The following is a 72089-nucleotide window of genomic DNA, read 5'->3' on the forward strand; positions in this document are numbered from 1 at the left end:
CCTGGGCTGGAGTGGCTACATGGGGCCTGTGGTTCTGAGGCCAGTTGGGCATACTGCCATATTCTCTAAAATTGAATGATGAATATTCAATTCTCTGGCAACTGCTTTGAGGGACATTCCTGCAGTCAGCGTGCCAATTGCACATTCCCTCAAAACTTGAGACATCTGTGGCATTGTGTTGTGTGACAAAACTGCACATTTTAGAGTGGCCTTTTATAGGTGTACCTGTGTAATGATCATGCTTTTTTAATCAGCTTCTTGATATGTCGAACCTGTCAGAGAGATGGATTATCTTGACAAAGGAGAAATACTCACTAAAGGGGACCAAAACAAATTTGTGCACATTTGAGTGAAATAAATTTTTTGTGCCTATGGAAAATTTCTGGTAAGTTTTATTTCAGGTCATGAAACAAGGGACCAACACTTTACATGTTGTGTTTATATTTTTGTTCAGTATAAGTCATCATACATTTGTAATGCTTATAATTGTTTATAAAGGTTTACAAATAATGAAATACTTAATTGTTTATACATGATTTATTGTTAATTCATGACAGTTATTATAGTGTTACCCAAGTTTCCTGTCTATTACAAATGATCTTCTAGCTAAAAAATGATCTACAATATTTCAAAATCGCAATAATTATAATTTTGCTGAGAAGGGTACATTGTGTTACAGGCTGGCTATAACATGCATCCAACCAGATATTACTCTGTGTTTTACTCAGGGAGTTATGCTCCAAAAATTGGAGCTGGATAGCAATGCTTCATGTGTGAGCCATATGCCAGTTAGTTCTCACATTGCAGCACTCATGTCCAGCATCTTGGCTTTCAAACTTGGACCATTGTTTGGAAAGCCTGTTAGATTGAAGAATCCAGCATTTACCTTAGTACTGAAGTGACTATTTTCCTTAAGGATGAGTATTTCACACTCAGTTCTTAAATATTCTTAATTATTCTTATGATTCATTATTATTCATGTCAAAATCATTATTAATTTTACAGCCAATGATAGAATAATGATAGAAAGTATTTCTCAAGCAGCTGGTTAGTAAATCAAGATGATAGATTTTGTGAAGATATACAAAAGATGAGAAAGAAGCAGGGCAGACTGTACATAACATATAAAAACACACAGACAATGCAATAATTGCAGCATATCTTCCCTTTTAATATAACAATTAATTTAACAATGACAATAAGTATGGTTTGTAGGATAGCATTGTAAACTAGTGTCCAATTAGTGCACTTGTCAGCTGGGGGTTTCCTCCAATCGAAAATGAACACATTAGATTAGGACCTGTTGATGTGACACATTTACGTTTCCTCTTTGGTATCCAGTTCCTGATTTAAACAATCTGAAGTCCATTTGAATGTCGGTTGCTTGTGCATTGGATTTATTGGTCAGTATTGTCCTTTGTTTTGTTTGAAAATATACTGCCTTATGTAATTTGAAGGGAAAATAAATCTTTAGAGAAAGGAGCTCTTATGGGCCTTAAGCATTTGCCAAAAGGCATCTCTGGTTTAAAAGAAAACAAAGTGATACACGTACTGTATATAATATGATAGATATGCAACTTGTACACACAGTCAGTGTATGTACAGTTTTCTTGTACATATTGTTCACTGGAATACCATTCAAATGACAGTTGTTGACACTTGTTGAATGTTCGTCAGTTTCCTTTTACACAATGTCAAGGGCATCAACACTGCTGTTGTCATTGTCGTACGATTGACTTGTTCAGGTTGCTGAACATAGAGTACCATCCTTTACAAATCATTCTCTCCTGAAAAGCCATCTTTTATTTGGTCTGCCGTTATCTTGATATTGAGGAGGAGAACATGGTTCTTCCTCATACACTGTGAACAGATCCTCCATCGTACCAAAGCAACAGTAAAGAGACCAGCAGTAGGACAAAGCTTGGTTGCCATGGTAGGTTCTTGGCTCCACTAGCTGCTAGCTTAAGCTGGTTGATGTGGTGATACGACGTGGGGGTGTCCTCCTCGCCACAATGCACCATGGGGGCCTGGTAAGACGTGGGCCTCTTCTGGGGACGGTCGGGGCTGGAGCCATCAGTCGGCCTCTCCCCTATGAACAGCAGAGGGCGCCGTCTATAGTCCATCTCAGTCTTGATCAGCTCGTACTCCTTGTGTGGCAGCTTGATTCCCAAGACGGTACACCCATCCGTGGGGGTCACGTCTTGCTCCACCCCCACCTCCCAGCCCCCCACCTTCCCGCAGCTTCCTGGCCGGGTCTCGTTGAGCACCCTGGCTGTGGCCCCCTCAAGTATGGTGACACTGACCCGGGTCACCTTGAAGACAAACTCTGTGCCTCCCGCCACTTTGGCCGAGGGGTCTCCCTGAGCATAGTGGCCCGAGGCCTGCAGGGTGAAGGTCGGCTTGCTGCAGGAGGGGTCCGAATAGTGGTGGTAGACGCCTTCCCAGGAGTGCTCATCTGGGCGGAAGGTGAAGTCTCGGGTGAGGAAGAGGACGGCAGGCCGGGCTTCACAGCGTTGGCTCACCCAGCGGCCATGCAGAGATGGAGGGGCCAACGCAGGGACATGGGGCAACACCGGGGGGCGTTGTTCTGAGGCCCGGAAGACCAGGGCGCACGCCAGGCAGGGGTGGATGTGGTGCTGGTGGAAATAGATATGGAATAGTAATGGTTAGGATTATACAATATAACTGTCATCCAAAACGGCACGCTAATGAATATGAAGCCATGTATTGACCAGACCTACTCAATACTGTAGTATGAAGCCATGTATTGACCAGACCTACTCAATACTGTAGTATGAAGCCATGTATTGACCAGACATACTCAATACTGTAGTATGAAGCCATGTATTGACCAGACCTACTCAATACTGTAGTATGAAGCCATGTATTGACCAGACCTACTCAATACTGTAGTATGAAGCCATGTATTGACCAGACCTACTCAATACTGTAGTATGAAGCCATGTATTGACCAGACCTACAATACTGTACATACTCAATACTGTAGTATGAAGCCATGTATTGACCAGACATACTCAATACTGTAGTATGAAGCCATGTATTGACCAGACATACTCAATACTGTAGTATGAAGCCATGTATTGACCAGACCTACTCAATACTGTAGTATGAAGCCATGTATTGACCAGACATACTCAATACTGTAGTATGAAGCCATGTATTGACCAGACCTACTCAATACTGTAGTATGAAGCTATGTATTGACCAGACCTACTCAATACTGTAGTATGAAGCCATGTATTGACCAGACCTACTCAATACTGTAGTATGAAGCCATGTATTGACCAGACATACTAAATAGTATGCTCGTTTGGATATTGAGACACAGTTTTATGCTTGAGTTAGTTAGTTTAGATGAAGAATGGATGGACAGTCATGGCCAAAAGTTTTGAGAATGACACAAATATTACTTTTCACAAAGTTTGCTGCTTCAGTGTCTTTAGACATTTTTGTCAGATGTTATTATGGAATACTGAAGTATAATTACAAGCGTCAAATGCTTTTATTGACAATTACATGAAGTTGATGCAAAGAGTCAATATTTGCAGTGTTGACCCTTCTTTTTCAAGACCTCTGCAATCCACCCTGGCATGCTGTCAAAAAACTTCTGGGCCACATCCTGACTGATGGCAGCCCATTCTTGCATAATCAATGCTTGGAGTTTGTCAGAATTTGTGGGGTTTTGTTTGTCCACCCGCCTCTTGAGGATTGACCATAAATTCTCAATGGGATTAAGGTCTGGGGAGTTTCCTGGCCTTGGACCCAAAATATCGATGTTTTGTTTCCCGAGCCACTTAGTTATCACTTTGGCCTCATGGCAAGATACTCCATCATGCTGGTGGAAAGGCATTGTTCGTCACCAAACTGTTCCTGGATGGTTCGAAGAAGTTGCTCTCGGAGGATGTGTTGGTACCATTCTTTATTCATGGCTGTGTTCTTAGGCAAAATTGTGAGTGAGCCCTGAGAAGCAACCCCACACATGAATGGTCTCAGGATGCTTTACTGTTGGCATGACACAGGACTGATGGTAGCGCTCACCTTGTCTTCTCCGGACAAGCTTTTTTCCGGATGCCCCAAACAATCAGAAAGGGGATTCATCAGAGAAAATGACTTTACCCCAGTCCTCAGCAGTCCAATTCCTGTACCTTTTGCAGAATATCAGTGTGCCCCTAATTTTTTTCCTGGAGAAAAGTAGCTTTGTTGCTCCCCTTCTTGACACCAGGCCTTCCTCCAAAAGTCTTCTCCTCACTGTGTGTGCAGATGGACTCACACCTGCCTGCTGCCATTCCTGAGCAAGCTCTGTACTGGTGGTGCCCCGATCCCGCAGCTGAATCAACTTTAGCAGACGGTCCTGGCGCTTGCTGGACTTTCTTGAAGCCTTCTTCACAACAATTGAACCGCGCTCCTTGAAGTTCTTGATGATCCGATAAATGGTTTATTTGGGTGCAATCTTACTGGCACCAATATCCTTGCCAGTGAAGCCCGTTTTGTGAAAAGCAATAATGACGGCACGTGTTTCCTTGCAGGTAACCATGATTGACAGAGGAAGAACAATGATTCCAAGCACCACCCTCCTTTTGAAGCTTCCAGTCTGTTATACGAACTCAATCAGCATGACAGTGTGATCTCCAGCCTTGTCCTCGTCAACACTCACACCTGTGTTAACGAGAGAATCACTGACATGATGTCAGCTGGTCCTTTTGTGGCAGGGCTGAAATTCAGTGGAATTGTATTTTGGGGACTCAGTTCATTTGCATGGCAAAGAGGGACTTTGCAATTAATTGCAATTCATCTGATCACTCTTCATAACATTCTGGAGTATATGCAAATTTCCACCATACAAACTGAGGCAGCAGACTTTGTGAAAATTAATATTTGTGTCATTCTCAAAATGTTTGTCCACGACTGCACATGTACAGGATAGTTACTTTAAAAAATGTATTTTTTGGGGTGGGGGGTCAGCTTTAATATTACAGATAGATTGTAGATTCCATCAATCTAATTGTCTGCATCATTTCCAATTCCCCATATATTTTTTTGTAAACAGTATATATAAATATATTTTCCTTTATTATTATTCCCTAACCCTACCACCCCCTAACCCTAACTGTACAGTATCTTAATGGAGTGTTCATATTTTCACCATAGCGTTCTGCAATGGTTGCTGGTAACCCGTTGGTCGATAGTACGTCCTCTTTGTCCAGTCCGTGTGCACGTCCCCAAAGAAGAGCTCCTGAACCAGACCTCCATGGGGCTTATGCTGGGTCTCCACTCTCACCAAGCCTAGTTCCATCATCGAGAACCCCAGGGCACCCAGACAGGCCCTCCCTGCCTGGGCGTTATACAGCTCATACAGGTGCCCGGGCACCATGCCGCCCAGGGTGAGGCCCACACACACAGAGGGTAGACGGGCGGCCGGCCTGTGCATGGCGCCTTGGCTGTGGATGACGATGCCCACTTTGTGAAGGTGGTGCTCTGTCTCGGTGGCACCCCGGGTGATCCAGGACGCCTGGCGTAGACGGAGTTTGCCCCGTACCACCAGAGAGTAGGTGGGCTCCTCGCACCCGCTGTCAGTGTAATAGTGCTGCAGTGCCTTGAACAGGTGGCTCGGGTAGAAGGTGTAGGACCGGGTCAGAAACTCAGGACCAGGCCGAACTTCACATCTACACAGGATGAAGAGATTGAAATAAAATTATTGAATGAAACGATGGATGTACTGTATGGGTGAATAAAATGATGGCTGGGTGGATGGATGAATGAATGAATTACCAAAATGATGGATGAATGAATGACTAAAAATATAGATGGATGAATGAATTACTAAAATGATAGATGGATGGATACATGATTGATATATCAATTCACTATATGGAATTGTTACGGAAACAATGATGTCTGAATCACCTGGGAGGACACCAAGACCGAGCAGCACCTTCACAAATCCAAAGAAAGCCTATAGAAGAGCTTCCCTATTTATCATTACATTTGGTTAACCAGGACATGTTACATGACTTGAAGCCAGTGTTGGGGAGTAGTGAACTACATGTAGTTCAACTAGTAATTAAACATTTTGTAGTAGCTTGGTGGTACTTGAACTAAATTCAACTCTAGGTAATGTTTTCAGTAGTTAATTACTGTTTTACCATGTAGTGGTTTAGATAACTACTGGAACTACACACTACTGTTTTATCATGTAGCAGTGTAGATAACTACTGTAACTACACACTCCTGTTTTATCATGTAGCAGTGTAGATAACTACTGTAACTACACACTACTGTTTTACCATGTAACGGTGTCGCTAACTACTGGAACTATACACTACTGTTTTACCATGTAGTGGTGTAGCTAACTACTGGAACTACACACTACTGTTTTATCATGTAGCAGTGTAGATAACTACTGTAACTACACACTCCTGTTTTATCATGTAGCAGTGTAGATAACTACTGTAACTACACACTACTGTTTTACCATGTAACGGTGTCGCTAACTACTGGAACTATACACTACTGTTTTACCATGTAGCGATGTAGCTAACTACTGTAACTATACACTACTGTTTTACCATGTAGCAATGTAGCTAACTAGTGGAACTACACATGACTTTTTTTGCAAAAAGAAGAGAAAATATGGGTGACGTAGGAAAGAATTTCCTTTCTTTTTCAGCATCAGACATGCCTAATTCTCACTTGAAACAAATGTTTTGTATTTAATATGCCTAATTACACCTTCTGTTAATAACATCTGTCTCCAGAGTGATGTGTTCTTGCAATTAGTAGTCTATTCGGAAGTCCAGAGAGGACATATGAATACAATAAATAGTTCCCTCATTATGTCGAGATCCCGACTTGTCTATCTTATGAGATGTTTTGTCGAGATCACAAAATAATTTTCTCGTTATCAAACGATAATAAAAAGTAGCATGCATGATCCATTAATTTGTTAGGGCGCCCTGTGTTCCAGGCTCTGTGCTGCCCCCAAAACTACAGCCAATCGCATGCAAGGAACAACGCAGCTAACTTGGCTAGTCTTGTGAGCTAGCAGGTTAGCTAGGTAGTGTTGTTAGCTAGCTGACTACTGTAGCTAGCTAACTTGTTATCTATGCTTGTTGTTAGCTTGCATAACTGGTATGTGTATAATTTAAATGTATATATTTAAATGTATATATTTAAATGTACAGAGTGGATGAGCTCCATTCCTGACAGGCTGATCAGATTCAATAGCAGCCTCAGAGGCTGATAAATCAGGATGCTGCCTCTTCAAGGTGCCTTACATACGGCCTACAAGGCAGCATACTGCTTATCGGCCTCTGAGGCTGCTATTGAATCTGATCAGCCTGTCAGGAATGGAGCTCATCCACTCTGTACATTTAAATATTATCCTTAAAATATTTTAAGTGTCCCTTACAATTATACATATACCAGTTATGCAAGCTAACAACAAGCATAGATAACAAGCTGACAAGACCTAGCTAACTATCTAGCTCGCTCACTCGCAAGACTAGTCAAGTGGTCTTGTGGGTGGCACACAGGTGGGAGACAGGGTTGCCTGTCAGCCATCGTTCAGGGCTTAAATGCCCACCAACTCTTAGCTCAAGGTAAAAGACATTTAGCATGCTAACATTCTCTACTTATAAACTGATAATGAACTCCAACTAGCATGATGTTAGAATGAAATGTATCATCCCATAGTCGTGATCATGAGATAAATTTACATTACATTTACATTTAAGTCATTTAGCAGACGCTCTTATCCAGAGCGACTTACAAATAAGTTGTGATCTCGACATAATGCAGGATTTTTATATTAATTTCCTGTCTGGACTTCCGTAAGTCTATGACATTTCTGATTTAGATATGATAATGTATCACCAAGTAGTTTGGATGTAGTGAACTACTTTTTTAAAGTAACTTTAGTTAAGTAGATTATATTTTTCTTAAGGGTAGCTTAAAGTGTAGCTTAACTTCTTCCAGTGTGAAGGAATTGGTAGCTTGATAAACTATATTTTCAGAGTAGCTTCCTCAACACTGTCTGAACCTGATATTTTAGAAAACAGTGAATATTCAGAGCATTTCTTTGAACAATGCAGAGAACTTGCCTGGTTGACACCCAGTTGCCCTCCAGTTTTGGGGGAATGTCGGCTGTGATTCTGACGCCATCCTGCAAGTGGCGATACTGACACTGTGGCTCCCATTCCAGGCTGGTTGTATGGTTGGAGGAAAGTCCTAAGGGGGCTGTGGGTACCTCCCATAGCTTGCTCCCCGACACAAGCACAGCTAGAACCAAGAAAACAAGAACACTCCCGGTTATCACTACTTCAATAATTCAGATCTCAAACATAACATCAACGATCCACCGAGTACTGTTCATTACACGAAACAGACACACAAAATGATATGCTTGGAAGATGATCATCAACCTCATCCATCACAAATCGGGGTTACACACAGAACAATTAATAGCCAATGGAAATGATTCACTCTCTGAGTTTTTCAGGTCAGGGCCGGACTGGCCATCTGGCATTTAGTGAAAATGCCAGATTGGCTGGTACATGTTCAGCCCATTGGGCCCATCTAACTTGGCTTATAAAGTAGGCCAATAGGAAAACACAGTCGGTGTGTTGGAAATGCCAATTTCTGGTTCTTGTCCGCCCCTGTTTCAGCTGCGAACACGATTCGGGTTGACTGGAAGCAGTTTAAGGATTCACATTTCTGTAATTTTCCATGTAATGAATGATATGTGATGTGCTCCATTATAGGCCATATATTGATTTGAATCAGACCCTGGCCACATGCACCAAGAGGATAGCTTCTAGGGTTAGCTTGTCACCTCAATCAGACAACAGCTGGCCTCTAACTCCAACTTACACACACACACACACACACACACACACACACACACACACACACACACACACACACACACACACACACACACACACACACACACACACACACACACACACACACACACACACACACACACACATCCCCCAAACTACAAGATGTTTTTGTGTGTGTGTGTGTGTGTGTGTGTGTGTGTGTGTGTGTGTGTGTGTGTGTGTGTGTGTGTGTGTGTGTGTGTGTGTGTGTGTGTGTGTGTGTGTGTGTGTGTGTGTGTGTGTGTGTGATAAAGAACTACATCCAATGGCTGCAACTAAGGAGATTAAATTAGATGAATTAGGCCCTTCTTTTGCAATGTTTGAATTACTTTCCCAATGTTGATATAATCGTAGCTCGACCGAGAACAGCAAACACAAACATTAGCATGGTGCATTGATTCATACCAAAAGCTATACATTTTTCTCTAATTTATCAGCATAAGGGATCTGACGCATGCACATCTGCAATCTCTATCTTTCTGTTGACTGCTACTGTATACCCACATATTGTTATGTACTTGTTTATGTGTATAGACTGGCTTTTGATGGGGCAAGGCCCACATCCATTTAATTTCAGCAGAGACCAAGACAACTGTGCCCTAGTAGATTTTGGATTGAACCCAAATGCCTCGAGTGTGAGGAGATGGACCGGGATCCAGCAGGAGGATGGCTATTTGATAGAGAGACACTATGGCTCCGGTTTCAATCTCCCCAGTTAAATGTTGAAACAGCAAGGGGACGAGTCTCCACAGACACCCATTTGTTCTCCCTCCCTCACCCACCCTGCTCTCCCTCACCCACCCTGCTCTCCCTTACCCACCCTGTTCTCCCTCACCCACACTGCTCTCCCTCACCCCCCTGCTCTCCCTCACCCACCCTGTTCTCCCTCACCCACCCTGCTCTCCCTCACCCCCTGCTCTCCCTCACCCACCCTGCTCTCCCTCACCCACCCTCCTCTCCCTCACCCACCTGCTCTACATCACCCACCCTGCTCTCCATCACCCACCCTGCAGTCCCTCCCCCACCCTGCTCTCCCTCACCCCCTGCTCTCCCTCAACCACCCTGCTCTCCCTCACCCACCCTGCTCTCCCTCCCCCACCCTGTTCTCCCTCACCCACCCTGCTCTCCCTCACCCCCTGCTCTCCCTCCCCCACCCTGCTCTCCCTCACCCACCCTGCTCTCCCTCAACCACCCTGCTCTCCATCACCCCCTGCTCTCCCTCACCCACCCTGCTCTCCCTCAACCACCCTGCTCTCCCTCACCCACCCTGCTCTCCCTCCCCCACCCTGCTCTTCCTCACCCGCCCTGCTCTCCCTCCCCCACCCTGCTCTCCCTCACCCCCTGCTCTCCCTCAACCACCCTGCTCTCCCTCACCCACCCTGCTCCCCCCCACCCTGCTCTCCCTCCCCACCCTGCTCTTCCTCACCCACCCTGCTCTTCCTCACCCACCCTGCTCTCCCTCCCCCACGCTGCTCTCCCTCCCCCACCCTGCTCTTCCTCACCCACCCTGCTCTCCCTCTCTTTCTTCTACTATGTCTCCTTTTTGTCTGTGTTTTTATTTCCGTTGCTTAGACCTTCTCTCTCTTTCGCTCTGTCTCTCTCTCTCTCTCTCTCTCTCTCTCTCTCTCTCTCTCTCTCTCTCTCTCTCTCTCTCTCTCTCTCTCTCTCGCTCTCGCTCTCGGTCTCTCTGTCTTTCTCTCTCTCTCTCTCTCTCTCTCTCTCTCTCTCTCTCTCTCTCTCTCTCTCTCTCTCTCTCTCTCTCTCTCTGTCTTTATCTCTTTCTCTGTCTCCCTCTCTCTGTCTTTACCTCTTTCTCTGTCCCTGTGTTGTGTCTGTTCTCCCTCCATTACAAAGCACATATCGATTTTAATCAGACCCTGGCCACATGCACCTAGGCGATAGCTTCTAGGGACTTCAATCAGTCAGTCTCTGTGTCTTCAATCAGTCAGTCTCTGTGTCTTCAATCAGCCCATCTCTGTCTTCAATCAGCCTGTGTCTTAGTCTGTCCCCTCAGGACCGGGGGTTGGTGGGCTTCGTCATGGCCCTGTGGACAGCTTTACGGATGTTATCTGGGTCGGCTCCGGGAAGCTCGTCCCCCGTCCCATGTTTGTCTCTGATACAGCTCACTTTGCTCCCCGACCTGCTGTTTGCGAGGGGACGTCACCAGTTGAGGCCGAGGTTGAAGTGGGAGTTGGTTGTGGAAGTGTCAATGTGAAGGCTCTGGCTCGAAAGCATCGGTTAAATTACATTGCCCTCATGTATAGCTCATCAAGGGTTTAGGGGGACGAGTAGTGAGGGCCGCCCGAGTCGCCCCAAGGCATCCTACTAGATTTAAAGTCAGCCTGGGGATGTTTGTTCTTTAGATGTTGGAATGGTTTCTGCGTGCCGTTGCAGCTGCCTTATAAGCACTGTCTGACACTCACTCAGATACTCTCTCTACTCAGCACCATGTTCTGTTTGGGTGGTTTGTGAAGGCACTACCCAGATTTGTCTAGAGGCACTTTTTAAAATTGAGATTAAAGTAAATTTGTTAATATACAAAATAATTGTCCAAACCAGAAAAACATGTTTGCAATTTTCCCAAAGATGTATTTATTTCTTCTCTGTGTCTCTGTTATTGGTTAAGCGTCACCGTCAAACGCATTTTGGTTCCCGAGAGAGGGATTTGCTGAAATACGAATCATGATTAATTCATTTGTTCCTCTTTGGTCATTTGACAGGTCTGTTTCTCATTAGTAGAGAAAATGTGAAATGCCAAACAGTTACTCACCAAACTCCAATGAATGCACAAGCCTTATGTGATATGACTATGAAGAGTCTTTTAGGGTGCGATATTTGGGCCGTTTTGCCAGAGTTTTCTATGGAGTTGTCATTCCGTTTCTCTCCTTCCATGGATCTCAGGCCAATTGGACATATGGTTGCAGTTAACAAAATAGTATCATAGCTTGACGTTAGACTTAGTGTTACAAGGCAACCTAGTAGTTTTACGTAATCTATTGTTAGAGTAATTCTATAATTACCACTGATTATTCACCTGTGGCCATTTTGTTATTCAATCAGCAACCCTACCACCTGGTTTGCTATGAAGGAATGGGGACAAATGTAACCACTTTTAATTTGTAGCTCTGGATGCAAGGACTGATAGTCCATGAGCTGAACATTAAAGTAATAAACATGTTTTGAAACTATACATCGTTTGTTCACGACATACTTTGGGTTATGATCTGAGACTATTGGACTTCTAATGTCATGAGGTATGTAGAACTTATATTCCTTAGGAATTTATGGCTATATAGAATTAATTTATAAGTCCCAAAAAATAGATGTACCAATCCCAGATTTTCCCTTTAGTTGAAACAGCTGTACATAATGCAGATTGTACCTTAAAGGGCCAATCTGCAATTGCTACATTCATTATTATACTTTTAAATGTATGATATACCCATTGATTCTTGAAGAATCTAACTTATAGATGCCTCATTAGTGTAGTTCAACTGTCGTACCCCATCATCACCCAAAATACAAGCTCGTTTTACTCCTTTGTTAGTAAACATTGTAATTGTAAACAAACCATGCATAGCCTCAAACATGGTTAAAACTATCATTTAGATTCAGGATGTTCACTCTTTGTATCCAAAGCTCTGAGGTCCATGAATTTGAGAATGGTTACATGTCTGCAGCCTCATCCAATTGCTGTAATTTCTGGCTGACCACCAGAGTAAGGTCGCTCAGACGTTGCATGCATCAACCAATGGTTGCATGCCACGTCATTGACTGTGTCATCGACTGACAGATTGCTATAACATATGCTGTGGTTAGATGATACTTAAAGCTGCAATATGTCACTTTTTGGGGGTGAACCAACCAAATTCACATAGAAATGTGAGTTATAGATCAGTCATTCTCATTGAAAGCAAGTCTAAGAGTTCTATGCTTCCCGGTTCTTAAGTTTCATTTTTGCATCTTTTACTTTTGGTTTTGTACACCAGCTTCAAACAGCGGAAAATACAATATTTGTAGTTATGGAAAATATATTTCACAGCGGTTCAGATGGTACAGTGATTCTCTACACTATGACTGCCTGTTTTGTCACGTAAACTGAAATTAGACAAACTATTAGAATTTTAGCAACCAGGAAATATGGTTAGAGAGATTTTGTAGAGAGATTTCTACACATTCCACCTTTAAAATACCTATCTGGGCATTGTAAGATCTGGCATGCGTCAGCAACACCTGGGAAGAGGGACCAAAGACTTGTCTACAAAAGACTTGTACACAGTCCTGTCTGTAACCTATGGAGGGTGCCACTGTACTGCCGCTAAGCCTCTGCTCATCAATGGCCTCACCTGCAGTGTGACCCGTATGTGGTCACAGTTAGACCCACCAGGGGGCAGTGCAGTGAATCGTGTGTGGTCTAACCCCCAGGATGCATCCCAAATGACATCCTATTCCCTTTATTTGAACAGGGCTCATTAGTCAAAAGTAGTGCAGTTTAAAAGGAAGAGGGCTCAATTTGGGACACCGGCCCGGCCCTACCACTGCCATCCGGACAGACATGTATGTCTGAACCCTGGCCAAAGTCATCTACCTGCCTGGATATTCCATCGCAGGATCATTCACACACACACCGCAGACATTGATTTATAGAAGGGATGCCATTTATGATGGACCTCCGGGCTCCTATTTTTTTGTTTGTGTTTGTGATTAGGGTTTGGCAGCTCGCGCTCCTCCACCTCATGTCTCCTTCACTGCTGGAGGAAAAGAGCCTCTCCATATCATGTCTCCTTTAAATCAAATCAAATTGTATTCGGCGCATACTTAGTAAACAACAGGTGTGGCCTAATAGTGAAATGCTTACACCATATTCCTTCCCAACAATGCAGAGAGAAAGACTATAGATAAATAATGGAAAAGTAAAACACGTAATATTAAAAGTATAATTTCCACTGAGCAAAAATCTTTTTTTGTGTACCTCTCTATTTGGAACTGTCCAATGCAATGCACACACGAGGATCCAGGCTGTCAGTAAGCCAACCAGTCAGTCAGCTAATCAGCCAGTCAGTCTGCCAATCAGCCAGCCAGCCAGTCAGCTAATCAGCCAGTCAGCCAGTCGGTCAGTCATTCAATCAGCCAGCCAGCCAGTCAACTAATCAGCCAGTCAGTCAGTCAGCTAATCAGCCAGTCAGCCAGTCGGTCAGTCAGCTAATCAGCCAGCCAGCCAGCCAGTCAGCTAATCAGCCAGTCAGCCAATCGGTCAGTCAGCTAATCAGCCAGCCAGTCAGCCAGTCAGCTAATCAACCAGCCAGTCAGCCAGTCAGCTAATCAGCCAGCCAGTCAGTCAGCTAATCAGCCAGCCAGTCAGTCAGTCAGCTAATCAGCCAGCCAGTCAGCTAATCAGCCAGCCAACCAGTCAGTCAATCAATCATTAAGCCTGCCAGACCGTCAGACTCGACTGCGTCCCAGAGCCTGTGGCTACTGTTCTGTAGTTTGCCTCTCTCTCTTCTTCTCTCTCTTCTTCTCTCACTGCTCCAATGCTTGATGACAAAACCCTGAATGACTCCATACACTGCTACATGGCTATTGTGTGGAGCGAACACATGCCATGCCCATCTCCTCCTGGTTAGCTCTCCCTTGATGAAAAAGCCATGTTTATGCCTCATGTCTTTTGGATGGATTTCAGATTCTTTCTTTTTTCTCTCTTGCTTTCGTGGTTTCTTTTCATTTTTTAGTGTGTGTCCAGGCCTGATGAGGTGCAGTTGGTCAGAAGGAGAAGAAGGAAAGCTTCTTCATCTGGTGTAATGAGCCTCCCAGTTTCCTGATTACTGGGAGGAGTGTGTGTGTGTGTGTGTGTGCGCGTGCGTGCGTGTGTGCGTGTTTGTGTGTGTGTGTGTGTGTGTGTGTGTACCATCATTTTAAAAAAATAATTAAATATACAAATATACTTTTAGATAAAGGACAATGGATACGAGATATATAATTGGATGTGAGATATATAAAAAAGAATGTATTTCAAATACATTTAATACATTTTAAATACATTCCAACATATCTTACGGAATGCATTTTGAACGTATATATACCACATTATACAGTACCAGTCGGAAGTTTGGACACATACTCATTTAAGGGTTTTTCTTTATTTGTACTATTATATACACATTGTAGAATAATAGTGAAGACATGAAAACTATGGAATAACACATATGGAATCATGATGTAACCAAAAAAGTGTTAAACAATTCAAAGTATATTTTATATGTGAGATTCTTCAAAGAAGCCACCCTTTGCCTTGACAATAGCTTTGCATACTCTTGGCATTCTCTCAACCAGCTTCATGAGGTAGTCACTTGGAATGCATTTCAATTAGGTGTGCCTTGTTAAAAGTTAATTTGTGGAATCTCTTTCCTTCTTAATGCATTTGAGACAATTAGTTGTGTTGTGACAAGGTAGGGGTGGTATACAGAAGATAGCCCTATTTGGTAAATTACCAAGTCCTTATTATGACAAGAACATCTCAAATAAGCACAGAGAAATGATAGTCCATCATTACTTTGAGACATGAAGGTCAGTCATTCTGTAAAATTTCAAGAACTTTGAACGTTTCTTCAAGTGCCGTCGCAAAAACCATCAAGCACTATGATGAAACTGTCTCTCATGAGGACCGCCACAGGACAAAAGACCCAGTGTTACCTCTGCTGCAGGAGGTGTCCAAACTTTTGACTGGCACTGTACAGTATGCTAAATGCATCTGAAAATGTATATACACCCTGTTCACTTCTACAGACAGTGAGTCAGGTGGCTGTGGCTTGCTGTATAAAGCAGGCAGAGTTGGACTTTATTTGTATTTGTACAGGGACAGTGCACATTAATCAACGTTTCAGTAAAAGTACTGGTTTTAGCCAGCCTGTTAATTGTCAACCACAGTCCCTAGGCAGGTTATTAAAATCAATTACAACAACAATAGAGACAATCAATGAGCAGTGAGCACATGCAGAGCAACATAGGACAAGCAACACATAGCATGCAGACAGAGAAACATAGGACAAGCAACACATAGCATGCAGACAGAGGACCGAAGACAAGCAACACATAGCATTCAGACAGAGCAACATAGGACAAGCAACACATAGCATGCAGACAGAGAAACATAGAACACGCAACACATAGCATGCAGACAGAGCAACATAGGACAAGCAAACATAGCATGCAGACAGAGAAACATAGGACAACAACACATAGCATGCAGACAGAGAAACAGAACAAAAGTAACAAAACAAAATACATAAAAGTAACAAAGTGTTTCCACACAAGCTACAGACAACATATAACATGGAAAGAGAGAACACACAGCTAGGGATTATGTTCACAAGTCTGATTGGCCTTTTTCCATGTCTTCATGTTTTTTTGTGAAGGTGTGATAAGTGGTGCAGTTGTGTGTGTCTAATGTCAGTGCGTTCCAGACATGGCACGCTCTCACAGAGAAAGCAGATTGACAAAAGGTGCTTTTCCTTAAGGGAACTATACAGTCACATCTCATGGAAGACCTTGTGGATCTGCTGCCATACAGTATGTTTGGATTTTCTGTTTAACAAAAGTACTGAGTGGAGGGGGAGCCAGGCCATTTAGAATTTTGAATCTTGCACAAGATTTTCCATCTCCGGAGCTCATGTTCTCTGACGATGTAACAGTAATGATGGCTATTGGGCTTCCTATCAAGCACTTTGTGAGCCTGCTTGTAGACAGACTGAATGTTTTTTTTTCATGTTGTACAGCAAGCTTAGGCCCAACTAGTCAAGCAGTATGTTAAGTGGTGGAGTACCATAGATTTGAAGTACAGTTTTGCTACCTCTATAGTCAAAGAATTTCGTATGAATCGGAAATTAGCTAGGTTGAAGCATTAGCTAGTTTGAAGCATTAGCTAGGTTGAAGCATTAGCTAGGTTGAAGCATTGAAGCATTCAGTTGCTGTTCAATTAAACATTAGAATGGACAAAACAAGTGACCTAAGCGACTTTGAGCATGGTATACTGATGGCAGTCAGGATTTGCCCTGAGCCTGGTGTTAACGGTACAGGCTTCTGGCAGTGGTGTAATGGTGTGGGGAATGTTTACCCGGCACACATCAGGTCACTTGATACCAAGTGAGCAAAGTTTCCATGCACCCCAAAAATTCTGTTTGTTCTGGAGGCAAAGGGGTGTCCAGCCCGGTAGTAGATGGATGTACCTTATAAACTAACCACTGAGTAGAAAACAATTATGGGATGCATGCTTCGGTGTGTGTGGGCGTCCGTCACCGTGTGAGTGGTACAGTGCAGATACAATCTGTCCTGCAGGTTGAGTTGGCTCCGGTCCCATCAAGCACAGCTGCTTTTTCAGAGACTGTGCTGTGTTGGCTTCCACAGCAAGGATCGGGGATATGGAGTGTTTTCAGAAAGTATTCATACCCCTTGGCTTATTCCACATTGTGTTGTGTTACAGCCTGAATTCAAGATGTAGATTTATAGATTTATTTTCTCACCCATCTACACACAATACCCGATAATGGCAAAGTGAAAACATGTTTGTAGATTTTTCATTTACATAAGTATCCACACCCCTTTGCTATGACACTCCAAATGGAGCTCAGTTAAAATGTTACAGTGGGTTTAAAAAGTATTTAGTCAGCCACCAATTGTGCAAGTTCTCCCACTTAAAAAGATGAGAAGACCAGAAAATCACATTGTAGGATTTTTAATGAATTTATTTGCTAATTATGGTGGAAAATAAGTATTTGGTCAACAACAAAAGTTTATCTCACTTTGTGATATACCCTTTGTTGGCAATGACAGAGGTCAAATGTTTTCTGTAAGTCTTCACAAGGTTTTCACACACTGTTGCTGGTAATTTGGCCCATTCCTCCATGCAGATCTCCTCTAGAGCAGTGATGTTTTGGGGCTGTTGCTGGGCAACACAGACTTTCAACTCCCTCCAAAGATTTTCTATGGGGTTGAAATCTGGAGACTGGCTAGGCCACTCCAGGACCTTGAAATGCTTCTTACCAAGCCACTCCTTCGTTACCCGGGCGGTGTGTTTGGGATCATTGTCATGCTGAAAGACCCAGCCACGTTTCATCTTCAATGCCCTTGCTGATGAAAGGTGGTTTTCCCTCAAAATCTCACGATACATGGCCCCATTCATTCTTTCCTTTACACGGATCAGTCGTCCTGGTCCCTTTGCACAAAAACAGCCCCAAAGCATGATGTTTCCACACCCATGCTTCACAGTAGGTATGGTGTTCTTTGGATGCAACTCAGCATTCTTTGTCCTCTAAACATGACGAGTTTTGCCAAAAAGTTATATTTTGGTTTCATCTGACCATATGACATTCTCCCAATCTTCTTCTGGATCATCCAAATGCTCTCTAGCAAACTTCAGACGGGTCTGGACATGTACTGGCTTAAGCAGGGGGACACGTCTGGCACTGCAGGATTTGAGTCCCTGGTGGCGTAGTGTATTACTGATGGTAGGCTTTGTTGCTTTGGTCCCAGCTCTCTGCAGGTCATTCACTAGGTCCCCCTATGTGGTTCTGGGATGTTTGCTCACCGTTCTTGTGATCATTTTGACCCCACGGGGTGAGATCTTGCGTGTTCCCCCAGATCAAGGGAGATTATCAGTGGTCTTGTATGTCTTCCATTTCCTAATAATTGCTCCCACAGTTGATTTCTTCAAACCAAGCTGCTTACCTATTGCAGATTCAGTCTTCCCAGTCTGGTGCAGGTCTGCAATTTTGTTTCTGGTGTCCTTTGACAGCTCTTTGGTCTTGGCCATAGTGGAGTTTGGAGTGTGACTGTTTGAGGTTGTGGACAGGTGTATTTTATACTGATAATAAGTTCAAACAGGTGCCATTAATACAGGTAACGAGTGGAGGACAGAGGAGCCTCTTAAAGAAGAAGTTACAGGTCTGTGAGAGCCAGAAACCTTTCTTGTTTGTAGGTGACCAAATACTTATTTTCCACCATAATTTGCAAATAAATTCATAAAAAATCCTACAATGAGATTTTCTGGATTTTTTTTCTCTCATTTTGTCTGTCATAGATGACGTGTACCTATGATGTAAATTACAGGCCTCTCTCATCTCAATTGGTTGCTGACTAAATACATTTTCCCCCCACTGTAACTTAAAGCGGGTACAGCATCAGTGTTCACATTAAACGCGGGCTGGAAGTTGCACAGAATTTTCACAACGTTCAAGTTTAGCAGACCTGAAATTTGCTCCGTGCCCTTTCTCAGGGAGGTGACCAAGAACCCAATGACAACTCTGACATAACTACAGAGTTCATTGGCTGAGATGGAAGAACCTGCCAGAAGGACAACAGTCTCTACAGCACTTCACCAATCTGGGCTTTATGGGAGAGTGGCCAGACGGAGGCCATTCCTAAGATAAAGGCAGATGACAGCAGAGTTTGCAAAAAGGCACATGAAAGACTCTGAGAGCATAAGACAAAAGGTTCTGTGGTCTTATGAGACAACAATTTAACTATTTTTCCTGAATCCAAAGAGCTACGTCTGGAGAAAACCAGGCACAGCTCATCACCCATCTAACGCCATCCCTACCGTGAAGCATGGTGGTGGCAGCATCATGCTATGGGGATGCTTTTCAGCAGCAGGAACTGGGAGACTGGTAAGGATAGAGGGACCATTGAATGGAGCCAAATATAGGCAAATCCTTAATGAGAACCTGCTTCAGAGTGCAATCGACCTTAGACTGGGGCAAAGATTCACGTACCAACAGGACAATGATCCAAAGCAACGCTGGAATGGCTTCAGAACAAGAATGTGAAAGTCTTTGAGTGGCCCAGCCAAAGCCCAGACTTGAATCCCATTGAAAATCTGTGGAAATACTTCTAGATTGCTGTTCATCGCCACTCCCCATCTAACTTAAACTGGTACCAGGCTACCTTCAAACTAGTCTTGTGAGCATCCTAGTGACATGTACGTGTTCGTGAGAAACTCACCTTTCCACAGAGGTGTCATCTTAGTGTGTAACCCAAACTGTTCAGACTCTACAGACAGAACTTGGTAGATCGGCTTTGCCAACTTCAGATGAGTTCCATGACAGTTGTGGGGTTTTTAGAGCAACATGGGGAACACCCTCGTTTTCGGGAGAGTCTCATCTTTCCACAGAGGGGTCATAGGGTGCGGCAGGGTAGCCTAGTGGTTAGAGTGTTGGACTAGTAACCGGAAGGTTGCGAGTTCAAACCCCCGAGCTGACAAGGTACAAATCTGTCGTTCTGCCCCTGAACAGGCAGTTAACCCACTGTTCCTAGGCCGTCATTGAAAATAAGAATTTGTTCTTAACTGACTTGCCTGGTTAAATAAATGTTAAATAAATAAAAATAAATCAATAATAGTACACCAAACCATTCTGATGCTACAGATGTTTTCGTGAGAAGACCGATTTACAGGATGTCTCATGGTCTTACAAACACCGTGAGAAGACCGATTTACAGGATGTCTCATGGTCTTACAAACACCGTGAGAAGACCGATTTACAGGATGTCTCATGGTCTTACAAACACCGTGAGAAGACCGATTTACAGGATGTCTCATGGTCTTACAAACACCGCGAGAAGACTGATTTACAGGATGTCTCATGGTCTTACAAACACTGCGAGAAGACCGATTTACAGGATGTCTCATGGTCTTACAAACACCGCGAGAAGACCGATTTACAGGATGTCTCATGGTCTTACAAACACCGCGAGAAGACCGATTTACAGGATGTCTCATGGTCTTACAAACACCGCGAGAAGACCGATTTACAGGATGTCTCATGGTCTTACAAACACCGTGAGAAGACCGATTTACAGGATGTCTCATGGTCTTACAAACACCGTGAGAAGACCGATTTACAGGATGTCTCATGGTCTTACAAACACTGCTCTAGCTCTGGTACCTTTCACCGCAGATGCGGAAGGGCGACATTGTCAGATGCCGTGGATTGAGAAGCAGACCTTTGCAAAAAACACATTTCGAGCTTAAACTGACGGATTTTGATGGGGATTTTTTTAGTTTACTAATGAGATTTCCACGTGGGCGTGGACATTGACTCTAGGGGGTTTTAGCAGAGCTTGAGAAAATCTTCAAGGAGGAATGGGAGAAAATCCCCAAATCCAGATGTGCAAAGCTGATACAGACATACCCAAGACGACTCAAAGCTGTAATCACCACCAAAGGAATACTTATGTAAATTAGATTTACCCCAACAACAATTCTAACGACATGTTTTTACTTTGTCATTATGTGGTATTGTGTGTAGTTGGTTGAGAAAAAAAATATCTGTTTAATCCATGTTGAATTCAGGCTGTAACACAACACAGTGTGGATTAAGTCAAGGGGTATGAATACTTATCCGAAGGCACTGTAATAGCAGCAACACTTTTAGAGAGAGAAGTATCTCTTGGGCCTCCTGAGTTGCACAGCGGTCTAAGGCACTGCATCACAGGCTGTGTCACAACCGGCCGTGACCGGATGTCCCATAAGGCGGCCCAGCATTATCCAGGTTAGCAGAAGGTTTGGCCGGGTGGGGGGTGCTTTACTTGGCTCATCACGCTCTAGCGACTCTAGCGCCTGCAAGCTGACAGCGGTCATCAGTTGAACAGTGTTTCCTCCGACACATTGGTGCGGCTGGCTTCAGGGTTAAGCGGGCAGGTGTTAAGGATCGCGGCTTGGTGGGTCATGTTTCGGGGGTGGCATGACTTGACCTTCGCCTCTCCTAAGCCCGTTGTGGAGTTGCAGCAATGAGACAAGATCGTCATCACGAAATTGGGGAGGAAAGAAAAGTATCTCACCACCATGTACTGAAGGTGAAAACATATCCTCAGGTCTCCTCATAGGCTTCCGAGTGGTGCAACGGTCTAAGGCACTGTATCTCAGTAGAAGAGGAGTCACTACAGTCCCTATAGTCCCTGTATCACATCAGGCCGTGATTGAGGGTCCCAAATGGCGGCGCACAATTGGCCCAGAGTCGTCCGGGTTTGGCCGGGGTAGGCCGTCATTGTAAAGAAGTATTGGTTCTTAACTGACTTGCCTAGTTAAATAAAGGTTGAATTTAAAAAATATATATTAAATAGGGACAGGGCTTCGAATATTTTCACCATGTATTGGTTTATGCATGAATGTATTCAGCAGGACAGCACACTGATAGAAATATATCATGTGGAACAAACACGCCTCTGACATGTAGAATCAGGAAACAATGTCAGCTCTATTCATTACATTTCTATCTCCCTTTCCCAGGCGCTGATTTCATAATATAACAGCCTAATCAAATGTCTGGTATAACATTTTATTGTATCACATATTGTATCACATATTGTATCACATATTGTATCACATGTATAAAGGGGTTTTTACTTCCTTACTTATTTATGTATTTCCTTCATTTAACAAGTTAAGTTATTGAAAATAAACTGTCCTTTACAATGATGTCCCAATTATAAATGGACACCTTCTGGTCAAAATACGTGCCCTATAAAGTAAATAGGTTCTCATTTGGGACGTAGAACAGTGTCAATGTACCAACGATCTTGTCTCTCCTCATGCTGTTAAATTCTCCTCTCTCTACAGCAGCATCAGCTATTCACATTCCCAAAGACATCCTCAGTATCAGCTATTCACATTCCCAAAGACATCCTCAGTATCAGCCATTCACATTCCCAAAGAAATCATCAGTATCAGCTATTCACATTCCCAAAGACATCCTCAGTATCAGCTATTCACATTCCCAAAGACATCCTCAGTATCAGCCATTCACATTCCCAAAGACATCCTCAGTATCAGCCATTCACATTCCCAAAGACATCCTCAGTATCAGCCATTCACATTCCCAAAGACATCCTCAGTATCAGCCATTCACATTCCCAAAGACATCCTCAGTATCAGCCATTCACATTCCCAAAGACATCCTCAGTATCAGCCATTCACATTCCCAAAGACATCCTCAGTATCAGCCATTCACATTCCCAAAGACATCCTCAGTATCAGCCATTCACATTCCCAAAGACATCCTCAGTATCAGCTATTCACATTCCCAAAGACATCCTCAGTATCAGCTATTCACATTCCCAAAGACATCCTCCGTATCAGCCATTCACATTCCCAAAGACATCCTCAGTATCAGCTATTCACATTCCCAAAGACATCCTCCGTATCAGCCATTCACATTCCCAAAGACATCCTCAGTCATTCACATTCCCAAAGACATCCTCAATATCAGCCATTCACATTCCCAAAGACATCCTCAGTATCAGATATTCACATTCCCAAAGACATCCTCCGTATCAGCCATTCACATTCCCAAAGACATCCTCAGTATCAGCCATTCACATTCCCAAAGACATCCTCAACATCAGCTGTTCACATTCCCAAAGACATCCTCAGTATCAGCTATTCACATTCCCAAAGATATCCTCAAAAGACATCCTCAGTATCAGCTATTCACATTCCCAAAGACATCCTCAACATCAACTATTCACATTCCCAAAGACATCCTCAACATCAGCTATTCACATTCCCAAAGACATCCTCAGCATCAGCTATTCACATTCCCAAAGACATCCTCAGTATCAGCTATTCACATTCCCAAAGACATCCTCAGTATCAGCTATTCACATTCCCAAAGACATCCTCAGTATCAGCTATTCACATTCCCAAAGACATCCTCAGTATCAGCTATTCACATTCCCAAAGACATCCTCAGTATCAGCCATTCACATTCCCAAAGACATCCTCAATATCAGCTATTCACATTTCCCAAAGACATCCTCAGTATCAGCTATTCACATTCCCAAAGACATCCTCAATATCAGCTATTCACATTCCCAAAGACATCCTCAGCCATTCACATTCCCAAAGACATCCTCAATATCAGCTATTCACATTCCCAAAGACATCCTCAGCACCAGCTATTCACATTCCCAAAGACATCCTCAGCATCAGCTATTCACATTCCCAAAGACATCCTCAAAATCAGCCATTCATAAGGGTATTTCTTCAAAGGGGGCACCATTCCCAAAGATGGTTTTTCCCATTTGTTCCCCCAAAGACATCTCAGCATCAGTCTCCTCTCGAGTCTCCCCCTCAGAGTCTGCCCTCTCAATGAGTCTCCCCATCTCAAGTCTCCCCATCCTGAGTCTCCCCAAAGACATCTCAGTCTCCCCCAAGAGTCTCCCCCATTCCCAAAGACATCAAGTCTCCCCGTTCACATTCCCAAAGTCTCCCCCTTGTGTCTCCCCCTTGAGTCTCCCCCCTCAAGTCTCCCCCTTGAGTCTCCCCTCTCGAGTCTCCCCCCTAGAGTCTCCCCCCTCAAGTCTCCCCTCGTGTCTCCCCCTTGAGTCTCCCCCTGTGTCTCCCCCCTTGAGTCTCCCCTCTCAAGTCTCCCCCTAGAGTCTCCCCCTCAAGTCTCCCCTCGTGTCTCCCCCTTGAGTCTCACCCCCCTCAAGTCTCCCCTCGTGTTTCCCCCTAGAGTCTCCCCCTCAAGTCTCCCCCTGAAGTCTCCCCCTCTCCCCCTAGAGTCTCCCCCTTGTGTCTCCCCCTTGAGTCTCCGCTCTCAAATCTCCCCTCTCGAGTCATATCGCCCCCCATTGTTGTCTTTTCATAAAAGTTCAACTTGACCTAATCCAGTGGCCCTGTTGATTTCGTCATGGGATGAAGAGGTCCTTCCACTAGGACATGCCAGTTCCTTTGTGGTTCACTCTGGCTCCCATTAACCTAACACCACACTGCACATTCCTCTCACCAAACTCTACCAATATCCACCCACAGACATTCCTCTTACCAAACACTACCAACATTCACCCACAGACATTCCTCTGAGCTGATTAGTGGGTTGGTTTCATCTTAAAGGAATAGTTCACTTGTAAAAATGTTTGACTTTCTTTTCAACCCTCGCTGTTTTGGTTTGGTGAAATTCTTACAGTCGCTGGGTAGTGTCATATCTCAAACATTTGTCTCATATGATCTGATTTTTAAAAATCACATACAATATTCTATTTGACTCTATTTAGCCTCATTCAAACACAGTGTTTCTCAGCCATATCTCACCAATACGATACAGGAGGAGGGGAGAGGGGTACAACTAATAAAGAGGTAAGGTCATTCGGTGTTACGTAAATAGGCCAAGTATTGACATTGTTGCTGTGTTGTTGCAAGAATTAAGATAGGTAGAGTTGCCCAAAAGTCTGGATCAATATGGAAGATTCTTGGAAGAGTCTTGAGTCATTCCTTAGGCTATTGTCTGTCTGGAAACCCTTTTCAGGAAGTAGTCTTGTATTGTTTGCCTGACAATGTTCATCAACAGAATTAAGTTCTTGCAATAGGCACAATTTGTGCCTAGCCACTCCCCCCAATTTTATTTTTTTACCATCATTCCAAAAGGTTTAGGAATTTACACAGAAATCACACGATCAATATAGGATAGGAATCTGTATAAAGCACACAATTAAAAATTCAATGTTGGTATTTAGATAACCATATATGTCCAACCACTAATGAAAGTTAATAGAAGTTTCTTGAATAACATCTTTGATCCACAAACAATGATGAATGGGTTGCTCATGACAAAAATCCTCTGGGGTTGTGTCTAAGTGCCCGTGGCGTGTGTCTGGGGCAAGGGACTCAAATGCTCCTGTCTCCCCTACTTGAAAAACAGCTCATCAAATACCATTCTATTTGCCCCAAGCAGCAGGGTGTAGGCTATTATGGTGATTATGAGTGGGCAGATGCCTTCCTCTGTCTCCTGGCTTGTCATCTTAACCCGCCCTAACGGGCAAAATGCTTAGCTTCCCCAAGGATGAAAATCAACTCTAAACGCTATCCTGAGGTAGGGTCAGTTAATGGTAGTGTCCTGTTATTCCAGCTATTACCATAATGGTAACATTAGTTCCAGGGCCACGCTTCCATGCTCCTGGGGAACCATTGTTTGGGCGCACCAAGGCTTTTTCAAGGGGTCCTAGGCTAACTATGCCAGTTTGTCTCTCCGGAGAGAGAATGAGAGCCTTTTGAAATCATACTAGTCTAATTTAAATTTCACCTATGACATACCCAAATCTGTAGCTCAGGACCTGAAGCAAATATACGCATATTCTTGATAACATTTGTAAGGAAACACTTTTAAGTTTGTGGAAATGTGAAATTAATCTTGGAGAATATAACTCATTAGATCTGGTAAAAGATAATACAAAGACAAAAAATTGTACCATCATCTTTGAAATGCAAGAAAAAGGCCATAATGTACTATTCCATGTTAGGCGCAATTTAGATTTTGGCCACTAGATGGCAGCAGTGTACAGATTTTTCTGTTTATTAACTCTTGCATTTGTGTTCACCGATCCTGTGGGAGTGGACAAGAGGCCAGCATCCAGGAGTCGCCTCTTCACTGTTGACATTGAGACTGGTGTTTTGTGGGTACTATTTAATGAACCTGCCAGTTGAGTACTTGTGAGGCGTCTGTTTCTCAAACTAGACACTGTAATGTACTTGTCCTCTTGCTCTCCCACTCCTCTTTCTATTCTGGTTAGAGCCAGTTTGCACTGTTCTGTGAAGGGAGTAGTACACAGCATTGTACCAGGTCTTCAGTTTCTTGGCAATCTCTCGCGTGAAATAGCCTTCATTTCTCAGAACTGACAAATAGACTGACGAATAGACTGACGAGTTTCAGAAGAACGTTTTTTGTTTCTGGCCATTTTGAACCTGTAATCGAACCCACAAATTCTGATGCTCCATGTACTCAACTAGTCTAAAAAGGGCTGGTTTTACAGTTTTCAGCTGTGCTAACATAATTGCAAAAGGATTTTCCAATGATCAATTAGCCTTTTAAAATTATAAACTTGGATTAGCTAACACAACGTGACATTGGAGTGATGGTTGCTGAGAATTGGCCTCTGTACGCCTATGTAGATATTCTATAAAAAATCTGCCATTTCCAGCTACAATAGACATTTACAACATGAACAATGTCTCTACTGTATTTCTGATCAATTTGATGTTATTTTAATGGACAAAAATATTGCTTTTCTTTCCAAAATAATGACATTTAATACATGCAGCCTGTAAAATCCACTTCTGAACATATTACATTTGAGTGACAATTCACCATAATTTACATCATGAATATAAATCAACTATTAGAAATGAATCATAATGAAAACAGAAAGAGGCTTCAGCTTCATCAGGCTCGGCTGTTAAAGATGTTACTGTCCAGATGCAAAGTGAGTGGACAAAGACTGTTGTGTCCCTGGGTGTCGAGGTCAACCAGAGGACACAGACAGACAGACAGACAGACAGACAGACAGACAGACAGACAGACAGACAGACAGACAGACAGACAGACAGACAGACAGACAGACAGACAGACAGACAGACAGACAGACAGACAGACAGACAGACAGACAGACAGAGACAGGCAGACAGACAGACAGACAGACAGACAGACAGACAGACAGACAGACAGACAGACAGACAGACAGACAGACAGACAGACAGACAGACAGACAGACAGACAGACAGACAGACAGACAGACAGACAGACAGACAGACAGACAGGTCAAAAGAGAGATGGATAGACAGACGGACAGAGACAGCAGGCGTGAACTCACCTTGCCACAGTACCCTCAACAGGTGACTGAAACGTCCTCCTGACATGATCCCGCTCACACATACACACTCTCACACACACTTAGAAAAAAAATCTCAAAGTTCACTGTGGTCCAGAACAAGCAGCCACTTCAATATGTGCTGGTCATTTAGGACATCACCATACCAATGATTGAGAGGGGAAAGTCCAATAATCCAATTTGAACAGGGGTCCTTTACATATCAGATGGTGAGGGTTGGTTTCCTCTTCTAGTTCAGATTGTGTCTCCCATGGTATGAAATTCAGTCCACTCAGTCAGAATCATCTGCTTGATACAACCTTCTCACACTACTAAACTCAGTGTACAAGGGTAGAGAAGAGGGTTCTTCTCTTTCGCGCTCTCTCTCTCTCTCTCTCTCTCTCTCTCTCTCTCTCTCTCTCTCTCCCTCGGATGTCTAACTTGCTCCTGGGCTGCACTCTGTTTGCGTGCTGTGTGTGGCTGTGTGTGTGGCTGTGTGTGTGGCTGTGTGTGCTCCCGTCTGACTGTTGATTTGAGCAGAGAAGAGGGAGGGAGGCAGAGAGAGAGAGTGAGAGAGAGAGAGAGAGAGAGAGAGAGAGAGAGAGAGAGAGAGAGAGAGAGAGAGAGAGAGAGAGAGAGAGAGAGAGAGAGAGGAGGAGGGGACTTCTCCAACTGAAGCCTCAGGGGAGTTTTCAGAGTAAGGTGCAAAAGGGCAGAGCAAAGCAAGAGCTACACGGCTACAGTACAACAAGTGAGAAACACTCAAAGGCCCAACACATCTATGAGGTGGAAGTGTCTTCATGCCTGAGAGAATTCCTCTGTTTGAAGAGGTTTTTTTTATTGCCATTTCCCTTAAATAATTTTGCCTCTAATTTGTGGTAGCGACATAGCAACACTATACACACCCCCCAAATCACACCTTACTGCTGAGACATTCGCACACGGACACACAGACACACACAGACACACACAGGGACACACAGACACACACAGGGACACACAGACACAGACCCTCCACGCTGTTTAATACTCTTACGTGTGGTCAAGCAGCGAAGTTGACATTGCTGACCACTGCGGAGGCAAAGTGGGGGTTTCAAAGGGGGCTGCCAGGGTGTTGTTGGCAAGGGTTCTGGGATCAGGAGGCAGACTGGGGTAGATATGTAATAGATGTGGACAGATCCCAGATCAGCCAGTTGGTTCCCTGAGAACGTGCGCACACACTAATGAACAAACATATGCATACACAAGCACACACAAATAAATAAACACTATTGAACATATCATACATACTGTGTCCATTTCCTCCCTCCCTCCCTCCCTCCCTCCCTCCCTCCCTCCCTCCCTCCCTCCCTCCCTCCCTCCCTCCCTCCCTCCCTCCCTCCCTCCCTCCCTCCCTCCCTCCCTCCCTCCCTCCCTCCCTCCCTCCCTCCCTCCCTCCCTCATTCATGTACTAGCTGTGTCCACTTTATTAAGATACTGTATCAAATCAGATCCTTCAAAAAGCCTAGACGTGTCTCCAAGCCCCAACATGTGCTTACAGCGCCCCCATAGGGCTCAGTCTGTCTCTCCACCCATCAGCACGCTAGGAGGATCCTCTATCTCCCCTCTCATCTATCATCTCTCCTCCTGGCTGCATCTTTAAGCCTACTCTGCTTCCAGTCCGATAGCCCCAATCGTTCAGCTGTCTCTTCTTTGTGCTATCTCTCTTCATCTGAGCTTTCCGCGTGTCTGTCTCTCGCCATCTGACCTGTCTGCGTGTCTGTCTCTCGCCATCTGAGCTGTCCGTGTGTCTGTCTCTATACAGTATACATCTCAACTACATCTCACCACATTGTATTATTCAAACAGGCAATATAACCAGGTCCGGCATTATGGGTGGACCTCCATGCGCTCCGTCACTGGCCCAGCCAAAAATCTCCTGAAATGTTTGTGGCTGAAAATGGAGGCCTACCTGTTCATGTTGTTTGAGATATTGTTTAAATAATCAGACTTTGCTTGTATATGTAGCCAATTCCCTTATGCAGAGTCATATGTTCAAATGTTAAATTATAGGAAATGTGTACCTTGAGCTATATTGTTCATTTGTTTGTTGTTGTACTTGTTGCACCGATCAACTGAACATGTCAGCTAGTTAGCAAGTAGGCTACCTATCCAGGCTGGCACAGTACAGGTATTAGACAGTAGTACCTAAAGTTAGCTGTGAAATGGAATGTAATTACCTCACTTGTAATTATTATCACATATCATTTGAAAGGAGGATCTTCCCAGGCAAGATTTAATCAACGATTTTAGAGGAGGTATTGAGGTGTATTTTTTCTAGCTAGCTAACCTAGCTGCCAATTAAACCAAGCTAACTACCAAGCTTGATAGTTATTACTTGTCCCAACATCATTTTGCAGATATTTATAATGGTGTTGTTTCAAAATGTTGCTAGCTAATGAGAATATCCATATGCAAGCTTGACCACCTGCCTGCTCAATTTATGAGTGCGTTGGCATGACAACTGCAAGGATTTGGCATGATAGCACAAACAGACTGGTACACAGGCTAGCATCGGACTGAATGGACTGTGCATTGCTTGGTAGCCTATATTACTTGCTAAATCCCTATCAGGATTATAATAGTATATTTGAAATAATGTGGTGGTCAAGGTCGGCATCTGCTTGTTTTATGTGGTTATGGTGTGGTTATTGTGTTGAACAGAACATTCATAATTCAAGATTCTGATAATCGATTACACAGTCATAACCAACTCAGTTTCCTGGCACTGAGTGCATGGCTACTGATGCGTGGAGAGTTATTGGTAAAGACATTAGAGGATACTCTCCGTTGCATATTAAAGTCTGTATTTTGTTAGGCGATACCACGACATCATATACCTACACACATACATTTCTCTATACTAAACAGTGATATGTTGATCATAAAAAACGGGCAACACAATTAAATGCCCAGCTGAAGTGTTGGTTCTGCCACTGTGTCTGTATAACTCATAGAAATACAATGATTGTATTTCTATTGTTGTAACCTTCTATGATGTACTAAGCTGAAAGAGATGGGTCTCATGGGACAGGACAGAGGTGGCTGAGCTGGATGAGATGGGTCTCTCATGGGACAGGACAGTGGTGGCTGAGCTGGAAGAGATGAGTCTCTCATAGGATAGGACAGAGGTGGCTGAGCTGGATGAGATGGGTCTCTCATGGGACAGGACAGAGGTGGCTGAGCTGGAAGAGATGAGTCTCTCATGGGACAGGACAGAGGTGGCTGAGCTGGATGAGATGGGTCTCTCATGGGACAGGACAGAGGTGGCTGAGCTGGATGAGATGAGTCTCTCATGGGACAGGACAGAGGTGGCTGAGCTGGAAGAGATGAGTCTCTCATGGGACAGGACAGTGGTGGCTGAGCTGGATGAGATGAGTCTCTCATGGGACAGGACAGTGGTGGCTGAGCTGGATGAGATGAGTCTCTCATGGGACAGGACAGAGGTGGCTGAACTGGAAGAGATGGGTCTCTCATGGGACAGGACAGTGGTGGCTGAGCTGGAAGAGATGAGTCTCTCATGGGAAAGTGCACAAGCTGAGGCCAGAGATGGATTCTAGTGGTAGAAGATTGTTGCGGTCTTATGTTCCACACACACTGAGGAGGACAAGGGGGACTAAGTATGATGTTTGTTATGAAGCTGAATTCTATCTAGTCATAATGATTTAGTCCTAAAACACATGTTTCCTAATGGGGCAGATTGAGTCCCTATGCCCTGTTTTCCCACCACTCCATTCCAGGCTCTAGACAAACATTGCGTTGTTTGTGGCCCCATTCCATACTTATACCCCAATGCCAAACTAGACCCCTGCACACCAATTGGCATTCCAGAGGTTGGCATGTGCGCCAGCTGCAGATTCACACCGTACTTGAGGAGGGGGGGGATGAGTGGGTCCATTTCACACATTCCCTTGGTCATTGTCACACTTTGAAACACACACAGACACATGAGCGAACACCGTCTCTGGAGGTGATACTTAGATACATTGCTACAGATGTAGGATCTTAATTTGAGTCAGTTTGCTACAGCAGGAAAATAATCCTACTGCAACAGGAAATGTGAATTATTTCGTGGATTATAATTAAAATATATTTTGGTGTTTTTGATGCATTTTTCGTCAGGGAAAATCAAGTCTGAAATTTCTAACTTGAAAACTTTCAATACACTACAGGTATTACAATACCTGCAGGAAAGTTATCCTGCAACGGGGTGATCAAATTAAAATCCTCCATCTGGAACTAGATTCCACAGGACCTCCATCTGTCCCCAATCTTACCCCCCCCCCCCCCCCCCCACACACACACGCATGCATGGACACACACATTCTGACTGCCAACACTTAAATTGGCTTAGGGAAATTTGGCTGTGATATCGCTGTGATGAAGAATAAGCCAGAGAAAAGTGTGAAATAGGTTCTTCAAGTGTGTTCCAGAGAGAGTGTCAGCCTGAAAATAGTGATAGATAGTCAAGAGTTGAGATGAGCAACAGCTGATAGACATACACTACACTAAATACTACGGTATTTACAAGATATTTATGTGATGTCACTCAAATAACACAACATTTTTTCTGCCCTGATATTTGTTAACTTCTAAGCTGACACATGGAATTGTTTTAAGATGTCATACCATGGATCATTTAGCTATTTGATTTAGAATTTTAGGATCCATGTAAGTCTAAAAATATATATATATATAAAAAAAAATAATAATAATGTATGAACATTTGATAAAATATTGAATTTGGCCTTTACTACTGTAGCCCATAGAAACACATTGTTTTGCCATTTATAAATGTGTTATTCTGACAGTCAACAAATAAATCATAAGGAATACGGTTTTGAAGTGTCTTTCCTATATCTAGGAGATCTAATAAAGCTCATAAAATATTTTAGTTTTTGGACAGATATTTACCCACTATTTTTTCCCCAAAACTACCTCCATACTTCCATATTTTTTTTTACCGGTAGCGGTTACCTTCAGATTGGGGCGGCAGGGTAGCCTAGTGGTTAGAGCGTTGGACTAGTAACCGGAAGGTTGACAAGCTGACAAGGTACAAATCTGTCGTTCTGCCCCTGAACAGGCAGTTAACCCACTGTTCCTAGGCCGTCATTGAAAACAAGAATTTGTTTTTAACTGACTTGCCTAGTTAAATAAAAATTAAAAGATTAGTCCTGTGACACTTTTGGGTTGTAGAGCAAACCAGAGAACACTTTGGAAAGGAATCTTGTCTTTCCAAAGTGGCGTAATATTAGTTTGCAACGCAAATGGTTCAGAATGTCTCATGGTCTGACACACACCGCTGTAGCTCTGCCACCTTCCACCATTTAAGTGCGGATGTGGTGGATTGAGACGCAGCTCATTCTATATCTCTAGCTTAAACTGATGGATTTTGACAGCCAGGAGTCTTCAGGCCAGGTAGTCCCGAGGCATGATCCTAGGGCTCAGGTCCTACGGGTGAGGGAGGAGAGAGAGAAAGACAGGAGAATTAGAGGGAACATACTTAAGATCACACAGGACACCAGACAAGCACAGCCAGATAAGCACAGCCCCCACACCACTAGAGGGATATCAACAGCACCAACTTCCTACCCTGAGACAGGGCTGAGTATAGCCACGAAGATCTCCCCCACCACACGAGCCTGAGGTAGAGCAAAACCGGACAGGAAGATCACGGCAGCGACTCAAAGTCGAGTATAGCTTGGGACAGCTTGGGAGAGCACTAGTAAGCCAGTGACTTTTCCCCTTAATAAGACTCTTGGAAGATTACTCCAAATGAGGACTAAAATAGATCCTAAAAATAAATTTAAAAAATACAATAGGGAGCGCTATAGGAAAAAAGCCCTGCCCCAAGCTGTTTGCTTAGAAATTCTAGGAACAATAAGGAGGCCTGCGTCTTGTGACCGTACCATACGTGTAGGTATGTACGGCAGGACCAAATCGGAGTGATAGGCAGGAACAAGTCAATGTAATGCTTTGTAGGTTAGCAGTAAAACATTGAAATCAGCCCTAACCTTAACAGGAGACTAGCACAGGAAAATGGATCACATTGTTTTGGTTCTAGTCAAGATTCTAGCAGCCGTGTTTCTTTATTGAACTTTTATGTAAACAGGGAGACACATTGAGTCCTAGGTCTCATTCACAAGTGGGAGCAACAGTCACATTAGCACACAGACAATTATATACAAAATACACAACATATACACAAAATATATACAATATACACATTAGCCATTACAATCAAATAAAACAAACACATTCATCACTATTAAACCAATCTCCTAAATTGACCCAGGGAAACCATATCATCCAAACACGTGAGGTGCCTGATATGAAAAAGCACATCTCCCCAACTCTGTGGTTACCAAGGGAGACATCATCGTTAACCAACCCTGTGGTTACCAAGGGAGACATCATCGTTAACCAACCCTGTGGTTACCAAGGGAGACATCATCGTTAACCAACCCTGTGGTTACCAAGGGAGACATCATCGTTAACCAACCCTGAGGTTACCAAGGGAGACATCATCGTTAACCAACCCTGAGGTTACCAAGGGAGACATCATCGTTAACCAACCCTGTGGTTACCAAGGGAGACATCATCGTTAACCAACTCTGTGGTTACCAAGGGAGACATCATCGTTAACCAACCCTGTGGTTACCAAGGGAGACATCATCGTTAACCAACTCTGTGGTTACCAAGGGAGACATCATCGTTAACCAACCCTGTGGTTACCAAGGGAGACATCATCGTTAACCAACTCTGTGGTTACCAAGGGAGACATCATCGTTAACCAACCCTGTGGTTACCAAGGGAGACATCATCGTTAACCAACTCTGTGGTTACCAAGGGAGACATCATCGTTAACCAACCCTGTGGTTACCAAGGGAGACATCATCGTTAACCAACTCTGTGGTTACCAAGGGAGACATCATCGTTAACCAACCCTGTGGTTACCAAGGGAGACATCATCGTTAACCAACTCTGTGGTTACCAAGGGAGACATCATCGTTAACCAACCCTGTGGTTACCAAGGGAGACATCATCGTTAACCAACCCTGTGGTTACCAAGGGAGACATCATCGTTAACCAACCCTGTGGTTACCAAGGGAGACATCATCGTTAACCAACTCTGTGGTTACCAAGGGAGACATCATCGTTAACCAACCCTGTGGTTACCAAGGGAGACATCATCGTTAACCAACTCTGTGGTTACCAAGGGAGACATCATCGTTAACCAACTCTGTGGTTACCAAGGGAGACATCATCGTTAACCAACTCTGTGGTTACCAAGGGAGACATCATCGTTAACCAACCCTGTGGTTACCAAGGGAGACATCATCGTTAACCAACTCTGTGGTTACCAAGGGAGACATCATCGTTAACCAACTCTGTGGTTACCAAGGGAGACATCATCGTTAACCAACTCTGTGGTTACCAAGGGAGACATCATCGTTAACCAACTCTGTGGTTACCAAGGGAGACATCATCGTTAACCAACTCTGTGGTTACCAAGGGAGACATCATCGTTAACCAACCCTGTGGTTACCAAGGGAGACATCATCGTTAACCAACTCTGTGGTTACCAAGGGAGACATCATCGTTAACCAACCCTGTGACCTCGCATTATAAATTGAAATTCTAAATTTCAACAAAGATATTGTATTTTGGAAGCTTGTGGAGTAGGGCTTTATGAACAAAAATAGAATAATGAAGTCTTCAAAGAGGTCCAGTCAACTTTTTTTGGTAAAGGATGCAGTGATGAGTAATTAAAACTGTCAGATGTAGTAAAACGAAAGGAGCTATTATAAACCAAATCAAAGGATTCTAGAGTAGAGTCAGTTGCACTTCGGTAGATGGTATCACAATAGTCAAGGACAAATAGAAAAGCTGATTCTACAATTGCTTCCTGCTAGCCAGATTAAAAACCAGCTTTATTTCTATATAAAGAAACCCACTTTACATTTAAGCTTCTTAACAAGCTCATTTGTATGATTCTTAAAAGATAGATCATTGTTCATCTAAATACCGAGTGATTTGTATGCAGGGATTTGTTCAATTACACTACCATTCAAGGAGTGAAGATGTAACCCAACTGAGATAAATTTACAATACTTTTAAAACAGCATGTATTTAGTTTAGCCTATATTATGTACAAGCTTTATATTCATAAGGGCTTTCCTAAATAGCCGCAAAATCTGATGTTAACCTTCACACAGCTAAATCAACAGTCAGAGCAATTGTATACACAATAGTATTATGCGCATACAAATTAAGTTCACAATTTTCAACAGATTGACCAATAACATTTATGTTAATCGTAAAAAAGAACAGGTCCTAATATGAATCCCTGTGGAACACCTTTATGTAACTCAAGAAAATTCAACTTAACTCCATCCTGAGTTCTGTCTCTAAGATACTCAGAAAACAAAGACACGTGGCAGAGCCAAGGCCTGTTGATGACAGTTTCTTCAACAGAATACCCAGATCAACAATATCAAAGGCCTTAGACAGGTCTACAAACAAAGCAGAACAAGTCGTTTTAGCATCCAAAGCATTGACAAGGTCATTTACAACTAATATCGTGGCTATAATAATAATAATAATATATGCCATTTAGCAGACGCTTTTATCCAAAGCGACTTACAGTCACTAAACCCGGATTGGTTTACATTTATGGAGTGGCAACACATACAGGTACACAGATTTAAAATTTTAAATATGAGTTACTGAGGCAACAATGAGGGTCGCTGCACACTTTAAAAATTGTGGAGTGGTTGAAAAATGAGTTTTAATGACTCCAACCTAAGTGTATGTAAACTTCCGACTTCAACTGTACATCCATTAATATCCAGACCACACTTGAGTTGGATAGAAACGGAGTCAAACATATACACATTTATGCATTGTTTATATACATTTTGATCAGTAATGGTGCCAGAAACTATATTAATTTTATTTTTTATATATTTTATTTCACCTTTATTTAACCAGGTAGGCTAGTTGAGAACAGGTTCTCATTTGCAACTGCGACCTGGCCAAGATAAAGCATAGCAGTGTGAACAGACAACACAGAGTTACACATGGAGTAAACAATTAACAAGTCAATAACACAGAGAAAAAAAGGGGAGTCTATATACAATGTGTGCAAAAGGCATGAGGAGGTAGGCAAATAATTACAATATTGCAGATTAACACTGAAGTGATAAATGATCATGTACGGGTAGAGATATTAGTGTGCAAAAGAGCAGAAATTGATGGAGAAGAAGAGTTAAGAGATTTAACACTTTTTCAGAACTTGTCCGAATTCCCTGCACAATCAGATTTATCTTTTCTTACTAGATTTACACATAGATTTCTCAATATCCTAAATTATTGCCAATCTGGGCTTGAGTCTGTAAATCTAGCTTTGGCCCAGACAGCATCTCTATTGTGAATAGCTTTGTCTAGCTCTGGTGTGAACTAAGGGTTAGACCTAATTTTATCTCTCATGGTTTTTAAGGGATTATGCTTATCGACAATAACATTGAAGACATTTGAGAAATGTTTTAGAGCCAGCTCTGGATCACGCATACAAAGCTCTCCCTCGCCCTCTATTTGGCAAATCTGACCGATATTCTATCCTCCTCATTCCTGCTTACAAGTGAAAACTAAAGAAGGAAGCACTAGTTACTCAGTACAAAAAAAAAGTGGTCAGATGAAGCAGATGCTAATCTACAGAACTGTTTTGCGAGCACAGACTGAAATATGTTCTGGGATTTTTCCGATGGCATTGAGGAGTACACCACATTAGTCACTGGCTTCATCAATAAGTGCATGGATGAAGTTGTCCCAACAGTGACTGTACGTGCATACCCCAACCAGAAGCCATGGATTACAGGCAACATCTGCACTGAGCTAAAGGGTAAAGCTGCCTCTTTCAAGGAGCGGGACTCTAACCCAGAAGCTTATAAGAAATCCCGCTACACCCTCCAATAAACCATCAAACAGGCAAAGCATCAATACAGGACTAAGATCGAATCGTACTACACCGGCTTCGACGCTCGTCGGATGTGGCAGGACTTGCAAACAATTACAGACTATAAAAGGGAAGCACAGCTGTGAACTACCCAGTTACACGAGCCTACCAGACGAGCTAAATGCCTTCTATGCTTGTTTTGAGGCAAGTAACACTGAAACATGCATGAGAGCATCAGCTGTTCTGGATGACTGTGTGATCACGCTCTCCGTAGTTAGTGTGAGTAAGACCTTTAAACAGGTCAAGATTCACAAGATTGCAGGGCCAGACGGATTACCAGGATGTGTACTCCGAGCATGCGCTGACCTACTGGCAAGTGTCTTCACTGACACTTTCAACCTCTCCCTGTCTGAGTCTGTAATACCAACAAGTTTCAAGCAGACCACCACAGTCCCTCTGCCCAAGAACACTAAGGTAACCTACCTAAATGACTACCGGCCCGTAGCACTCACATCTGTAGCCATAAGGTGCTTTGAAAGGCTGGTCATGGCCCACATCAACAGCATTACCCTAACAATCCTAGACCCACTTCAATTTGCAAACCGCCCCAATAGATCCACAGATGATGCCATATCTATTGCACTCCACATTGCCCTTTCCCACCTGGACAAAAGGAACACCTATGTGAAAATGCTGTTCATTGACTACAGCTCAGCGTTCAACACCATAGTGCTCTCAAAGCTAATCACTAACTAACTAGCTAAGGACCCTGTGACTAAACACCTCCTTCTGCAACTGGATTCTGGACTTCCTGACGCCCCCCCCCCCTTGTGGTAAGGGTAGGTAACAACACATCCGCCACACTGATCCTCAACACTCAGTTCTCTCCTGTACTCCCTGTTCAATCACTCCAACACTCTCATTAAGTTTGTTGATGACACAACAGTGTCAATGATCACCGACAGGGCTGATCACCGACAACGATGAGACAGCCTATAAGGAGGAGGTCAGAGAGCTGGCCGAGTGGTGCCTCTCCCTCAATATGATCAAGACAAAAGGAGATGATTGTGGACTACAGGAAAAGGAGGACCGAGCATGCCCCCATTCTCATCATACGGGGCTGTAGTGGAGCAGGTTGAGAGCTTCAAGTTCCTTGGTGTCCACATCACCAACAAAGTAACATGGTCCAAGCACACCAAGACAGTCATGAAGAGGGCACGACAAAACCTATTCCCCCTCAGGAGACTGAAGGTTCCTCAGATCTTGGTTGCATCGCTGTCTGGTATGGCAACTGCTTGGCCTCCGACTGCTTGGCCTCCGACTGCAAGGCACTACAGAGGGTAGTACATCACCGGGGCCTCTATACCAGACGGTGTCAGAGGAAGGCCCTAAAAATGTTCAAAGACTCCAGCCACCATAGACCTTTCTCTCTGCTACCACACGGGAAGCGATACCGGAGCACTAAGTCTAGGCCCAAAAGGCTTCTCAACAGCTTCTACCCCCAAGCCATAAGACTCCTGAACAGCTAATCAAAAGGCTAACCAGACTATTTGCATTGCCCCCCACACCCTCTTTTACGCTGCTGCTATTCTCTGTTTATTATCTATGCATAGTCACTTTAACTCTACCTACATATTATAATATGTACATATTACCTCAATTACTTCGACTAACCGGTGTCCCCGCACATTGACTCTGTACCGGTACCCCATGTGTATAGCCTCGCTATTGTTATTTTACTGCTGCTCTTTAATTATTTGTTTATTTTTGGTTTATGATTTATTTTTTAACTAATTTTTTACTAATCACATATTTTTCTTAAAACTGCACTGTTGGTTAAGGACTTGTAAGTAAGAATTTCACGGTAAGGTTGTATTTGGCGCTTGTGACAAATACAATTTGATTTGATTTGATACAGTCAATGTCATTACAAACCGTTTCAAATTCCTCTTTCAAATAAGACAGGATTTGGATCTAGGTATTCACACATCCCTGATACATCCAATAGGACAGCTTATATCTAAGGAAAACACCCCACCCCACTTAAAACATATTTTTCTGGGGTATTTGTAAATATAAGGATGGTCAAGGTTGATTTTGTAGGGTCCTTCAGATTTGGACACATGGGCTCATTAATTATCTGGGTCAAATTTAATTTAACACAAAAATCCTTTAAACAATCAGAGTCATGGTTTCCTCAGGCAATGTAAAGTCCCCAATGATTAACACTTCAGAGGCTGAAAAGGAGGCTATGAAGTCAATCAGTTCTAATAGCAAACATTTGTTAGCCAACGGTGGACGGTGAACTCCCAGGATTGTTATTGTAGAGTTACTTACAAATTGGAGACTTTTAAGGCCAAAAATTCTAATTGCTTTGGGATGGTGACAGACTAACATTGAAACAGAAAAGTGATATATTACATTAATGGCTACACTGCCCCCTTTACCCTTCCAATCGGCCCTGAATACTCTGTAACCATCTATAGCAATCTCAGAATCCATTCTTTTCTCTGTTGCCCATGTCTCTGACAAGAAAAATACATCTGAGTTTGCTTGAAAGGGCCAGATCTTATTGCGATCCATTTTAGACAATAGGCTACGTATGTTTAAGTGCATAATTTTCAAACCTTTACGGTCTTTGTATTCCAGTAGTATATCATCACGAGCTAGATTACATTACATATTGGATTTGTGGTTTAGGTGCGAACAGAAGACTTCATGGAATTGGGCACAAGATTGCTATACTGTATACAACACATCAGTGCTTGTGAGCACATGCAGTACAATTGATAAATGCAGGCCTGTTGATAGTATTGGAGGGGCTAATAACAGTGGTCTCCCTATTGTAGCTAACATAACTATTTGTGGAATTTAGTTCAGCAATCAAAAGATAACTGTTGTCAAAACTATTGACAAAATCAGTAGGTTCAATATTGGAATTAACAGAGCCATTGCAGGGAGGTAAATTAACAGGCACAGGATAACTATTTTCAACACACTTATCAGTATTGAAAACAGAACCTGAAAAGTACCACTCGGAGTAAATGTCACTGATTACCTTAGCATATCTTGGTGCTGACAGTCACTTTTTCAGGGCTGCCTTATAATGCTATGAAGGATCCAGGAACCCAAATTATTTGGGTGGATTCCTCCTTATAAAATGTGTTTTATTTCCAAAATGTATCAAGATTGTCAACAAAAGTTACACACATTGAGCTGCAATATTCACGTAGCCAGTTGTGAAGAGAAAGAATCCTGCTAAAGCGTTCAATGCCACAATTCAGAGAGGGCACAGGGCCAGATATGATGGGTCTTTTATTAGTGAAATCAATCAGCTCTTTAAAATCCTGTTTCAACTGTTCCTAGCTGCCCTTCGTAATGTTATTAAAGCCCACAAAGACTACAATAGAATCAATTTCCATGTCCTGATGTAGAACATTCGGGAGCAGCTTAGTAATGGCATTTACTTGAGCTCCAGGATAGGACATTGTTTTGCACGAGGAACAGTGACATTTCTTTCCATGGAGCTGTCCAAAATCACGTCTGGTGAGAAGGATAAGGAAATACCCAGACTCGCATGCTTCACAGGATTCTGAGAAACCCTTAAGGAGGGGCAAGAGGCAGGCTAACTTGAGCCCGTAGTTCCCGGCGTCTGGTGCAGGCCTCCGACAGATGGAGAAGCCCCGCTTGATCCAAAGCAGAGACGGAAGGTGGCCAACATCTAATTAGAAATCGTAAGTGAAAGAGTAGGCACAGGTACCCCAAGCAACGAAGGTGAAAGAAGATTAGGCTCCAGGGAGGCAAAACTATTAGTTGTTTGTATCCCCTCCGGGCCTCTCGTTGGGAGTGTAGCCTGCTTTGCGGGAGGCCACTGTCTTCGGCTTCCTTGGCTCATGACATGTGACCATCGTTGATTGGCATGATCCTCTTAATGTGCACCTTTGACTCCACCATCAGATGGAGGAGGAGAGGATGGAGATACCTCCTCTGGCGAACAAACTCCAGGCAACACCTGCCTGTTGGACAACGACAAAACAGCAAGGTGGAGATGCATCCAACAAGCTCGAACCCCGTCAAGCCACTGGAGTAGAAAAGGTCAACTTTCCACTCTGCGTTTTACCCAGTTTCTTACGTAAACTGATGACCTGCTTGATCAAGGAAGCCACTTCAATCCTATAATCCTCGGCAAGAAAACAATTGTCACATTGGAAGTCTGAGTGATCCAGCTCGTCCCGAAAGGAAGTGTAGTAGATACAGCTCCTATAGCGCTGGAAACGTTCATTTACTTCTTCAGACGAAAAGGGCTCCATTGCAAAACTTGTTAGCATTAACTGAAGATCATTTAGTGCTTTGTACAGGTAGCTGGAGAGTAGAGCATTGCAGTAGTCTAATCTAGAAGTGACAAAAGTGTGGATGAGCTTTTCTGCATAATTTGTTAACAAAAAGTTAAAGATTTTTTGCAATGTTACGAAGATGGAAAAAAGCTGCCCTATATTTTTGATATATTAGTCAAAGAGAGATCAGGGTCCTTTGTTTCTTGGGACCCAGAACTCATCTCTGTTTTGGCCGAGTTTAAAAGTAAAACATTTGCCGCCATCCACTTCCTTATGTCTCAAACACAGGCTTCCACTGTAGGCAATTTTGGAGATTCACCATGTTTCATCGAAATGTACAGCTGTGTGTCGTCTGCATAGCAGTGAAAGTTGACATTAAAATATATAGTGAAAACAATAGTCGTCCCAAAACGGAACCTTGAGATGAGACAAAACTAGCCAGTTATAGAATATTGTGTGGACAGCTAAGCTGACTGAAGACCGGGCATTCAACTCGCAGTTGTTGACATCATCTCCACTGTAACATTTATTTACATGACGTGATGAAACTTCAACTTGCAAGCAACTTTCATATCAAGGTGTTGTAGAACCAATGTCTCAGGAAACACATTCCAGAGACTGGTTCTTGCTAGGTTGGAATAATTGGATTTGACATAGAAATATCATCTAGCTTGATAGGCTAGCCAGCTGCAGTATGCTAACTAGCTGCTGTCACGATGTCAGGCTTTAGCCTACACATAGAACTGAATTAGCTGATCTTCTTGAGATGGCGAGTCAGTCAACTTCAAAACTTCTCTCAATAGTAACGCTATTAGCTTATCTCGCTGTCACTACTCACGAATGCCCTTGTTTGTTGTGATTTAATGGCAAAGACACACACAAGAAACACTCACATACAACCACATCCCTAAATCAGGAAGTTCAGCCACCCTTAAAAGTTGAAAAGGGGCAAAATGTTGAAGTTTTCTTCCTGAGCAAGTCTTAACTACCTAATTCAACATCTAGCTAAGGAGTTTTTCAGTTGTAGGACCAGTATTTATGAAAATTGTGTTTACTTGCTAGCTGAGCCAGTCTCCAATCCAAAAGTGTTGCTTACAGCACCAGCTAACACTAAATGCTGAATAAATGCTCCCTCCGTCTAACTGATAAGGCAGTTGCTGTTCTGTTGTGATTTGTTCACCGAGTTCTGCAACTGACTGTTCTAGCTGCCTACAACGTTATCACGTTGGCAAAATGTTACAAAGTAGCGACACCAGTAGAGAATTGCCGATTTCTGCAAACAGTTCCATATATTTACTCTTAGTGAATACGAACCCTGGACATTGAACCCAATACAGAACAAACCTCTTAAAATGTTTGTCTCAAACCACATGGTTCATTTGTGCTGACTTTCTCCTGAATGCTGTGTTTGTCTGGGGTTGGGTGATAAAATATGTTGTTAGGGGACGCAGGATGAGAGCTGATGTTCCAGAGACCCCACCAGAGCACGCACAGACAGACAGACAGACAGACAGACAGACAGACAGACAGACAGACAGACAGACAGACAGACAGACAGACAGACAGACAGACAGACAGACAGACAGACAGACAGACAGACAGACAGACAGACAGACAGACAGACAGACAGACAGACAGACAGACAGACAGACAGACAGACAGACAGACAGACAAAACTGAGTATGAGTTGGGTATCAAGTCATTTGGGGCATGTCTCTGGTCTGTTGCTGGTATCTGCTCAGTCTGTGGATAATGGAGATAGCAAACCACATACCACAGTCTCTTAGTCTGATTTCTCTGTCTCCCCTCAAATACAGTACTTTTCAATCATGTAATCTAACTAATGAGTGTCACCGATAAGTTGGTTTTCTAGAATGACAACAAACATAATTAATCATCAAACAATACTATTGTTAACTCTGGTTCTGAATTTTTTACATTTTACATTTATTTATTTCACCTTTATTTAACCAGGTGGGCAAGTTGAGAACAAGTTCTCATTTACGACCTGGCCAAGATAAAGCAAAGCAATTCAACACACACAACAACACAGAGTTACACATGGAGTAAAACAAACATACAGTCAATAATACAGTAGAAAAACAAGTCTATATACAATGTCAGCAAATGAGGTGAGATAAAGGGAGGTAAAGGCAGAAAAGGCCATGCTGTCGAAGTAAATACAATATAGCAAGTAAAACACTGGAATGGTAGATTTGCAGTGGAAGAATGTGCAAAGTAGAGATAAAAATAATGGGGTGCAAAGGAACTAAATGAATAAATACAGTAGGGGAAGAGGTAGTTGTTTGGACCAGCAACCCTGTAAAAAGTACCCCTCAATCTCTGTCAAATATGGGTAAGAGAGGACCTCTGTAAATGTCCATCAACACTGATTCAAAATAAAAAATGTCCTGAAGTCAATAGCACACTCTTCATAAAATAAACATTTTCAGAAGATGGATAGTGGTGACTGTAGAGTAGACCATGTCTCTCCTTGGACTAGAGAAGATCCCCCTGCCTTAACTAAGACAGTGGCTGATTGGCAGTGGAGGACCACTTCTTTTAAAGAAGAATGAGGAACTGATATATCCAGGAAAGATGGTTACCAAAGAGCAACAGAGGCCCAAAGAGCAACAGAAGCTCAAGGAGCAACAGAAACCCAAGGAGCAACAGAAACCCAAGGAGCTAGAAAGAGAAGTCTGTGGTGCTAGAAAAAGGGGATATTTTTATTTTACCTTTATTTAGCTAGGCAAATATCTTATTTTCAATGACTGCCTAGGAACAGAGGGTTAACTGCGTGTTCAGGGGCAGAACGACGGATTTGTACCTTGTCAGCTCAGGGAGTTGAACCACACAGGGAGTTGAACCACACACTCCATGCTCCTGGCAGACGATGAACACTAAATTTCCACAGCCCGTTAGTTACCAATCCAGTTAGCTACCAATCCAGTTAGCTACCAATCCAGTTAGTTACCAATCCAGTTAGCTACCAATCCAGTCAGCTACCAATCCAGTTAGCTACCAATCCAGTCAGCTACCAATCCAGTTAGCTACCAATCCAGTCAGCTACCAATCCAGTTAGCTACCAATCCAGTCAGCTACCAATCCAGTTAGCTACCAATCCAGTCAGCTACCAATCCAATTAGCTACCAATCCAGTTAGCTACCAATCCAGTTAGCTCCCAATCCAGTTAGCTACCAATCCAGTTAGCTACCAATCCAGTCAGCTACCAATCCAGTCAGCTACCAATCCAGTCAGCTACCAATCCAGTCAGCTACGAAGTACGGGTGAGAAGCAGCGGCCACGTATTACTGGGAGTTTGACAGAGCCTGTCAACTCCCGGGCATCCTGTGAGCTTGTCCCAAACGTTACTATGTGTGGTGGAAGAGTGGAGGCCAACGTATATGTAACGTGAAGGGAAGATTTTCTGTAGTTGTAGCGTTGCTGGTATAATTTCTGATGTGCATGGTTGTGTTTCTTTGACAGCACTGAGCAACTGGGTTTTAGATTTAGTTACCGATTTAACTGTTGTCTTTAATTACTATTTGGCACCCTTATTGATTTGGTTTAGTCCTTGGGGATGACCCAGAGGGCGAGGCGCAGGGCGAGTCGGACGAAGACGGTGGAATTCCTGCAGCATTAAAGGGTCCAACACATCCTCGCCTGGAAGCAGCACCTTTCCTCCAGACCGCACCCCACTCCACGAGATACTGAAGGCCCCTCGCCTGATGCCTCAAATCCAGTATGGAGCGAATGGACTAAGCCGGGGCCCCCTCGATGTCCAGAGGGGGCGGAGGGGGCGGAGGTACCTCCCGCACCTCAGCCTCCTGGAGTGGGCCAGCCTCCACCGGCCTGAGGAGAGACACATGGCACGAGAGGTTAATATGGTAATCTGGGGGAAGTTGTAACCTATGACAAACCTAGTTCACTCTCCTCAGGACTTTAAATGGCCCCACAAACAGCGGACCCAGCTTCCGGCAGAGCAGGCGGAGGGGCAGGTTTCGGGTCGAGAGCCAGACCCGGTCCCCTGGTGCAAACACCGGAGCCTCACTGCGGGGGCGGTCTGCGTTCTCTTTTTGGCGCAGCACGGCCCACTGAAAGTGAACACAGACATCTTCCCATGTCTCCTCCGCATGCCTAAACCAGTTGTCCACCGCAGGAGCCTCGGTCTGACTCTGATGCCAAGGTTCCAGAACCGGCTGGTACCCCAGTACACATTGGAAGGGAGAGAGGTTAGTGGAGGACTGGCAAAGCGAGTTCTGTGCCATCTTGGCCCAGGGCACGCCGCCCACTCCCTCGGCAGGTCCCGGCAATAGGACCGCAGAAACCTGCCCACATCCTGGTTTACTCTCTCCACCTGCCCATTACTCTCAGGGTGAAAAGCTTAAGTAAGGCTGATCGAGACCCCCAGACTCTCCATGAACGCCTTCCAAACCCTGGACGTGAATTGTGGACCTCGATCAGACACTATATCCTCAGGCACCCCGTAGTGCCGGAAGACGTGCGTAAATAAGGCCTCCGCAGTCTGTAGGGCCGTAGGGATACCGGGCAGAGGGAGGAGACGACAGGACTTCGAGAACCGGGCAGGTGCCTAGGAGCCTTACACTGGGCGCACACTGAGCAGGAGGAAACATAAACCCTCACGTCCTTAGCCAAAGTAGGCCACCAGTACCTCCCGCTCAAACAGCGCACTGTCCGACCGATCCCAGGATGACCAGAGGAGGATGACGTGTGGGCCCAAAAGATCAACCAGTCATGAACAGCAGACTGGACGTGCAGACGCCCAGCGGGACATTGGACGGGAGCGGGCTCTGCACATAACGCCTGCTCAATTATCCGTGTCCAGCTCCCACACTACCGGTGCCACCAGGCAGGAGGCGGGGAGTATGGGAGTGGGATCCATGGGCCGCTCCTCTGTGTCATAGCGTAGCCTAGTGGTTAGAGCGTTGGACTAGTAACCGGAAGGTTGCGAGTTCAAACCCCCGAGCTGACAAGGTACAAATCTGTCTTTCTGCCCCTGAACAGGCAGTTAACCCACTGTTCCCAGGCCGTCATTGAAAATAAGAATATGTTCTTAACTGTCTTGCCTGGTTAAATAAAGGTAAAATAAAAAATAAAAAAATTAATACAGCCGGGACAATGCGTCTACCTTCACGTTCTGGGAGCCTGGTCTGTAAGAAAGGGTAAACACAAAACGGGTGATAAACATGGCCCACTTTGCCTGGCGAGGGCTCAATCTCCTCGCTGGCCGGATGTACTCCAGATTGCGGTGGTCAGTCCAGATGTGAAAAGGGCATTTAGCCCCCTCAAGCCAGTGTCTCCACGCCTTCAAAGCTTTGCCAACAGCACCCGGTCCCCCACATCATAGTTTCGCTCTGCTGAGCTGAGCATCTTCAAGAAGAAGGCACAGGGGCGGAGCTTCGGTGGCTTACCCAAGCGCTGAGAGAGCACAGCTCCTTTCCCAGCCTCGGACGTGTCCATCTCCACTATGAACGCCAAAGAGACCTGGCCAAAACTCGGATAAACCTCCGGTAGTAGTTGGCAAACTCTAAGAACCGCTGCATCTCCTTTACCATGGTGGGAGTCGGACAATTTTTGCAAGGCTGAAATACGGTCACTCTCCATCTCCACCGCTGAGGTGGAAATGTAGTACCCTAGGAAGGAGACGGCCTGCTGAAAGAACAGACATTTCTCAGCCTTGATTTACAGGTCATGCTCCAACAGACAACCAAGCTCCTTGCGCACCAGGGACACATGCTCGGCGCGTGTAGCGGAGTATATCAGAATGTCATCAATATACACCACTACACCCTGCCCGTGCAGGTCCCTGAAAATCTTATCTACAAAGGCCTGGAAGACTGATGGCGCATTCATCAACCCGTACGGCATGACGTACGGCAAGGCCTCTTGCGGGGACGGGCTGGGATTAAAAATATGGGACAAAACCCCCATCACGACAAGAGACACTACATAACGAGAGACCAAAGACAACAGCATGGCAGCAACACATAGTTACGGCATGGTAACAACACAACATGGTAGAAGCAAAAACATGGTACAAACATTATTGGGCACAGACAACAGCACAAGGGCAAGAAGGTAGACAACAATACATCACGCAAAGCAGCCACAACTGTCAGAGAGTGTCCATGATTGAGTCTTTGAATGGAGAGATAAAACTGTCCAATTTGATTATTTTTGCAGCTCGTTCCAGTCGCTAGCTGCATCAAACTCAAAAGAGGAGCGACCCAGGGGTGTGTGTGCTTTGGGGACCTTTAACAAAATGTGACTGGCAGAATGGGTGTTGTATGTGGAGGATGAGGGCTGCAGTAGATATCTCAGATAGGGGGAGTGAGGCCTAATAAAATGCACATGATTCTAAAGCTGAATGTAAACTGACAGCTGATAACCAAGTTCATTAAATTGACTGGTTCAATTGAAATTTAATTTAGTTTTCATTTATGTATTTCAATCCCCGAAAAGTGTAGCCAGAGGTGTAGCCCATTCTCCTCACCGTAGCCCCTCACCTGTGTGAGTGAGAGCCCCTCACCTGTGTGAGTGAGAGCCCCTCACCTGTGTGAGTGAGAGCCCCTCACCTGTGTGAGTGAGAGCCCCTCACCTGTGTGAGTGAGAGCCCCTCACCTGTGTGAGTGAGAGGAGAAGTATCTAACAACAAAAAATACCCAGATTTACAGCAGAAGAGCTTATGAGTGAACACTTGGCAACCAGAATAACAGCCAGGGACAGGGCCAGGGAGTTTCCAGTTGAACTGTACGAGGATGGAGGAGTACTGTTCTGCAAAGTCTGTCAGCATTCAAATGACTACATACGGGGTCAAACTGCGGTGGCTCACCTGAGGACACTCCAAAACAACAATAGGTCTAGTGGACCAGGTAAGCATTCTGATGCTTTAGCTAGATACAGAAATATTAACTTGCTAAAAGGTTTGCTCAGGTTAGCTAATATCTGTTCTTGACAATTACAATTATGGCTGTATCTACATAGTGGCAAGTTAGCTAGCTAATGTTAGGTAGGCACGCTTCCCATGTAGTCACTCCATCATGTCATTTAAGGTATCTCTCTAGCTAACAAGTTAGGCAAAGTGACATGGTGGAGGGATCAAAACAAGTGACAAGTTAGGAATTACAAAAGCAGCAAGTCATAGACATCATTTTTGTGACTTTTGTGTGACTTTTTGTAGTTAACTGTCATTGTTTGGAAAGGTTTTTGTGTGAGACATACTGTCAGGTTTATGGGCTCTGTCTGTGTGTTCCAGGCTTCTGTGTCAGGTTTATGGGCTCTGTCTGCGTGTTCCAGGCTTCTGTGTCAGGTTTATGGGCTCTGTCTGCGTGTTCCAGGCTTCTGTGTCAGGTTTATGGGCTCTGTCTGTGTGTTCCAGGCTTCTGTGTCAGGTTTATGGGCTCTGTCTGTGTGTTCCAGGCTTCTGTGTCAGGTTTATGGGCTCTGTCTGTGTGTTCCAGGCTTCTGTGTCAGGTTTATGGGCTCTGTCTGCGTGTTCCAGGCTTCTGTGTCAGGTTTATGGGCTCTGTCTGCGTGTTCCAGGCTTCTGTGTCAGGTTTATGGGCTCTGTCTGTGTGTTCCAGGCTTCTGTGTCAGGTTTATGGGCTCTGTCTGCGTGTTCCAGGCTTCTGTGTCAGGTTTATGGGCTCTGTCTGTGTGTTCCAGGCTTCTGTGTCAGGTTTATGGGCTCTGTCTGCGTGTTCCAGGCTTCTGTGTCAGGTTTATGGGCTCTGTCTGTGTGTTCCAGGCTTCTGTGTCAGGTTTATGGGCTCTGTCTGTGTGTTCCAGGCTTCTGTGTCAGGTTTATGGGCTCTGTCTGTGTGTTCCAGGCTTCTGTGTCAGGTTTATGGGCTCTGTCTGTGTGTTCCAGGCTTCTGTGTCAGGTTTATGGGCTCTGTCTGCGTGTTCCAGGCTTCTGTGTCAGGTTTATGGGCTCTGTCTGTGTGTTCCAGGCTTCTGTGTCAGGTTTATGGGCTCTGTCTGTGTGTTCCAGGCTTCTGTGTCAGGTTTATGGGCTCTGTCTGTGTGTTCCAGGCTTCTGTGTCAGGTTTATGGGCTCTGTCTGTGTGTTCCAGGCTTCTGTGTCAGGTTTATGGGCTCTGTCTGTGTGTTCCAGGCTTCTGTGTCAGGTTAATGGGCTGTTTGCATGTGTGTCATGCTTTAGGAGAGAGTGTGCTTAGCTTCTAAGCTTGAGATCCACTGTAGGCCTGCTATTGAACTCAACCTGGAAATGCCTAATTTACCAAATGTAACCATTGTCCTTTACTTTCTAAATAATTTTCTGTCTAAACAAGACTGTCTGGAAAAGACCCCGTCCACAGCTGAGAGAAAGGAGTTTTTTTTGGACTTCACAAGAACATTAATAAAAGCAGATATACCTGTTGAGAAGGGTCCCAAGTTCTCCACATTTCTGAAGAAACACTGCAAGCAGGGAGGGTCTACCCCAGCGCCATACTATCAGCGATCAGAGTACCTACCAGAGCTCTATTCACAATATGAGGGTGATGCTGTTGAGGGAAAGGACATTTAAGTCAAATCAAAATCAAATCAAATGTATTTATATAGCCCTTCGTACATCAGCTGATATCTCAAAGTGCTGTACAGAAACCCAGCCTAAAACCCCAAACAGCTAGCAATGCAGGTGTAGAAGCACGGTGGCATCCTTGATGAGATGACAGTTGCAGTTGGAAGATGTGCACTAGCCATCCTACTCCAGCCAGTGGATGAGCGACCTGTTATAACAGACCCGGCTTACCTGGATAAAGTCAACTTTACTACTGTGTCCCCAGCTGTCATTTCCTGTCTCAACAACAATTTGGTTGACTTTAACAATGTGTGAGCTTTTGTAAGCGACTCAGCTACATGAAGAAGGCTTTCACCAGTATCTTGAAGATGGCGCCGACAGAGATGGTCGCCTCATTTTAGGTCCTTAGAAATCTATGCAGTTATTTGTTTTTTTTAATGTGTTATTTCTTACATTGTTAGCCCAGAAAATCTCAAGTGTTATTACATACAGCCAGGAAAAACTATTGGCCATAAAAGCGTTGTCAACTTACCATCATTACGACCAGAAATACGTCTTTCACGAAGCGGATCCTCTGTTCGGACCTCCACCCTGGACATGCGATCTTATCCCAGAGGCCGACCCAAAATAACGCTGTCGCTGCAGGAGAGGCAGACAAAGCGGCCTACTGGTCAGACTCAGAAGGCAAGCACACCAATCCACAGCTTCGGAAGACATTACTCGCCAATGTCCAATCTATAGATAAGAAGGTGGATAATATTAGGGCACGAGTTGCCTTCCAGAAAGATTGTAACATTCTCTGTTTCACGGAAACATGGCTCACTCGTGATATGTTGTCAGAGTCGGCACAGCCACCCGGTTTCTTCACGCATCGCGCCGACAGAAACAAACATCTCACTGGTAAGAAGAAGGGCAGAGGTGTATGACTTATGATTAACGACTCATGGTGTAATCAGAACAACGTACAGGAACTCAAGTCCTTTTGTTCACCTGACCTAGAATTCCTTACAATCAAATGCCGACCGCAGAATTCTCCTCAATTATAGTGACAGCCGTGTATATCCACCCCCCCAAGAAGATCCCTCATCTGCCCTGAAATAAATTCTCTAGACTCTATGTAAACTGGAAACCATACATCCTGAAGATGCATTTATTGTAGCTGGGGACTTTAACAAAGCTAACCTAAGAGCCATACTTCCTAAATTCTATCAGCATATCGAATGCATAACAAGAGCTGGAAGCTTTCTGGATCATTGCTACTCTAACTTCCGTGATGCATACAAAGCCCTCCCCCACCCTCCCTTCGGCAAATCTGACCATGACTAAATTTTGTTGCTCCAAGCCTATAGACAGAAACTAAAACAGGAAACGCCCATGCTCAGGTCAATACAATGCTGGTCTGAACAATCGGATTCCACTCTTCAAGATTGCTTTGATCAATTGAACTGGGATATGTTCTGGATAGCCTCAGACAATAACATTGACATATACACTGACTCGGTGAGCGTATATTAAGAAGTTTATTAAGAAGTGCATTGGAGATGTCATTCCCTCTGTGACCATTGAAACCTCCCTAACCAGAAAACGTGGATTGATGGCAGCATTTGCGCGAAAATGAAAGCGAACTACCGCTTTCAATCATGGCAAGGCTACCAGAAACACCACCGACTACAAACAGTGCAGCTATTCCCTCTGCAAGGCAATCAAACAAGCAAAGCATCAGTATAGAGACAAAGTATAATCGCAATTCAATGGCTTAAACACGAGACGTATATGGCAGCGACTACAGTCAATCATGGATTACAAAAAGAAAACCAGCCCCGTCGCGGACACCGACGTCTTGCTCCCAGACAAATTAAACAACTTCTTTGCTCGCTTCGAGGACAATACAGTGCCACTGACACGGCCCGCTACCCAAGCCTTGGGCTCTCTTTCTCTGTGGCCAACGTGAGTAAAACATTTAAACGTGTTAACCCTCGCAAGGCTGCAAGCCCAGACGGCATCCCTAGTGGCATCTTCAGAGCATGCGCAGACCAGTTGGCTGGTGTGTTTACGGACATATTTAACCAATCCTTATCCCAGTCTGTTGTCCCCACATGCTTCAAGATGGCCACCATTGTTCCTGTTTCCAAGAAAGCTATAATGATTGAACTAAATTACTATCTCCCCATTGCACTCACCTCTGTCATCATGAAGTGCTTTGAGAGACTAGTTAAGGACCATATCACCTCCACCCTACCCGATACCGTAGACCCACTCCAATTAGCTTACCGCCCCAATAGGTCCACTGACGATCGCCATGACACTGCACACTGCCCTATCCCATCTGGACAAGAGGAATACCTATGTAAGAATGCTGTTAATTGACTACAGCTCAGCTTTTAACACCATAGTACCCTCCAAACTCATAATTCATCTCGAGACCCTGGGTCTTGACCCCGCCCTGTGCAACTGCGTTTTGGACTTTGACAGGCCGCCCCCAGGTGGTGAAGGTAGGAAACAACATCTCCACCCCGCTGATCCTCAACACTGGGGCCCCACAAGCGTGAATTCTCAGCCCTCTCCTGTAATCCCTGTTCACCCATGACTGTATGGTCTTGCACGCCTCCAACTCATTCATCAAGTTTGCAGACGACACTACAGTGGTAGGCCTGATTACCAACAATGACTAGACAGCCTACAGGGAGGAGGTGAGGGCTCTCGGAGTGTGTTGTCAGGAAAATAACCTCTCATTCAACGTCAACAAAACAAAGGAGATGATCGTGGACTTCAGGAAACAGCAGAGGGAGCACCCCCCCATCCACATCAACGGGACAGTAGTGGAGAAGGTGAAAAGTTTTAAGTTAAGCAAACTACCTGCCCTCCAGGACACCTACACCACCCAAAGTCACAGGAAGGCCACTAAGATCATCAAGGACAACAACCACCCGAACCACTGCCTGTTCACCTCGCTATCATCCAGAAGGCGAGGTCAGTACAGGTGCATCAAAGCTGGGAACGAGAGACGGAAGCTGTTTTCAATCTCAAGGCCATCAGACTGTTAAACAGCCATCGCTAACATGGAGAGCCCGCTACCAACATACAGACTCAAGTCTCTGGCCACTTAAATAAACAGACTATAAAGGTATCACTCGTCACTTGAAATAATGCCACTTTAATAATGTTTACATAGAGGTATCACTAGTCACTTTAAATCCACTTTAATCATATTTACATATCCTACATTACTCATCTAATATGTATATACTGTATTCTATACCATCTACTGCATCTTGCCTGTGCCGCACAGCCATCACTCATCCATATATTTATATGTACATATTCTTATTCATCCCTTTACATTTGTGTGTGTATAAGGTAGTTGTTGTGAATTTGTTAAATTACTTGTTAGATTTTACTGCATAGTCGGAACTAGAAGCACAAGCATTTCACTACATTCGCATTAACATCTGCTAAACATGTGTATGTGACCAATAAAATTTGATTTGAAGGGCCTCTTCCCAAACTCCGGACATCTCACCTGTTTTGCCCATCTTGTGAGCCTGGCGCTGAAGGTTTTTCCAGAGATGTTTGAGGACGTGAATAGGCTGTGTTTGGTGACGAATGGGTTCTGTCAGGCAACCCAGTGTCGTCTGGAGCTGAGAGCATTCATCCTGGAACATGGCCATTCTCCTGTGGTGCCTGTCTGCTGTGCATACCAGGTGGGGCTCCTGAATTCGTGTTGTGGAGTACCTGGCAGAGTACATGGATGTGCTCACCGACTTTACTACAACCTTACCAGAGACAGTGAATTGTGTCCAGGACCTTTGTGAGCTGCAGAGGGAACACAAGGCCCAGCTGAAGGACCAGGCAGTGTTCATTGTGTGGAGTGGCTAACCTGACAGAGCTGGAAGACAACTCTGTGCCAACAGCCCACAATATCACAGTTTTGCCGTGGCATCATGCTCCATCAAGTTGCAGAATGTTCTGGAGAAAAACCCCTGCCTTCACATGTTCACATCACTAACTGTTCTAACTGTTCTAGATCCAGGCAAGAAAGGACATTACGGACTATGTCCATGCCAACCCTGCTCTGAGCCAGTTGTCTGCAGAAGAGTGGCACAGATAAATAGGCAACGCCAAGGCAGATGCTATGGAAGTGAGTGCAGTGGACTGGTGGGCTGCTCGTCAGGATAAGATGACAGCCTTAGCTCACATTGCGGCAATACATCTGTGTCCCCCCATTACCTCAGTGTAGGTATAGAGACTTTTCTCACATTATCCAATGTTATTTAGTCATCTTATTTTATTTGACCTTCTTTTAACTAGGCAAGTCAGTTAAGAACAAATTCTTATTTTCAATGACGGCCTAGGAACAGTGGGTTAACTGCCTGTTCACTTAGCTTAGAAGGAGCCTCACAGAGAAATGCTAATGTTGTTGATTGCAAAGTATAATAGCATTGAGCACTAAAAAGCATGTCAGTCACACACACACCAACTATACCACTCTCTGTGTTTTGGTTTGAAGAAATTTGATAATTGTTCATGAACAGTTATATGGTGAATGGAATGAAGAGAGAGAATTGTTCATCTTATTTATTTGGTGTCTGTATTTATACAGTAGATATAATTTTAATTTTATTCGCCTTTGCACTTTGTTGATGACTCTATCTATCATGTTTTTCCCCATAAGGAAATGTTTCCAATAGAATTATAATTTAAAGGTTGGGTCGGTGTAGAGTTTTTAAAATGTATTTTTATTCAACTTTAGTAGAAGGATAACTGTAGGTTCATTGTCATCTTATACACAGATTTATGCATTCAGTTACATAAAACCATGTTCGCAGTTTAATTAAATACTGTTACTACAGTAGAGGCAAAAAAAAACATTTGCACAGATTTTCAGCAGAAATCTCTGCAGAAAATAGAAAAATCCCTGCAGATTCTGTTTGGGTTTGCCCCCAGACTTTGGATCAGAATGTTGTGTGTGGTGGACCCATTACTCAAAATGTTTTAACCTTAGCCTTTGAATGACTGAAACATAATATTTTAAACTATTAAAAGGCTCAGAATTGAAGACATTGTACCTGAGTGGGCGGGGAGCTTATGTTCATGAGCTCACCTTGAATGACAGCTCTTTGAGGTAACAAGATAAAAATTGGCCAGGTAAATTCAGAGCCTAAATTGTATGCTTCAATCCATTTCTCTGCAAAATGCTCTCATAGTCAAGAGCTGATAATAGACTGTTGGATATCAGACAAACGGCAGCAATACACAATTGCATTTAGATTGTTTTGTAACTAAATACAGAATACAGATCACTTATTGTTAAAATTATTGGGGATCCCCATTAGCTGCTGCCAAGGTTCCAAACACATTGAGGCGCTTACGTTACATACAAAACAAAAGATAAAACAGTACATAACATTATTACCACTACAGTACATATCTTCAATACAAAATGTATAATACCACCATACAACAATATTACAATGTACGTGTGTGTGTGTAGAGTGCTTGTGCGTATGCATGTGTCTGTACAGTGGCTTGCGAAAGTATTCACCCCCCCCCGGCATTTTTCCTATTTTGTTGATTTACAACCTGGAATTAAAATAGATTTTTTTTGGGGGGGGGGGGGGTGTATAATTTTATCTACACAATGTGCCTACCACTCTGAAGATGCAAAATATTTTTTATTGTGAAACAAACAAGAAATCAGACAACAAAACTTGAGCGTGCACAACTATCCCCCCCTCCAAAGTCAATACTTTGTAGAGCCACCTTTTGTAGCAATTACAGCTGCAAGTCTCTATAAGTTTGGCACATCTAGCCACTGGGATTTTTGCCCATTCTTCAAGGCAAAACTGCTCCAGCTCCTTCAAGTTGAATGGGTTCTGCCGGTGTACAGTAATCTTTAAGTCATACCACAGATTCTCAATTGGATTGATGTCTGGGCTTTGACTACACCATTCCAATACATGTAAATGTTTCCCCTTAAACCACTCAGGTATTGCTTTAGCAGTATGCTTAGGGTCATTATCCTGCTGGAAGGTGAACCTCCGTCCCAGTCTCAAATGTCTGGAAGACTGAAACAGATTTCCCTCAAGAATTTCCCTGTATTTTGCACCATCCATCAATCCTTAAATTCTGACCAGTTTTCCAGACCCTGATGACGAAAAACATCCCCACAGCATGGTGTTCTCGGGGTGATGAGGTGCTGGGTTTGCACCAGACAAAGCTCAATTTTAGTCTCATCTGACCAGAGTACCTTCTTCCGTATGTTTGGGGAGTCTCCCACATGCCTTTTGGTGAACACCAAATGTGTTTGCCTATTTTTTATATTTTTAAGCAATGGCTTTTATCTGGCCACTCTTCCGTAAAGCCTAGCTCTGTGCAGTATAGGGCTTAATTTGGTGGGCGGCCCTCTCTTGACAGGTTTGTTGTGGTGACATATTCTTTCCATTTTTTAATAATGGATTTAATGATGCTTCGTGGGATGTTCAAAGTTTCTGATCTTTTTTATAACCCAACCCTGATCTGTACTTCTCCACAACTTTGTCCCTGACCTGTTTGGAGAACTCCGTGGTCTTCATGGTGCCGCTTGCTTGGTGGTGTCCCTTGCTTAGTGTGGTGCTACAGACTCTGGGGCCTTTCAGAACATGTGTGTGTGTGTGTGTGTGTATATACTGAGATCATGTGACAGATAATATGAAACTTAGATTGCACACAGGTGGACTTTATTTAACTAATTATGTGACTTCTGAAGGTAATTGGTTGCACCAGAACTTATTTAGGGGCTTTATAGCAAAGAGGTTGAACACATATGCATGCACCACGTTTCCGTTTAAACAAATAATAAATTAAAACAAGTAATTTCATTTAAATTTCACTTCACCAATTTGGACAATTTTGTGTATGTCTATCACATGAAATCCATTTAAAATCTATTTAAATTACAGGTTGTAATGCAACAAAATAGGGAAAGCGCCAAGGGGTTAATACTTTTGCAAGGCACTGGAAATATGTGCGTGTTTCTTCACAGTCCACACAGTTCCAAATGGTGTATTTTTACCATTTTTTTTCTCCAATCAGATTCTACTGCTTGCATCAGTTACTTGATGTGGCATAGAGTTCAATGTAGTCATGGCTCTATGTAGTACTGTGCGCCTCCCATAGTCTGTTCTTGATTTGGAGATTGTGAAGAGACCTCTGGTGGCAAATTTTGTGGGGTATGCATGGGTGTCTGAGCTGTGGGCTAGTAGTTTAAACAGACAGCTTGGTGCATTCAGCATGTCAACACTCCTTACAAAAACAAGTAGTGATGAAGTCAAACTCTCCTCCACTTTGAGCCATGAGAGATTGCCATGCATATTATTACTGTTAGCTCTCTGAGTACTTTTAAGGGCCAGCCATGCTGCCCTGTTCTGAGACAATAGTATTTTTGTGGCACCTGACCACATGACTGAAAAGTAGTCCAGGTGTGAGAACTGGGGCCTGTAGGACCTGCTTGGTTGATAGTGTTGTTAAGAAGGCAGAGCAACGCTTTATTATGGACAGACTACTCCCCATCTTAGCTACTGTTGTATCAATATGTTTTGACCATGACAGTTTAGAATCCAACGTTACTACAAGCAATTTAGTCACCTCAACTTACTCAATTTTCACATTCATTACAATATTTAGTTAAAGTTTAGGGTTTAGTGAATGATTTGTGTCAAATACAATGCTTTAAGTTTTTCAAATATTTAGGACCAATTTATTCCTTGCCACCCATTCTGAGACTAACTGCAGCTCTTTGTTAAGCGTTGCACACTCACTTTACAGAATTCAAAAGTACAATGCTTGTCTTTCAACTTGATGAGATATACTTGGATGTGCAGCGAAATCTCTGGATTTCGGCTATCAGGTAGGATTAAATGCATAGAAATCTAATTAATAGAGTGGAGGTCCCCATTCAAGTCAATGATTTGTCCGTCTTATTCATTCTATTTCTATGCATTTAATCCTATCCGATAGGCAAAATCCAAAATTTTGGGTGTATTGTTGTGAATTGTTAGATACTACTCCACTGTTGGAACCAGGAACACAAGCATTTTGCTACACATGCAATAACATCTGCTAAATAAGTGTATGAAATTTGATTTGATCTTGTCTGTCAAAGGTGGAACTTAGGAAAATCTTTAGAATCATTCAGTGATAGAATAATTTCGAATCATTATTACTTCTTTCATTAAATGTAGACGTTAATGCTGTAGTTATACATTTTCAGTGAAAATCCCTGTGCTTTAGCTGTCACCCTATTGGCTACAGTAGGTAGCTGGCGGCCTTCCTTCGCTGCTGTATTGCGAGACAGCGGTGCTCGGCAAACGGGAGTGCAGGACACTGTATCCCAGTGTTATGCTGCCGGGTTGCTATGCATCCTCTCCCCACTAAGTAGACTGACTGTAGCACGATGACATCTAGATGTTTACAAGTTATTTCTTGTAAATAAAATCTTGGGAGGAAAAATATGGCCATGTTAGCTACCCCCGCTACTCCCGGCGACATACTGATACAGCTGTCTATGTCGGCAAATGCCTCGATACCACCCTGGTGCACTGGTCATTCATACCGGCTTGTCTTCGTAAGGCCTGAGGGTAGGAGCTTTAGCTAATTGGCATGTTCTTGTGACATCCAGATGGTGACCAATATTACACATTATTTCTCCTGAAGACCATCGAAATAACTGTATTTTTAACTAGCGTCCTGCTGTTGTTGCCAGCTAGCCAGCATAAACTAGGTCGCTAGCTGGTTTGTAGGTTTGTTCGACGAAGTCTGAGTTCACAGCGGGAGTGTGACATCATTCTGATATTAGCTGCATCCCTTCTAGCCATAACTGCGCACATACTGGTTCTGGTTCTGTACCAGTACCTTTCTGAGTTGTGTTCCATTTTTTAATTTTTTTTTTATTTACCTTTATTTAACTAGACAAGTCAGTTAAGAACAAATTCTTATTTTCAATGAAGGCCTAGGAACAGTGGGTTAACTGCCTGTTCAGGGGCAGAACGACAGATTTGTACCTTGTCACCTCGGGGATTTGAACTTGCTACCTTTCGGTTAACCACTAGGCTACCCTGTCACCCCCCAGTGAGGTGTAGGTGGAAGTGAAGGACACAATTCTGCCGGTTGTCTCTCTTTTAATGGCTGCATGGGATGGATACAAACGAAAAGCAATCTTTAATCTGGACTCTTCTGGACTCTCATGCCTGAGTATATTTTCCCCTCCTCATTACGCTTTGAGTAAACTGAGGAGTAAAAGCATGGCTCCCATTGATCACAACTGTCACGAATCCCGCTTCCTGAGTCTGTGTTTGCCTGTGTTTCTGTCCTTGAGTGTGTTTCCGGTGTCCTGGAACGCACCCTGTCTGGTTGCCGGGCGAATTAGCTTGTTGGGAGATCGATGTTTACCCGCACCTGTATCCCATCAGTAATCTGCACACCTGTCCCGATCATCACCTCTTCCCTTCAAAAGCTCTGACCTGACATCCATTCCCTGCCGGATCGTTAGCCATGAACAGTATGTTGTGCCCACGAACCAGCTTCCAGTTTATAGAGTTTGTTTTGTTTTATTGTTTTGTACGTCTTGCTTGCCTTTAACTTACCGCCATTTGTTTTGTCTACAGCCATTCACCCGGAACCCATACCTCATCCCTGTCTGCTCGTCGCCAGTGTGTTGTTATCCATTGGATCTGCCTATCCACTCCCATCAACCCACCTCCGCTGCCCGGTCCTCCACCCGGAACTATCTACCTCCACGTTCTCATTGATTAATAAATACTCACTATCTTTATACTCACCTTGTCCTGGTCTGCTTCTGGGTCCAATTCTGGTAAACCCTGACAGAACGATCCGGCCAGTGATGAACCCAGCGGACCTGGACTCCGTTTGCCATACAATTACCCAGCAGGAGAAGATGTTGGGACAACACGGCGCTACACGAGATAGCAGGTTCAATCCGGAACTTATCGGATAGATTAACGAGTATCCAGGATCAGCTCAGGTTGCCGGCGGATCATCCACCACCTGTTTCACCCATATCGCCTGCCGATTCGGGAGCGGGTTCCTTCCGTGAGCCCAAGGTTCCGACACCAGAGAAGTACGAGGGAGATCTGGGAGGATGCCGTTCATTTCTTTTACAGTGTGGATTAGTTTTTGATCTGCAGCCCTACGATTATGCCACAGAGAAGGCTAGGATAGCTTTTGTTATTGAGCTGCGGCGTGGTAGAGCTCTGGAATGGGCTTCAGCTGTTTGGGAACGACGGGACACATGCATGACGTCATACCAGGGTTTCACGGCAGAGATGAGAAAGCTTTTTGACCATCCAGTCTGAGGTAAGGACGCAGCTAAACATTTGTTCTCTTTTCGCCAAGGAGCTCGCAGTGTGGCAGACTTTGTGATAGAATTCAGGACATTGGCTGTGGAGAGTGGTTGGAATGAGGAATCACTACAAGCGTTTTTTTACCAGGGGTTGTCGGAGCAACTCAAGGACGAGCTGATCTCCTATCCAGAGCCTAGTGACCTAGATAGTTTGGTCACCTTAGCTATTCGGGTAGATAATAGAGTCCGAGAGAGAAGGAGGGAGAAGCAGTGGGGTCCATCTAATCAATCTGAGACTCGGTTACCATTCGGGTCAGGAAGTGGACCAGAACGGGTTGATCATTTTCCCTCACACGGGATTAGTGGAGGAGTCCTGCCGCCAGATCCTGAACCTATGCAAGTGGGGCGGCACGGGTTAACTGAGGACGAGCGCCAACGTAGACATGAGACCAACAGCTGCCTCTACTGTGGTAGCTCGGGACATTACATCTCGTTTGTCCTCAGCGCCCATTAAACTGCTCGGCTCGTTAAGTTTGGGAGGTTTGTTAGCGAGCCAGTTTCAACCTCTCAAGAGCCCTGTCAGACCTTGTTTTCCTGCTACCCTCATAAGTAAGAATCAGAGTTTAGCGATTAACGCCTTCATCGATTCAGGTGCCGATGACAGCTTCATTGATGCCGACTTAGTGGAACAGCTGGGGCTTTCCAAGGAGCAATTACCGGAAGCCATTGAAGCAACCACTCTGAACCTCAGTAGTCTGGCACGGATCACTATGAGGACTGAACCGGTTAAGATGTTGTTGTCGGGGAATCATTCAGAGGTTATTTCTTTTTTAATTTTGCCTTCCCCCCATGTTCCTCTGGTTCTTGGATACCCCTGGCTAAGAAGACACAATCCTTTGTTCGATTGGGTGACTGGTAAGGTAACTACTTGGAGCATTGAGTGCCATGCTAACTGCCTCAGGACTGCCTGTTCTCATGCTGTCCCGAGTCGGGTCAGTGAGTCTGCTCCTCCTGATTTGTCCCTGGTTCCTGAAACATATCACGAGTTGGGTGAGGTGTTCAATAAGCAGAAAGCTCAGTCACTTCCTCCCCACCGACCTTATGATTGTACTATTAATTAAGCTGTTCCCTGGAGCTGCCTTTCCCCAGGGACGGTTATACAGTATTTCTCGACCTGAGCGGGAAGCCCTGGAGACCTACATAAAGGAGTCTCTTGCTGCAGGTCTCATTCTTCCCTCATCATCACCCCTGGGAGCTGGTTTTTTTTTGTGAGTAAGAAGGATGGCTCTCTTCGACCGTGTATTGATTATCGGGGGTTGAATGATATTACGGTCAAGAACAAGTACCCCTTGCCCTTGATGAGCTCCGCTTTCGATTCTTTACAGGGTGCTACTGTGTTTACGAAGCTTGATCTACGCAATGCGTATCATCTGGTTCGGATCAAAGAGGGGGACGAGTGGTTGACTGGATTCAATACACCTATGGGACATTTCGAGTACCAGGTGATGCCGTTTGGACTTTCCAATGCTCCAGCAGTGTTCCAAAGTTTGGTGAATGACATGCTGAGGGATATGATCGTTCTGTTTGTGTTCGTTTACCTGGATGACATCCTGATTTTCTCCAAGGAGCTTTCCAGCCACATCCAGCATGTTAAGCAGGTCCTGCAGCGGTTATTGGAGAACCGTCTGTTTGTGAAGGCAGAGAGGTGTGATTTTCACGCCCACACTACATCCTTCCTCGGGTACATCATCTCCAGGGGTGAGATCAAGATGGACCAAGAGAAGGTTCGGGCGGTTCGGGATTGGGCCCGGCCCGGTACGAGATTGCAGCTCCAGAGATTCCTGGGATTTGCGAACTGCTATCGGAGGTTTATCCGTGATTACAGCCGGGTGGCCGCCTCTTTAACTGCTCTGACGTCATGCACCAGAATTTTCTGTTGGACTCCTGAGGCAGACCGAGCATTTCTGAACTTGAAGAGCCGATTCACCAACGCGCCGATTCTCTCTCAACCTGACACTTCCCGTCAGTTTGTTGTTGAGGTGGACGCGTCTGATTTGGGGGTGGGCGCCATCCTGTCCCAGCGTAGCTCCACTGACGGTAAACTCCATCCCTGTGCCTTCTACTCTTGTCGTCTTTCACCAGCTGAGAGAAACTACGATGTGGGTAACCGGGAGCTTCTCGCTGTGAAGCTTGCCTTGGAGGAGTGGCGTCACTGGTTGGAGGGAGCGGAGCAAGCGTTTGTGGTCTGGACTGACCACAAGAATCTGGCTTACGTGCAATCGGCTAAACGTCTCAACTCCCGTCAGGCCAGGTGGGCTTTGTTTTTTGGACGCTTCAATTGTTCCCTTACGTTCCGACCTGGGTCGAAGAACGGTAAAGCGGATGCCTTGTCCCGGATGTTCTCCAAGACGGATGAGAGTGGGGCCAAGACTGAGACGATTCTTCCCCAGAACCTTGTCGTGGGAGCCGTTACATGGAGGATTGAGGAGGATGTGATGGCGGCCCTTCGGACGCAGCCCGGCCTCGGTAACGGTCCACCCGTTCGGTTGTTCGTGCCTGAGTCGGTCCGTTCTGCTGTTTTACAGTGGTCCCACGCCAGCAAGATAGCTTGTCACCCTGGCGTTGCTCGGACTATGGCGCTTCTGCGCAGACGATTTTGGTGGCCTGCCATGGGAGAAGATACCCGGAGGTTTGTTGCCGCATGTCCTGTTTGTGCTCAGAACAAAAGTACCAATCGGCCCAGCTCTGGGCTTCTTCACCCCCTACCTATTCCTCGGTGACCGTGGTCGCATCTGGCCCTGGATTTTGTCACGGGGTTGCCCCCTTCTGTTGGGAACACGGTAATTCTGACCATTGTGGACAGATTCAGCAAGTTTGCTCATTTTGTCCCACTCTCCAAGCTTCCATCTGCCACAGAGACGTCCGAGATCCTGGTTAGGGAGGTTTTCAGGGTCCACGGATTGCCCAGTGACATTGTTTCTGACCGTGGTCCTCAGTTTACCTCTGCTGTCTGGAGATCCTTCTGTTTGGCCATTGGAGCTACAGTCAGTCTCACTTCTGAATTTCACCCACAATCTAATGGTCAGGCGCAGAGAGCCAACCAGAAGATGGAGTCCACGCTGCGTTGTTTTGTCTCCTCTGATCCTACCTCTTGGTCATCTCAATTACCCTGGATAGAGTATGCCCATAATACCCTTCCTTCATCTGCCACTGGGATGTCCCCCTTCCAATGCCTGTACGGATACCAACCTCCTTTGTTTCCTTCTCAGGAGAGGGATCTTTCGGTTCCTTCTGTCCAGGCCCACATTAGTCGTTGCCACCGGACCTAGCATCGGGCCAGGAAGGTCCTCCTTAGAGTTTCTGACCGGTATCAGATCCAGGCGAATCGTCGCCGTATTCCAGCTCCCGCTTATACCATCGGAGATGAGGTTTGGTTGGCTACACGGGACCTTCCTCTACGGACTGAGTCGAGGAAACTGTCACCAAAGTTCATTGGTCCGTTTGTGGTGGAGAGAATCATTAACCCTGTTGTGGTCCGACTCAAATTGCTGGCAACGCTTCGAGTACACCCCACCTTTCATGTCTCCTGCCTCATGCCAGTTCCCCTCAGTCCTCTGTTGCCCCCTCCTGCTCGTCCTCCTCCTCCTCGGATGATCGGAGGTGGTCCTGCCTACACGGTGCGCCGCATAATGGATTCCAGACGGCGGGGTCGAGGTTTCCAATATCTCGTGGATTGGGAAGGATATGGTCCAGAGGAGAGGAGTTGGATTCCTCGGTGTCAGATCCTTGATGACGACCTGCTTCGTGACTTCTACCGCCTCCACCCTGGCGCTCCAGGTAGTCCGCCCGGTGGCGTTCGTCGGAGGGGGGTACTGTCACGAATCCCACTTCCTGAGTCTGTGTTTGCCTGTGTTTCTGTCCTGGAGTGTGTTTCCGGTGTCCTGGAACGCACCCTGTCTGGTTGCCGGGCGAATTAGCTTGTTGGGAGATCGATGTTTACCCACACCTGTACGCACCTGTATCCCATCAGTAATCTGCACACCTGTCCTGATCATCACCTCTCCCCTTCAAAAGGTCTGACCTGACATCCATTCCCTGCCGGATCGTTAGCCATGAACAGTATGTTGTGCCCACGAACCAGCCTCCAGTTTATAGAGTTTGTTTTATTGTTTTGTACGTCTTGCTTGCCTTTAACTTACCGCCGTTTGTTTTGTCTACAGCCATTCACCCGGAACCCATACCCCATCCCTGTCTGCTCGTCGCCAGTGTGTTGGTATCCATTGGATCTGCCTATCCACTCCCATCAACCCACCTCCGCTGCCCGGTCCTCCACCCGGAACTATCTACCTCCACGTTCTCATTGACTCACCATCTATATACTCACCTTGTACTGGTCTGCTTCTGGGTCCAATTCTGGTAAACCCTGACAACATTAACACCATTTAGAGAATAAATGCAATAAAATAGTTCACTCTTGAAAGTAGTGTAATACATCTCAAAATAACCTTCAAATAATACATGAAAATAAATGAGATTTTTCAGTTTTGATTTTAAATAAGTATCTCTTGAGCATCTCAATATTCTCGAGTGATCTCCTTGTCTCCTAGTCTATTTTCCTTTTTTTCTGGTATGTAAAACTGGGCAGGTGATTGTAGTTTCCAGTAGGCATCCATCATATTTCTTTTTAGATCGTTGTAGGATAAAAAGGGAAGACCAGCGAATAAATAACATATTGTGGACTATTGAGATGCTCCCCTGTTTTACAAAGCAACACGAAGAAACCAGGATTCAAAGCAAGAGCCCATTTCAGAGGCAGATAAGAGAACCACAGCTATGCCACGTTTGTCTGCGAGCCCCAGAACATTGCTTACCCAGCATTATTATGACCACCCCAAGCCAGTGTGTTTAGTGTTGGTTCAAAGCGTATCCAAATTGCAGACACCCATGTACGATTCTAATCACCATTGCCTCCATTTTGTTCCACTCGCAGCCCATAATTTGGGCAGAGATATTGACGATGAAAGAAGAGGAGAAAACGGGAGTGCGGAGGGTGGGCAAAAGAGAGGAATACAGATGGAGAGATAAGAGGGAGGCAGGGTTAGGTGAGGCTGGAAAGCTTTGTGCTCAGGTAGGGCACAGCGGCAGTTGAAAGAGTCCAATCTCTCTCATTTCATACCTGCGGACAGGTGCTTGGCAAGGCATTGTGTTTGTGTGGATGAAGGGGGGGGGACCTTTACAGAGGATCAAAGAAGGTTACGGTATACCTCCTTCCCTCGCTCTTCTCCCCCACCACTGATCTGGTAACGATAGATTTTCACTCCTCCTGCTCTCACTCTTGAAGGGGGGTAGTTGTGTCAGATTACCAGGGCTGGGTATGTGGATAGCCTCATCTTCCTTCACTGAATGAACACCTCTTGTTGTTGTCAAAGCACCTGGATTATATGCTAACGTGTGTTTGTTTTACTCATTTTAACGTTTCACAACATCTGTTTTCTTTTATTAAGATCTGAAATTCACCTAAATGTGAAAACCACTACAAATAATTTCTTATTTCTCAAAAATCCTTCCACATCCAAGATGTACATAAATGAAAGGTGGATGTTTTCAACATCCTCCCTAAATTGATGACTATCTCCAAATGATCCATGGTCTGCTGTGATAGTATTTTTAATAGACCTATCCCCGTGACTCTTAACTCACCCTCTGGTCAACTCTGCTTAAGTCACTGCTCATTAGTTCCTCTCCATCCATTATATCTTCAGCCTTTTCATGAAAACAACAGGCGTCCGATTTCATGGATTTGTGATACTACATTGAAGCAACCATCTCCACACCACCTATCAGCGGCTTCTTTATCGCGCTCGACACGGTATATTTACGACTCGAGTCCCTTTATGATTTCTCTACCATACAGCAGAGTGCGGTAAAGTGGAGACACCAGACATTATTTACTACAACGTTTTACCTTGGAGACACAGAGCCATTATACAGCACAGAAGGCATGCAGGATTGAAATTACATTCAAAATTTAGTGTTCCTTCCAAAGAATGGGCTTCCTTGTTGGATAGGTTTACCCTTTTCGCCATGGAGTTTCCCTCTTTGAAAGCAGGAATAATATTAAAAACAGCACCGGAGGAGGAACAAGTGAAAAGGGGAGAAGGCGTGTTGGCTCCAGTGTTCATCTTGTTGGGTTGTGAGAATGTGCTTTAAATCACCTACTGTGATGCGGCTTGTAGAAGAATTTGGTGGTTTTGCGTATTCTTTTAATTTTTTTAATGAAATTATAGACTGTATGTGATTTTCATAAAGGACCTTTTGATTTTTTAAATGTGTAGAATGGTGTAAAAAAAAGTTCCCATATCAGGATTGGGGTTGATTACATTTTAACAGTGGATTTTTAACACAGAGATAAAAGGTGAAGATACACTGGAGGTCATTCATTCATTTTCAATGAAAATGGTGATACCATTTTGGCTGGTGGAGCAAGTCAAAAAAGTGGAGGGAAGTTATGTTATTGAATTTCAAATACTGAATAGGAAATTGCCTATTGCCCAATGAAGGTCTTTACATACATTGACTTGTACATTTTTAATGAAATTCTATTGATGTTGATTGTTTTCTGGCCAGGGACTACAGATGAAAATGAGCTATCTAGCTAAATCTGGTGCAATGGAATTTTGTACATTGTCCCTGACAAATAAACAAATAAATAATAAATACATTTTTGTGTGATGAGTCCACGTTTCAGGCCAATGGTTGTGCAGATCCAACCAGTGGTGTTGTGGAGGTTGTAAATACTGTTTACTCACCTTTTTACATTTTTGCACAAGCATTTACCCACCTATCACAGAAACATTTATTGAAAATATGATACTTTATTCACCGAACTGCTTTTTTAACCACTGCCTCACTGATTCCAGCGATATGCCTCAAAGCATTATGTAATGTCCAGATTTTATTCAGTGCTTATCTTGTCCATACATGTTTGGATTCAGATGAATCTACACAACAGATGGTGATGAACGTTCATCTTGACATTAGACGTCTTTTTGAGATCTGTAAACATCTGTCCAACTTCAATTTTTTAAAATCCCATCAATGTGAACATTTTAAATGACACATGCGTCTCAAGTTAGGATTCCACATGCATATGATCTCACTATCCAAACATCCTGTATTCTAAGCTAATCAGTGCTGCCACTGGTGATGGGGTGTGTAATAGACTGTTTCTGTAGCGGTTTGACCGTGAGAACCCCCAGCTAAACCAGTCAAGTGATATCAAAAGGAAGGGCAGTGGGCCGGGATAAGACTGGGGGGAGAGGGGAATGGGGGTATTAACTGTCTGCCTTGGATAACAAACAGGTGGCTGATCCCCGGGATTAAGGCCCACGGTGTCTCTACATCCTAGAGGCCCCTCTGTGTTTTTTCGTTTACTGTAGCTTGCATGCTTTGTTTCCGGGGAGTTATAGCGCGGTCAGGTTCAGGTTACGGTCAGGGCAGGTAGAGCCTTGGATTATATGGAGATTTGACCAGGATGAAATAAATGTTTGGTTTACAAAAAGTTTGTAAAGTTTACAAACTGTTTTACCTACTTCATAAATTGCATATGGAAAGTATTCAGACCCCTTCACTTTTTCCACAATTCTTTACGTTACAGCCTTATTTAAAATTGAATTTGTTTCTCATCTATCTACACACAATATCCCATAAAGACAAAGAAAAAACGGGTTTTTAGACATGTTTACAAATGTATATAAAAACAAAAATGTCATCATATTAACAAGTATTCAGACCCTTTACTCAGTACTGAGTGGAAGCATCATCGGCAGCGAATACAGCCTTGAGTCTTCTTGGACATGATGCTACAAGCTTGGCACACCTGTATTTGGGGAGTTTCTTCTCTGCAGATCCTCTCAAGCTCTGTCAGGTTGGATGGGGAGTGTCGCTGCACAGCTATTTCCAGGTCTCTCCAGAGATGCTTGATCGGTTTCAAGTCCAGAATCTGGCTGGGCCACTCAAGGATATTCAGAGACTTGTGCCAAAGCCACTCTTGCGTTGTCTTGGCTGTGTGCTTAGGGTCATTGTCCTGTTGGAAGGTGAAAAACATCCCCACGGTATGATGCTGCCACCACCATGGTTCACCGTAGTGATGATCGGTGCCTGGTTTCCTCCAGACATGATGCTTGGCATTCAGGCCAAAGAGTTCAATCTTGGTTTCATCAGACCAGAGAATCTTGTTTCTCATGGTCAGAGTCCTTTGGGTGCCTTTTGGCAAACTCCAAGCGGGCTGTCACGTGCTTTTTACTGAGTGGGTTCTGTCTGGCCACTCTACCATAAACGCCTGATTGGTAGAGTGCTGCAGAAATGGTTGTCCTTCGGGAAGGTTCTCCAATCTCCACAGAGGAACTCTGGAGCTCTGTCAGTGACCATCGGGTTCTTCACCTCCCTGACCAAGGCCCTTCTCCCCCGATTGCTGATTTTGGCAGGGTTGCCATCTCTAGGAAGAGTCTTGGTGGTTCCAAACTTCTTCCATTTAAGAATGATGGAGGCTGCTGTGTTCTTGGGGGACCTTCAATGCTTCAGAAATGTTTTGGTACCTTTCCCCAGATCTGTGCCTCAACACAATCCTGTCTCGGAGCTCTGTGGACAATTCCTTCGACCTCATGGCTTGGTTTTTGTTCTGACATGCACTGTCAACTGTGGGACCTTATATAGACAGCTATGTCTATATATGGGGCGGCAGAGTAGCCTAGTGGTTAGAGCGTTGAACTAGTAACTTGAAGGTTGCAAGTTCAAACCCCCGAGCTGACATGGTACTAATCTGTCGTTCTGCCCCTGAACAGGAAGTTAAATAACTGTTCCTAGGCCGTCATTGAAAATAAGAATTTGTTCTTAACTGACTTGCCTAGTTAAATAAAGATAAAATAAATACATGTCCCTTTCCAAATCATGTACAGTCAATTTAATTTACCACAGGTGGACTCCAATCAAGTTGTAGAGGCATCTAAAGGATGATCAATGGAAACAGGATGCAGCTTAGTCTCATAGCTAAGAGTTGGAATAGTTATGTAAATAAGGTATTTCTGTTTTATAATTTTGAATTTGGTTTTGTTTTTTTAAACTCTTTTTCATTTTGTCATTATGGGGTATTGTGTGTAGATTGAGGATTTAATATTTATTTAATCAATTTTAGAATAATGCTGTAAGGTAACAAAATGTGGGAAAAGTGAAGGGGTCTGAATACTTTCAGAATGCACTGTATGTATTTACTGTATTCTAGTCAAGGCCTATTCTATTTAACTATTTATGTACATATACTATTCTATCCTACGTATTCTACAGATATACTACATATTATATCCATATACTGTCCATAATGTCTATACATCCCATCATATATATGGGTTCCCAAGTGGAGCAGCGGTCTAAGGCACTGTATCACAGTCACAACAGACACCCTGGTTTGAATCCAGGCTGTATCACAACCGGCCGTGATTGGGAGTCCCAGAGGGCGGCGCACAATTGGCCCAGCGTCATTGCCGTCATTGTAAATAAGAATTTGTTCTTAACTCACTTGCTTAATTAACAAAAGGTTAAAAAATATATGTGTATTTATAATTATACTCCGTACTCCAAAATTGCTCGTCTTAATATTTCTTCATTTCATTCTTTTACTTTTTAGATATGTTTGTATTGTTGTGTATTGTGAAATATTACAACCATCTCGCTACAACCGCAATAACATCTGCTAAATATGTGTATGTGTGACCAATAACATCTGCTAAATATGTGTATGTGTGACCAATAACATCTGCTCAATATGTGGTGTATGTGACCAATAACATCTGCTCAATATGTGGTGTATGTGATCAATAACATCTGCTCAATATGTGTATGTGACCAATAACATCTGCTCAATATGTGTATGTGACCAATAACATCTGCTCAATATGTGGTGTATGTGACCAATAACATCTGCTCAATATGTGGTGTATGTGACCAATAACATCTGCTCAATATGTGGTGTATGTGACCAATAACATCTGCTAAATATGTGTATGTGATCAATAACATCTGCTAAATACATGTATGCTACCAACATGTTTTACATTTAATTAGTAATATCGGGGTTATCATGCCAGGGTTATGGTTTGTGTAATTGACGGGTCTTTGTTGGGTGAGCGGTGGAGTGTTAGTGTTGCCGTGTGGATACATAATTGATATTGAGTGTTGGAGGAACAAGAGGACGGCTCAGAGGGTTAGATTACACGAGGATGGCTCAGAGGGTCGGAGGAACACGAGGACGGCTCAGAGGGTCGGAGGACACGAGGACGGCTCAGAGGGTCGGAGGAACACGAGGATGGCTCAGAGGGTTGGAGGAACACGAGGACGGCTCAGAGGGTTGGAGGAACACGAGGACGGCTCAGAGGGTCGGAGGACGGCTCAGAGGGTTGGAGGACACGAGGACGGCTCAGAGGGTCGGAGGAACACGAGGACGGCTCAGAGGGCCGGAGGAACACGAGGACGGCTCAGAGGGTCGGAGGAACACGAGGACGGCTCAGAGGGTTGGAGGACACGAGGACGGCTCAGAGGGTCGGAGGAACACGAGGACGGCTCAGAGGGTCGGAGGAACACGAGGACGGCTCAGAAGGTCAGAGGGACACGAGGACGGCTCAGAGGGTCGGAGGAACAAGAGGATGGCTCAGAGGGTTGGAGGACACGAGGACGGTTCAGAGGGTTGGAAGACACGGGGACGGCTCAGAGGGTCGGAGGAACACGAGGGCGGTTCAGAGGGTCTGAGGAACAAGAGGATGGCTCAGAGGGTTGGAGGAACAAGAGGACGGTTCAGAGGGTCTGAGGAACACGAGGATGGCTCAGAGGGTTGGAGGAACACGAGGACGGCTCAGAGGGTCGGAGGAACACGAGGACGGCTCAGAGGGTCGGAGGAACACGAGGACGGCTCAGAGGGTCGGAGGACACGAGGACGGCTCAGAGGGTCGGAGGAACACGAGGACGGCTCAGAGGGTCGGAGGAACACGAGGACGGCTCAGAGGGTCAGAGGGACACGAGGGCGGCTCAGAGGGTCGGAGGAACACGAGGATAGCTCAGAGGGTCGGAGGACACGAGGACGGCTCAGAGGGTTGGAGGACACGAGGATATCTCAGAGGGTCGGAGGAACACGAGGGCGGCTCAGAGGGTCGGAGGAACACGAGGATGGCTCAGAGGGTTGGAGGACACGAGGACGGTTCAGAGGGTCGGAAGACACGGGGACGGCTCAGAGGGTCGGAGAAACACGAGGGCGGCTCAGAGGGTTGGAGGACACGAGGACGGTTCAGAGGGTCGG

General features: G+C 44.4%; 1 protein-coding gene across 1 annotated transcript; it reads right to left on the reverse strand.

The window, feature by feature from the left end:
* Positions 1 to 488: 488 nt before the first annotated feature.
* On the reverse strand, positions 489 to 28046 carry LOC124026032 (protein APCDD1-like). Its single transcript, XM_046339217.1, has 4 exons — positions 27537 to 28046; positions 8121 to 8298; positions 5165 to 5684; positions 489 to 2636 (listed from the first exon to the last, which is right to left on the reverse strand). Exons 1-4 carry the CDS (start codon positions 27580 to 27582, stop codon positions 1854 to 1856), a joined length of 1527 nt encoding a protein of 508 aa, XP_046195173.1. The 5' UTR covers positions 27583 to 28046; the 3' UTR covers positions 489 to 1853.
* Positions 28047 to 72089: the final 44043 nt, after the last annotated feature.

The sequence above is a fragment of the Oncorhynchus gorbuscha genome, linkage group LG03 (assembly GCF_021184085.1).
Source record: "Oncorhynchus gorbuscha isolate QuinsamMale2020 ecotype Even-year linkage group LG03, OgorEven_v1.0, whole genome shotgun sequence".
In the NCBI taxonomy this organism is placed as follows: Eukaryota; Metazoa; Chordata; class Actinopteri; order Salmoniformes; family Salmonidae; genus Oncorhynchus; species Oncorhynchus gorbuscha.

Coding starts and splice junctions, on each gene's coding strand:
- LOC124026032 (XM_046339217.1), bottom strand. CDS start 27,582: ATGTCAGGAGGACGTTTCAGTCACCTGTTGAGGGTACTGTGGCAAG. Junction 5,685..8,120: donor GGCAACTGGGTGTCAACCAG/GCAAGTTCTCTG, acceptor CATCCTGTGTAG/ATGTGAAGTTCGGCCTGGTC. Junction 2,637..5,164: donor AACCATTGCAGAACGCTATG/GTGAAAATATGA, acceptor TATTTCCACCAG/CACCACATCCACCCCTGCCT.